The sequence below is a fragment of the Rhinichthys klamathensis genome, unplaced genomic scaffold (assembly GCF_029890125.1).
Source record: "Rhinichthys klamathensis goyatoka isolate OS25496 unplaced genomic scaffold, OSU_Roscu_1.1 h1tg000973l_1, whole genome shotgun sequence".
Taxonomy (NCBI): Eukaryota; Metazoa; Chordata; class Actinopteri; order Cypriniformes; family Leuciscidae; genus Rhinichthys; species Rhinichthys klamathensis.
The window spans coordinates 353,769-406,379 of NW_026607285.1; the positions used below are offsets into that span (position 1 = coordinate 353,769).

At 38.6% G+C, this 52,611-nt stretch overlaps 3 protein-coding genes across 6 annotated transcripts; 1 reads left to right on the forward strand and 2 right to left on the reverse strand.

Annotated features, from left to right (window-relative positions):
* Nucleotides 1–528: 528 nt before the first annotated feature.
* Nucleotides 529–25,600, reverse strand: dok1b (docking protein 1b). The gene is made up of 5 exons (XM_056244393.1): nucleotides 25,289–25,600; nucleotides 14,792–15,085; nucleotides 14,358–14,448; nucleotides 5,248–5,420; nucleotides 529–3,025 (listed from the first exon to the last, which is right to left on the reverse strand). Exons 1-5 carry the CDS (start codon nucleotides 25,343–25,345, stop codon nucleotides 1,913–1,915), a joined length of 1,728 nt encoding a protein of 575 aa, XP_056100368.1. The 5' UTR covers nucleotides 25,346–25,600; the 3' UTR covers nucleotides 529–1,912.
* Nucleotides 25,601–27,228: 1,628 nt separating this feature from the next.
* On the forward strand, nucleotides 27,229–32,569 carry nagk (N-acetylglucosamine kinase). 2 transcript variants are annotated; one of them, XM_056244402.1, is made up of 10 exons: nucleotides 27,229–27,322; nucleotides 27,518–27,602; nucleotides 27,690–27,788; nucleotides 27,873–28,014; nucleotides 28,113–28,223; nucleotides 29,862–29,974; nucleotides 30,066–30,153; nucleotides 30,239–30,336; nucleotides 31,714–31,792; nucleotides 32,273–32,569. In XM_056244402.1, exons 1-10 carry the CDS (start codon nucleotides 27,294–27,296, stop codon nucleotides 32,461–32,463), a joined length of 1,035 nt encoding a protein of 344 aa, XP_056100377.1. In that variant the 5' UTR covers nucleotides 27,229–27,293; the 3' UTR covers nucleotides 32,464–32,569. The 2 variants fall into 2 exon arrangements, with proteins under 2 accessions (XP_056100377.1, XP_056100378.1); XM_056244403.1 differs by lacking the exons at nucleotides 29,862–29,974; nucleotides 30,066–30,153.
* A 2,632-nt stretch (nucleotides 32,570–35,201) lies between these two features.
* Nucleotides 35,202–45,563, reverse strand: LOC130078753 (polyadenylate-binding protein-interacting protein 2B-like). Of its 3 annotated transcripts, XM_056244413.1 has the most exons (5): nucleotides 45,450–45,553; nucleotides 44,123–44,179; nucleotides 36,943–37,103; nucleotides 36,535–36,705; nucleotides 35,202–35,880 (listed from the first exon to the last, which is right to left on the reverse strand). In XM_056244413.1, exons 2-5 carry the CDS (start codon nucleotides 44,127–44,129, stop codon nucleotides 35,824–35,826), a joined length of 396 nt encoding a protein of 131 aa, XP_056100388.1. In that variant the 5' UTR covers nucleotides 44,130–44,179; nucleotides 45,450–45,553; the 3' UTR covers nucleotides 35,202–35,823. The 3 variants fall into 3 exon arrangements, with proteins under 3 accessions (XP_056100388.1, XP_056100389.1, XP_056100387.1); XM_056244414.1 differs by lacking the exon at nucleotides 44,123–44,179 and having other exon boundaries at nucleotides 45,450–45,563; XM_056244412.1 differs by lacking the exon at nucleotides 45,450–45,553 and having other exon boundaries at nucleotides 44,123–44,280.
* Nucleotides 45,564–52,611: the final 7,048 nt, after the last annotated feature.

Consider the following 52,611-nt stretch of genomic DNA (forward strand, 5'->3'; position numbering starts at 1 on the left):
GATACTGGTATTGGTGCATCCCTACTTGAAAACTGATATTTTACATGAATAATCAAATAAATCAAGACTAATAAAATTTTGGTGTCAGAATAAGGTATCCATTAGAAAGAACTGTTCAAATTTGACTATCTTCTGTTTTATAAAAGAATCGTAGCATTCTCAGTTTTTTTTTGTTGAATTTTGATTGAAAGACATAGCATTTTCAAGAAATGGATGCACTTCCCCATCATTTGCTTCACACTTGAGAGAACAACAGCTCAGTTCTGTTTTCTGTTCGATTATCCAAGCATCAAGTGGCCAGCGGAACGAAAACATAAACGAAACATTCAAGAAAACAGGAACTAGTACAACATGACAAGGGCATCCAAACTAAACCAGAGTGCTCCTTTTTTTATCCATATGATGCCAAAACTGAAACCGATAACTTGACCTCTTTAACACACATGCACTATTTAAAGTTTGGTGGTAACGTGGGTCTTTAAATAGAAAGCATCTGTGTGTAGAATGATGAACCAAGTTTACACCAAATTTAGCTTGTCTCAAATATTTACTCAGTTATTTGTCTATTGGATTACTTATTGTTGGATATAATACAAACATACTGTCAAAGTCAAACTAAAATAACAAATGATACTGATTACAAATGACAATGATAAGAAGAGAGAGAAAAAGTGTAGTTGTCAGTCCACTTCCTTTTTTAATACCTATGAGTAATTTGCTGTTAAAATGTACCACTGCAACCCAGTATGATGGTAAACTATGCTTAGACAGACCTTGGACCAAATGAATGCCTTCTTTTTAGATGAAAGACTCTGCTCTCTCAACACATTCACTGTTTTCTGTATAAGAGCACTAAACATTGAAAAAATACAGCAGATTGTGATGAATAGGTCAGATTTTGGCTGTCCACTTAAAAGAAAAAAAACTTTAGCAGTGGAAGAAAAGACTAGGGGAGACTGGAGAGAGGACAAAAGGAAATGAGTGAGAGGGTGAACGAGAAAGAAAACAGGACAGAGAACAGTCTGTACCTTCACACACTGCCAGGCAGACACATATTTACTCGGCCAACTCCCATCTGAAGTAAGGCCACTTTTTTACACAGATGATTAATATTCACTTTGCATCAGGATTATCCCTCAGATGTCAGTTGCTTTTCAGGACGACAGAGGACTAGATGAATAAGGGACTGAGATTGAAGGATAGGGCATTCAGGGTAATTTTCATGCCCCCTTAAACCAAGTCCAGATTTTTCCTAGGATGTGCAGTTGTGCACATACTTGTACATTTTCGGAAATGGAAAAGTATTCTTGTACTATAATTTTTATTATTATCATCATATGTTGAACAACAGCACAGCTGCTGACTCATCCACATACACTCATACATATAAAACACACGCACACACACACACACACACACACACACACACACACACACACACACACACACACAGCAGTGGATTAGTATCCTTTTGCTACAATCTCCATGCAAAACAATGCAAGGTATGTATGTGCAATAACTGACCTGCCAGTGCAGTCTCTGCACCACTTCAACCATTAAATTGAATCTGTCAGATAAAGTTCAGACAACAACACTCTAATTCCCTATGCAAGAGAACCAAGTGTTATGCCAAGTGCTTCATAATCTCTTCCGATACGCAAGTCACAGACTCAGATTTACAAAATAGGACTACTTTGCCCAAGAAGTGCAAAACTCTGGCATGTGCCAATACAAGCCCTTTCAGAGGGCATTATCCACACAAAAGTTTTGTATAGTCTTAGCTCTCAGCCACTTTGACAGTCAGTGACTACATGACTAAGGTTTCAATCTGTGCCCTGACATGGAGCACTCCCTTCTTAACGTGGACACATTTCCTTTATCCGTGACTGCCTAAATGTCGACAAAGGTTAAGTCAAATGTTTCCTAAGTTGTCGTAGATGATGTCTGGAGACTGCATGGTTGGATACCACGCATTTGGAGGTGGCTGATGTCTAGATACTTTGTTATACAGGTCCATGTTTTTTCCAGCACCAGCACCTCTTCTACCAACTTCCGTGCTGTCATGGCTGTTGCTACTGTTATTGTTGTTCAGGTTAGCACTGCCTTTATTTTGAGGCAGCGGATGAGGGTCTTTCTTGGGCAGTGCTACTTTGCTTGGTTTTGGTGCTGTGATAGGTTTGGGGCCTTTTGGTCTGGGAAGTGGCAGCGGTTGTTGAGCCACCTCCTGACCTTGAGGCTCTTCCATTCCCCTGGTTTTCCAGGGATGCATTTCCAACCGTGCTTCATCATAAAGCGTGATGATAGGAATTGTAGATCTGGCTCGTCCCTCTGGCTCATCATAGATGTGCTCTGTTGGACCTCCATCTGCAGGGTGTCTGCTTCGCCCATCGAGTCCCAATGCCATGGTCCTTTGCACCAAGTCCAGACTGATATGATCATAGATGTCTGAGTAGAACGGCTCAGGCTTGATTCCTGAGTGGCGGCTACCCCCCTCTTCGCCAGTCGGCCTGAGGCGTGGGTTAGGAGTGGGTATGACTTTGATACTGTCCACCGGGTCTGAGTACAAACAGTCTCCTAGACTGGGCGGCGCACGGACCGAGTCAGCAGGCTCCGAGTACAGACTCCCTTGGTCCTCTAACAGATTTTTGGACCCACGAGGCATGGGAGATCGTGGAGGGGTCCCACTAACTGGAGGTGGCGGCTCTGGAAGGCTTCGGCCCTTTATGTTTTTCCCATCATTGTCCTTTCGACCAAAGACACCATCCGCAGACCCAGGCTTGCTACCACCAGAATCTCCATCTGGTTCACGACTGTTTGCTTCTGAGATGGCAGCACGGATCTGCTGGAGAGCTGGGCAGTCAGAGTCTAATGATGGAAAGCTTTGGTGTCGTTCTTCAGCTTGGGCTTTCTGCTCCCGAATGGATTCCTCAACCATGTGAAATATCTCATTCCCCTGCTTTGTCTCAAAGGTGAAGTTCCCCGGCCCAGATTCACAGCGTCGCCCAGCTTCAAAAGAGAACATGACCTGCAGAGCATGTCAGAAATGTGACAACATGTTTGTGACATTTCTTCACTTTTATTCTAATTCTCTTATACAGAACATACTTGTTATTTGAACGAACCTTCTTTAAATGAACATTTCAGCATCTTACTTGAAAAAACCCAATATAAAAGTGATCTGATGCAAATCACATTCCAGTGTATAGAGTGGCGTGATGCCAATGCATGATACAGTGTATAGAGTGGCGTGATGCCAATGCATGATACAGTGTATAGAGTGGTGTGATGCCAATGCATGATACAGTGTATAGAGTGGCGTGATGCCAATGCATGATACAGTGTATAGAGTGGCGTGATGCCAATGCATGATACAGTGTATAGAGTGGTGTGATGCCAATTACTTTCCAGTGTATAGAGTGACAAGATGCCAATTACTTTCCAGTGTATACAGTGGCAAGATGCCAATTACTTTCCAGTGTATACAGTTTTTTTTTATGCATTATGTTTGTTTTAAATGTTTGGTGCTGCAGTGGCTGTATTCGTGAGCCAAAACAAATTTCCCACCGGGACAAAGTATACCTAACCTAACAATATGGACCCAACACACTGGGCTTATTAATCTTCTTGGACCCACTTTTTATTAGGTGTATTTAACTACTATGTAATAACATTTAAATTAATAATTTGATATGATGCACTTTTTGCATGTTTTTACATTTGCTTAAATGTAAAAATACTTACCCTTAAACCTTCACATCTCAGAGTAAACCAGTCCCTAATCTTACCCATATCCCACCTTGATAGCAGCAAAAGTGTTTTACAATACAACAGGATCACAATGGATCTCATTCATGAAACATTCGTAAATATACGAGTAAATATGCGAGTGATTTGCGCGTAAAGAGACCTTCCCGAAAACTCTTCTCCTGATTCACAAATACTTCGTAAACGTCAGATGTGATAGTGAAATGTGTGTGTGTTAATGAATTCCAATCAGTCGTAAATGGGATGCGCGTGCACGTTCATTCTCAATTACCATAAATCCCGCCCATTAAATCCGACTGACAACTATATATGGGCATCATATTATGACATGAATGCGAATGAAAAAAAAAATTCTCAGATGCAGAAATTGAAGTTTTATTATCAGAAGTTCATTCAAAACGCCACATTTTATTTTCAAGCGTACATAGTGGCGTATCGGGTCCTAAAAAAAAGGAAGCGTGGCAGCATATTACAGATGCAGTTAATGGAGTTTCATCTGTTAATCGAACATTCCCAGAAGTGAGAAGAAAATGGTTCGACATTAAGCTTGAGAGCAAAAAACGAATTAGTTCACTTCGGAAAAATAGTATTCAAACTGGAGAAGGACCACCATCGCAGATGCTATTACTGGCTCTCATAATAAGAAAAAACGTATGTAATTACTATATATAATATTTTTTCAAAATGCTGTGCAAATATGTACCCGATTAAGGTGAATTGAACGTTTTGCTCATTAATAAGGCTGCATTTTAGTGTTAAGCGCACTATTTACGTGTGGCTGGGAGCAGGTGTAGATTTCTTGTGTACCAACTAACATTTGGAAAATACGAACATTTTAATGAATCCGAAAATTTACGCCAGAACCACTTTACACACGATTTACACAAAAATTCGTTCTGCTCGTGTTTCATGAATGAGACCCAATAAGTGTATTGTACCTAACACATTTTTTTGGCATGAGTATATAGTAGTTAAAAACATCTTATATAAATTGAGACCATCTTTTCAAACTATCATGACCTGCATTCAGTAGTCATTCACCGCATTAGCTCTGCCTTCCGCCCACTCATAAGGGATAGAGGAAGGCCAGCTTCCTGTACCCAGGCAGTTTCTATAGTAAAGACAGGAAGCAGAGTTGGAAACAACAGTGGCTTAAGTTCCTGCTTTATATGTCATCTGTAGTATGAGGCCAGCTGTCTGCAACAATGTTGGGTTAACGCAAACAGCCGTTAGATTATTTTAGGCATGATGCGTGCCGTCTACATGCTAATGTGTGGGTGTCTATTGACTATGTATATACAAAGTCAAGGCTAAGTCCATTTTGAAGGTCTTTTATCATCTGTTACCCTCCTACAGAAGATATTCAGTGCCATTGAATGTCATGCAATTTACCATTTTTAGCACTTTACACTGATTTTGAATTGGTTTGAAACTTTGTATACTTTACTTGAGGACAGTTCAAAATCAGAAAATAATACTCACCCGGTCTCTTCCATAGCGACGGAGAAGTTTGTAAGGCCATATTAATAAATCCTTTTTAGTCTTGGGGTCCTTCAGAATAAGGTTGTCCACATTAGCCCTGAGCCAGTAATTACCAGTGAGACCACAGCGCTCTGATGCTTCTGTCCTCTGGACACTCACCCAAAATTCATTAACTGAAAAATGGAAAATGGAATGTTATGAGTTCACTTCAGATATAATATTGCAAGACATGTATAATTTGTATGTGGGTCAATGGAAAAAAGATAAATCCATGATAAAGAAAAAGAAACCTCTTTAAAATCACATTTAAAAACACATGCCAAGTTTTTAGAAATGTACTCTTTTAATTCATGTTGGTTCTGAAAAACTTATGCCATTTTCAAAAACAGGTTAAATTGAATAATTCTAAAAATGTGATATGATTATGATGTAAATGTATATTTTCCTTCAATCTTCAATACATCCGAGTATACATATCTTAATTAGTGTTGTCAAAAATATCGATATTTCGATAAATATCGATACTGAAATATCTGAACGGTACCAATACTAATTTCCCGAAGTATCGATATTAGCCGAGCGGTCACTTTCACTTCTCTCCAAAGGTGCGTTGACAAACACCACACGTGACGCACTCGTCTCATTCGCTCTGGTTAAATAGCAAAAGTGAAGTGAATGGAAAGATGGCGAGGGTGGCGCCCCCGCGACCGGCTTTGGTTGATTGATAAAGAACACCGCGAGCAGGCATGTCAGAGAATAGCGCGGACACGCGCTTCACACTGCGAGCGGGCTGCGGGCACCCAAAAGATTGTTTGACTATCAATAATCCCTCACATCACTAATTTTTTTAAATTATTGTATAGGTGAAAACAGACTTAAGGAACAAGCTCCAGGGGTACAATTTAGCAGCATATATGCTCAGCATCAGGGGTGTTTGTTGTTTGGACAGACCTGCCCCCACTGCTAAAAAAATCCTAAAGGAAACACTGTAACTTTTCTCGTTTTAACTTCTCTGAAACATTAACCAAGATGGTAGCCTGTATTGTTGTTGATATGAGTCTGTGTTGTCTCGTTTTTTCACCGTAATTCTTAAAGTTAACATAATCTGACTGAGGAATCTTAGACAAGTAAATATCGTAACTGTGGTCAAATGTAAATTAACTTGTGCCTATTTAACTTTATAAAAAAATTATTTAATTCTGCAATTTGCCTACATTAGCGATTATCATCAATTTGATTACACAGATATTAATTAAACTAAACAGCTAGACAGCGGCATCTCTGAATTCAATAATGAAATGTCTTTAACTTAAAATTGAATGTTTAATCTTATTATTATACATTATCAAATTGGAGGATAGAGTGTCAGTACTGTTAAGTGCTTTTTTGTTACAGTATATTTTAATCTTTGATAACAGTAGGTAATAAAAATACATAATGTTAGCTCTGGTCCAATTAAAAAATATTAACAAATAGAACATTTTTGTTTATGTAAAATATACCTCATTGTCATGTTCTAGACTTGTTATATAGCTTTAAATAAAAAAAAATACCCCCTTAATATTGTGGCAGTTTTTCTCTCTGTGGTATCGAAAATGGTATCGAATATCGATATTTTTCAAGGTATCGTATCGAAGTTAGAAATTCTAGTATCGTGACAACACTAATCTTAATCATTAAAATGTTTTCACAATTATTTTTAAAGGCACACTGTGGAACTTTTCAACCTTTATAATATATTACCAAAACCCATTGAGATGGTACATCGACTTACAATAGGTTGAATGACACGTCTGCCGTAGCCTGAAGGTGTCCGTATCGCTTTTCCTAGCACTATGTAACTTCGGGTTTCGGGTAGGAACCCGAGCACAAAAAGAACTACAAAATTCGACCGCTTTACGGCATACGTCACTTCCCCCACCACCCACAACTTCCTCAGATTCTGACGTGAGTGCTCAACTCGCGTTTGATTGCCGTTGCCGTCTGTATATTTTATGTTTTCGTCATGGCCGAACCAACAGCTACAAGGAAGAAGGCAATGGTTTTGTCAGAGGACACTAAAAGAAAAAGGCATAGTGACAAATGAAAAGCCAGGACGAGGATCACCATTGGTCCAGCGTTCGCTCGCTGGCGTGAGCTACAGGAGGAGGAGGGGTGCCCGACCGATGCTGACGCTTGCCTGCACGCAAATGCCGTTTCCAAGGTGACCCAGATAAATCATATAAGTAGTGTAGTATTTTCTGGTATTCCGGCCACAGCCGATGGTGTTATGAGTGTAATAAAATGCCCACAGCCCATTGTTCATTTCTACACACAAACACAGCCCGCCACAGTGCAGGGCTCGCACAAATAAAGTCGACTCATGTCAAATGTGCATTAAATGTAACGTTAGTGAACGTGCCCACGACTCAGTGCCCACAAACACTACACACAACATGTCCCACGGTTTCTGTAAAACGAACCCAACACACATAAGTTACAGTCAGCTCAGGCCGACGGTGTTTTTAGTGCAGTAAATGTGCCCGCCGTCCCGCGCCCACATTCACTCACAGACATGTCAGCACTAAGCCCCACGGGGCTCACCCCGCTCGCTCTCTCTCAGCAGACTGCTATAAGGGAATCGAGCGCGGCAAGGCTGCCCACCTCAAACACTGCAAGCACACACAATCTAAAGACACGGGAGGCTGACCCACTGTCTATGGGCTGACCGGTTGACTTTTGCGACAGTGCTGCGGAGCTTGTGGCCTCTAGGGACGCTAGACGTGAAAGTTACAGGTCGAGCGCCACTAGTGGCCAAAAGTTCCGCGGTGTGCCTTTAAGGTATAAAGTTTTGGTAACACTTTACTTGAAGGGGTGTGCATAAGACACATATCATGAATATGAAGGAGTTTTTATGCATGTTTATAACAACTGTCATAAGTGTCATTCGCTCAATTATGACATTTTCAATGCAAATATGACATTGTTTGAGATGTCTTTGTCATGACAACTTGACATAAACCAATACATCATAACCTGTCATTGTCTTTGCACAGCCCTTCAAGTAAAGTGTTACCAAAGGTTTTTTTTTTTAATATAACAAATTATGTTTTTTTGGTAATTGCATAACATTTTTACTAACTTTGTGTTGTATAAAAAGGCCAAATCTGATATTTTATTGACCTTGAGGGTCTGCAGGGGTCCTCTCTATGAAATCGTTTCCTGTTTTGTTTGTTCTCCATGTTTCTGCACTTTGGTTACACCATGTGTGTCTGATTTGGCATACAATTTGTTTTTAAATATTTTGTTAAAATATTTTTTGTTATGAATAATTACAAAGATGAAAGAAAGAATGGTGAACTACATGATAAGCTTTTTCTTTTCGTTATTTTAATTAGGCTTCTTCTCATTATGACACCAGAACAGCTGTAATACATGCTAATCATAGTGTTTTATTCAGGTTATTTTGTAGCTGTAACTTATTGACTGAAATAGCACAGTCAAGATGCTTATAAGCATAGGTTCTCAAAGTGCGGCCCGCGGGCCAATGGCGGCCCGCCGAAACATTTCTGGCGGCCCACGATAACATCTGTAAAACTGTTAAAACTATTGCTTTGAAAAAATGAATATCTCCGTTTAGCGGCATCCATAGGCATAAGCGGTAATTACATGGTCCGACCGACCGATCGCACTTGACCTCACTCCCAAGGCCACCAGGAACAGTGGTTGTCTACACAGGAATAGGAATCGTGGCCAACCGAAACCAGCACCACAAATCCCATTGCAATTTAAAAGGGTATGTTGACCAAGTAATCAATATTCAATGTGACTTAATAATAATCTTAACAATGTCAAGCTTATTAATAGCCGCGTTTCCATTACCTTTCAAAATGTTCGCGGGCGCGAACACTTGCATTTTCCTATCAACAGTGGAAACAACTTAAACTAGTCTATCATTTCTGGTCATACAGAAAATAATAATGCATTTTTCGCAACTACTTTTATTTGTGTAAACTCATAACAAGAAAACGTGCTTTTGTAAAATAAAATAAAACAATCAGTAGCCTAGGCTACTACGCGCTTTCATGATCTCCGTGAACTGGAGCGCGAGAACTGAAACAAAATATAGCCTATGTAGGCTAAAGCTTAAAATGTGCACTTTTAAACAAACAAACTCGAATCGAAAGCAAATACCTGATTATGTAATCCGTATGAAAGGTGGATTTCTCTCTAAAAGCGCATCTGCTTAACAGCGGAGATGGAGATATGTTTTTAGCCGACACTTAGAAAACATTAGTTTATTAATAAACAATTAAAATGCCTCGCTGTTTTTTCAGACGCATTTATTATCATTGAGGACATGAATCTAAGTATTCTGCTTTACGCAGATGACATTGTTTTGATAGCTGAAAATGAAGTAAGTTTACAAAATATGTTGAATATTATGAGTTCCTGGTGTAGGAAATGGCGTCTTACTATTAATAATGAAAAAACACAAGTTGTTCAATTTAGGAATAAAAGTGAATTACAGAGTACTTATATATTTCAGTTTGGGCCTGTGTCCTTAAAATATACCAGTCATTATAAATACCTTGGTTTTGTTTTTGATGAAAATATGAAGTTTACAGAGGGAAGAAAAATACTAGCAGAGTCTGCTGGAAGGGCATTGGGTTCTGTGTTGAGTAAAATGAAACTATGTACAGATCTTGGTTTTTTGACATTTACACAACTATATAAATCTTTGGTTGACTCAGTTTTGTTTTATGCTGCAGGAGTTTGGGGATTTGAAGAGGTTTATGATTGTAATTCTGTTCAAAATCGTGCTTTGAGATGTTTTCTTGGGGTACATAAATATGCAGCGAAGGTAGCTGTGAATGGAGATGCAGGATGGGATCCATGTATTGTAAAACAAAGGTGTGAAATGGTGTGATTGTGGAACCGTCTGCCAGAGGAAAGGCTAACGAAGAAAATTTTTAACTGGGACAGAGCAAATCATCACCCCTGGTGTGGAGAAGTTTTGTCAATATTTTCTGTGTCTGACTTGCATATAAGGTACTACAATAAGCTTCAATGTAATATAAAGGATGTCAGACAAAGACTGTTAAGTAAATATGAAAATCACTGGAAACAAGATATATGGAAGAAGCCAAAACTCAGAAATTATGTTCAGTTTAAGAATGATTTTGTAACAGAACCTTATATTTTCCTTAATTTAAAGAGAAGGCAGAGGTCTCTCTGTGCGCAATTGAGAACTAGTACCTTACCTCTGGCAGTGGAAGTGGGTCGATTTAAGGGTATACCTGAACATTTACGTTTATGTGAATTCTGTGATCTCAAGGTTGTGGAAGATGAATTTCACTTTGTTTTTTATTGCCCTTTATACTATGATTTAAGGAACTCTCTTTTTGAATTAGTTCAGTTAAAAAATCCTGATATATTTTGGAAATATGAAGGGGAGATTTTGTGCTGGCTGTTTGATAATCATGTTTTTGCTTTGGCAAAATTTATAGAAAAAGCCTGGTGTTTACGGCAAAGTATTCTGTATCCTGTATGATATCCCGTATGTCATCTCTATTTGTATGTGTATTTATCTTTGTGGTTTAGTTATACTATGTTGGAGATTTTGTCTTATATCACGTGGCTATTTTGGTGATATGTGTGAAGCTGTTGTGTCTAATAAGCCCATGAGGGCTGGGCACCATAAAAGGTGTTTGACACTCAAATAAACAATAACTAACTAACTAACTATTATCATTAGCCTATAACTCACCTATAAATCAGGCTAGATCAGACACGTACAGGCTATATGGCTCTTCTCATTCATCACTGCGGGAAAAATATAAATTCCAGGTTCTAAGAGAAAGGCCTTAGAATTTGGCCTTAGAAAACCAGTAAAATCGACATGTTTTCCATATTAATTTGTGAATATTTAAAATGTTTAATAAAGGGGCAAAAAGTCATTTAAACAAAAATCTGAAAAAGTCTGTCGATATTTACTTTTTTGCGCAGCAGTTGGTGAAGCCAGTTCAAATTAAAATTTTGTTCAACTTTGCGTTTTAAAAAGACAACAACCGTTTATTTTTCGTTTTTCAGTTACGGGTTAAAAAAGATAGATAATAATATGCAAATCTGCAATAATGGAAACGCGACTGACAAGCAATGATAGAAATGAATGATGATGATGACTTGTTTGGTAAGCTTCTATTTTAAAAGTTTCTTTCTCTCCCCCCCAAAATTTTCACAAGTTTTGCCAGGTTTAGCCTCAGTTATGAATTAAAATGTGTTTATTGCAACTAATGTAAACTGTAGAGATGCAACCTGGTCATTAAAATAATTTCAAATGGGATTTTCTTTTCAGTGTTTTTTTTCTTCGTTTTCTCCCCCGCCACTTTGGCGGCCCTCAGTTCAATGTTGGGTTCCTAAATTGGCCCTCACCTATCAAAACTTTGAGAACCCCTGCTTATAAGATTGATGAAGTCTGGTACATTTCTTCACAATACATATTGTTTCAAAACAGCTTTACGGAGTTTTATATTGTGACTGAGTGTACTGCATGTATGCAGATAAAATTAGATAGTTGGGATTACTAATTTGTTATGTGGTGATATGGAGGATTATGTATCTATAAGGTTTTGTACAATTTATAATAATGTTGTGTAGGCAATAATGCAATGGGGGAATATTTGTGGGTCCTGATAATGCCAAATGTCTGATTTGACCAGTAAAAAATCAGGTGTTCATAAATTGAGTATGTAGTCGGTGACAGAGTGCAAGTGTGTCTAACATAATTCTGTAATTTCAGGTTCAGAATCATGTATTTTTTTATTCTGCTGTCACCATTGCCCTGTGAATTAATGACTAGGACCAAGACTAGGACCATTTTAATCAACAGTACATTTTAACTTTTTAACATGCGTCTTAAAAGTAGTAATAATAACAATAATAAAAACCTCTCCTTTATATTGGCTTAAAGGTTCTCTAAGCGATCCTGGGTGACGTCACTTCTTGTTGACGTTCGAACTATTGTCAAACAAAACGGAGGCTAGCTAGACCCTCCCCCCTCCTCATCCGCACACTAACCCCCCAAACCCTTCTTGTCGGTCATTGGCTGGAACAGTTTGTTGTTTCGTGGAGCGGGTCGCCGTAGTTTGTTTTTGTTGCTGTTTGTGGAGCCTGGGCTGTCTACAGAGATCGCGTTTCTTTACAGTGTGTTCAGGGGACAGGCAGCCAGCGGATAGTGAGGAGATGTTTGCTGTATGTGACAAAAAATGTTTTGGCCTAAAAAACGCGTGACATCGCTTAGAGCACCTTTAAAGTATCGCGATAGAATTGTATCATGAGTTCAGTATCATAGACTATAAAAAAAGATTACGCCTCTTCACTCTCTTCCATTGGTGAAAAGTGAAGCCGCCAAAATCCTAATATGGCGCTGACATTTTGCACAGATTTGGGACCTGATTCTGCGTATTAGTGAATGCGGGACCCGAGTCTGCGCAGTAGTGAGCATGAAATGGAGCCGCAATATCAAAGTCCCGCCCTCACTCCCGCAGAAACAGTTAGTACAAAGTTTACTGTGTGAAATAAACAGTTATTGACATGTAGAAATTAAAGTTGAAGCTCCAATCTCCTCCCGAAAATCCCCCCAAAAATCTGTTGGTGCCTCTTTGACTTTTTCGTTTAGAGAAGCGGTCAATCATGACGTCACAATCCCGTTTTTATAGCATCAAATAACAAACTAAGATCAAACTTATTTGAAAAAGCGGACACTTAAACTTAAATCAGTGTGATTTAAAAACTACCTAAAATGACAGAAAACATCTTTGGAAAATTAGACTTCATGGGTAAGGCGGGGTTTATGACCTATACTGGGACCAACCACCTGAGGGTGATCGAGATGCTTTGGCTTCACTTTTCAGCACTTGTGCAGCACGCTTGTTAAGTATCGTGAATAGTATTGAGTTGTGACAGTGTAACGTTACAATTTGTGTTCTGACAAGACTAACAGAAGTAAGTTCTGTGGCTTTATAAGTAACACTGAAAATTCTTTGAATCTCAGGAAATTAGCCAACACTGGTCTTTTTCAAATCACGTAGGAACAATCCGCAAAATAAAAAGTACAACCAGGATGTTTTTCATTTGATGGGTCCCGTACTCTATTTCCCAGCTAAATTCAGCACAGATACGCTTCTGTTTATCAGACACTAAAGGCCGTGACCGATTACCCGACTTTCCTCTGCTTCTCTAAATGCTCCACTGTAATCTCCGTTTATTGTCTTGTCTATCTCTGGATTTGCTTTTAACCAAAATACCCCTGGACAGGGCACCAACAATCATTATTCAATACACATTACACTCTGATGCCCACTGTCATACACTGCCATGGCAGAAAAGGTCTGTAGGTCCAAGACTGTATTGTAGCAAAGCCTTTTAAATGTCAGCTCTCACACTCTTTGAGGAAGTCAGTGCTGCCCTTACTAAAAACAGAAGTGATCACAAACTATTTCCCTAGAAACACTCGAGAATGCACAGCAGGAGAAGAGGTAGTTTGTGCATTAAGTAGACTTAATAGTGGCTCCTTAACTGTTTACCTTGCATAGCACTGGATGAAGTGAGTGCCAGCAATGAAGGAGGGGGTCGGGGAAATGCCTGAGATTCTGCTCTACTTTCTGTCCTCCATTTCGCTTGTTAGCCCTTTGCACCTTTCACTGTGACTATTAAAATACAATGAGTGACACAACCAACTACATCTTGCTGGAAACAGCTCTTGAATTTGTAACTACTGTACGTTCAAGAGCTCTAATATTTTGGGCTTTGTGACTAACATGAGCAGGAAATTTGCATGAAGACTAATCTGTTTAGATTTGCATCTGACAGAACATTTCTATTCACTGATCTCAGATCAGTTTTGCTGGTCTAGATAATATACAAATAACTTCAATCTAGGAACCAAAAAGTAACTGAATTGAGAGTGGAGATGATGTCTAAGTCCTATGTTTTGAGAAACTCATCGCACATGGAAATAGTACTTGGAGTTGTATAGATCAAAGGAAAAACCCAAAAAACTGCTGGCGGACACCCAGTTTGTTAAAACACATGAGTAAATTCATAGTGTGTCACATGTCTCTTCTTACCTTCCTCTCTGGAGTAATAAATTAGATTTTCTGCCATTTGAAGCTCTTGCTGTCCATTTGAGTCAAAACTACCAAGAGAACCACTTCCTCCCTTAGAGTGATAGAGACAGAGAGAGAGAAAGTGAGACAGAAAGAGAGATGCTGAGTTAGTATAGGGACAGAGTAATATTCCCTTTGGAAATTCCCAACATGTCTGGAATGGATTTTAATATTTTCCTAATACATCCATAACCTCGTTATAATATGGTTTAAAGGTTATCACACGTGTCAAACAGCTGAACAGAATTCATTCGTTTTCAAACGGCATTTTATAAATTCAATCAGTTATTGAAAAAGCTGTTTAAAAAAAACTTCTTAGAACTCAGGGGCAAAGTCACAAGCGTTAACCACATAGAACCTATAACCATTAAAAAGTCTCCATGATGTCATCTCACCTGAAAAGCAATCTCACACATCTTCTCCACCCACTCATTGGTAATATATTTCTCAGCTGCAAAGATGTACGTCTTGTCATTGGTCTCCACATAGAAGGCAGCCATGTTTTCTTTGGGGCAGGTTTCAGTGACAGCAGGGAGTATGCTGATGCATTCTGACAGACGGATTATCTTCTTGTCCATTTTCTTAGTGCTGGGTTTATCACTGGCGCTGCCTGAGCAATCATAAAACTCAAGCCTTGCGATGCCGTTTTGACTGGCTGGGAACAGTACGAACCAGTTCTTCTTCCATTTCTAAAAAGGAGAGAGGGAGAAGAGGAAGTTTGTACTCTTCTATGAAGATCTGGCAGTGTCTTGGGCAAATTCAACTGTTATTCACTTATGGGTCTAAAAAGTTCTGAAAATACATGCATACAAAACTATTTCTGTTAGTTTGAATCTAGACATAATATAGATAATATCAACTCATGTTCCCTCAAGTCGCTATCCATTCACTTTATCTATTTTATAAATGCATCTTATTGTGTACAATTTATCCATGCATATTTCTTTTTTTTTTCTTTTTTTTTTATCAAAATGTCTTGATTGAACAATGGCACTTTTCTCTGGTGATGTACACTGGAATCCTCCAATCATTTAGTCGGGTTAAACACCACCCTGTTGTTAAAATAAATCAACCTCAAGATCATGTTCTGATCTGCCTCCATCCAATTAACAACCAATGGATTGAACTAAGTCCCTGCCCTACATTTTTCTTTTTCAATAATTAGTTTTACTCAGATATACGTCAAAATACGGAAGAAAAGATCTGTCGCTACTTCGCAACTGTAAAAAATGAACTTCCATGTATCTGCAAATCATTGTTAAATTACAACTGGCCTTAAATCAAGGCCATGAAATCTGGAATTTTGTACAGGAGGAGTGTCAAACTTCTTCCTTTATTTAGCATGTAGGGTCATAATGCTGAGGTCAACAAGAAGAACTTGACAATAATGACTTTAAAGCCCCTTCCTCCAGATGGACATTGAAAAGCAGACTGCAGCAAACAAAAGACATCTATGGGTGTGTGCGTGTGTGAGAGGAGGAGTGTGGGTCAGTTCCTCATATTGTTTGTAACGTAACAAGAAAAGACAATGACCTTCAAACAAAGGCACAAGTGTTTCAAGCTGATTCAATATTGTGATGCAGATGTGTTGTTGCTAATGCAGTGTACACACTCCCAAAGCCAGTCTATTGGAAGAAAAGGAACAAACCATCATGATATGTGGAGTAATGAATTGCATTTTTATTATTTTATACTGTTCCCTGAGGTCCACTAATAATAATGGTAGGATTTTTACATCAAAGATAGGCATAATTCAGAAATAATTTTCTACCCTGTTTTTTTATGCTTTTGTTTAAAGGGGCATGTCTTCTTTAAGACTTCAATGTAAACACCCACTGCTATGATTGGGTAACATCTTTGCATATGAAATAGGTATAATACATGTAGAAACTAGAGATGTTAATTTAGGTTTTTTCCTAACCGACAATCGATGCTCGTTAACCGATCATTTACTGTTAACCGACAAGATTATGTCGGATTATAATTCAATTCAATTAGAAACGATAAGTGTCTGTGACCCAGTAAAAATATAAAAATTTGTTTTCAAGGGTTAAGTTTCACATGCATAAATAGCAGCATAAACAACAGAACATGAGGATTCACACATCATCACATCACACACTTAGCTAAGAAACTGCTATATACAATAAAATGCAGTCATCCAAAATCCAAAAGTTACACTGCTCAATTGAAATATTCCGGAGTGCAATCTATGCTTTTCAGCGCGCCCACCGCCCCACTGTAGTGTTATACCAAGCACAAACATGTGCAGGATGATGTTTTACGTGGATATTTGAATACGAGTGAAGTACAAAGCCTACATGTGTCAAGCAGCCCGAGGGCCATGAGAACGCCGCGAGTATGAATTTTTAAATGCAAATGAGCTGCTGCTCCCTGCCCACTATCCAGAATAGCACTTGTGCCTTTACAGCTTGTGCCTCGGATACTCTGCCAAAAACTGGCAAAACATCTGTTTGTTTTCGATTATCATCTCTAAAGCGGCCCTGCTCACGTGACATTGGAGTTCTTGGTCATCATGAAAGTTTATTATTTCCATGCTTTAAAGCCATATCAGTTTTAAACTTCAGATATATGGTTTTATGAGCGCACAGAAAGCTGGCTGTCAGACAGTCCGTGAGTATTAAACTAAATTCTCTTTTGCATCTTAAACCGTCAAATACACACAACGTTCATTATGTCTGTGAATGTAAACAGCAGGGAAAGAAATCGCATGTGTATATTAGATCTGTGTATTAAAGTGACAGCAGCGTAATATACCTACTGCTGTATATGCTGTTAATATGAATCAAACAACAAAAGAAAAACAGAAAATCACACAGTGTCTGATTGAATAACTTTAGTAGCTTTAATATGAATACATATCTTACTTGAATGCTGCTGTTAAATGCTCTGGCGGGGAGATAAACATGGCGGTCTGCCTACAGCTCACTCAGGGGAGGAGCTAAGCTAATAGTCACCAGTCGTGGATGGGGCCTGTTCCAATGTGACATGGATTATTTTACCTGAATTTATGGGGAAAATAACAAACGGAGTGGATGGATTTTGCCACAGGGCGGTTGTGTACACATAATTATGTTCAAAAACAATATAAAAGTGAATTTTGCATAATAGGCCCCCTTAAACTGGTAGTATTAATATCTCAAAATATTGCGGGTAAACGGTTAACCACGTAATTATGAGCATCCCTATGTGGAACTATTAAAAATACAATTATGATTACAGTTGCTGGGTAACGGTAACGGGTTTTGGCGAGAGAGCAGAACTTGTGCTGATTACAACACAAATGATTAACAGCTCCAGGATTATAAAAGAGAGCGATCCTTGATCACTTTCTGTATAATTTAATCACAATTTGAATAACAGTTGTTTTGGTGGTACTAAAAAGAACAATGTGAAGTTGACATTTCAGTCAGTGGCTGACTATAGCTGTGGGCAATATGACCAAATTCTTATTTCACGATATGAGAAATTTTATTTCACGATAACAATATACTGTATATATCATGATACAGTTAATTTTGTGTTATTTTATCTCGTTTCTGTTATTAAAAATAAGAAAAAAGATGTAAATTACAAACAATAAGACAAATACAATATAATAAAAATATGAATTAAATTAAATTTTTTCAGATACAATAGGTTTATTTAACATGAAGTTAGAATTACTCCCGAAATTGAATAATCAAATGTAAAAATAAGATATTGCATATTCTTCACTGTATGAATTAAATATAAATGTATTCTTATTAAAGCTAAAAATTTATTCAGTCAAGCAGTAAGTTGGATCTTTACAATGGAACTGAATCATCACTGAACTGACTTAAGCTGAACAATGACACTATTTTCTTTTACAGTTGTTGTACGGACAAAATAAACTCTGTTTGCACCATTGAATCATTTTCCTGTTATCACTGGAGAGCTGCTTTAAAACAGTCTGAATTGTATAAAGCGCTATATAAATAAAGGTGACTTAACTTGACAACTTAAGACTGCACAGCATTTGGAAAACGTATCGGGAATCTAAATCTATTTTTATTCCAAGTGATCCTGTTGTAGTATCTCTAACTTCAATAAGATTAGAGAAGAACCAGCCATCAAATGATTATTTTTTGACTGATTTGTACACAAACTGCTCTGTAATAATTTCCCAAAATGTAATTTGTGTGGAAATATTACAAAGTCTGTAAACAGGACGTTAACACAGGTCAGAGACGAGCGCAAAAAGCAGAGAGCACAGATCCACTGGCAGAGAAAATACTGTACCAGGCGAAGCAAGCTCACTGTTTGCAATTCTTGAAATTTTGGAAGAAAATTGATGGCATTTTCTTTTCCTCTAATGCCTATTAAAGCAGCACTAAGTAGGAATTCCGTTTTTGTCAAACCGCGACCCCTAGAGTCGCTGTGGAGTACTTGTACTGTCGTGAATAGCACTCACGCAGAGATGGCTCACACTCACGGCCGGATCCCCTCCCCCTGTACACCGGTACCTGTTCAGTAGGATGGACGCTGTAACGAGTGGAAATAAGGTATGGCCCCTTTAAGAGCTGCGCGCACCCAACACCACATGTATACGGCGCCGGGTTATTTCTGTTTGATGCTCATTTTATCAGAATTTTATCAGATCTGTTTTTTGCCGTAAAGCAATTCGTTACCTCGTGAGACCTCACAGGCACCAGGGGGGTGCGAGACGACCACCATTCAACACGAAATCAGTAATATAAACATTACAATGACTCCAAAGCTGTTCGGTTAAGGTAAAAAAGTTACTTAGTTCACCTTTAAAGTAGTGTTTATAAGCGCAGCGCTGCTTTGTGTACAGTTTTCATTCAGTACGTCTGCTGTTTTTGTTTTGTGCAGGCATGTTTAATGCAGCATAAGAACAAAATGAGTTTACTGTAAGTCATTTGCAATGAAACTATGTGAAATGTTATGCTTTCAAACTAATGGCAACTTCCCTCACCACAAGTTCTATTCACAAGTCCACATTCCTCAATAGTAACTCTCAGCGCACTGAACGGGAGTCTTGTTGGGTCATTCAAGCATCTATCTGCCTTAATCGACCTCTTTTACACATCAGGACAGTCATAAGAGTTCACAGCACCCATCAAAGCAAGTGTCAAGTGTACCATCTCTCATACAAAAAAATAAATAAAAATGCAAGAAGCTGAAAAGGATGACTCCATAAAATAAATCACAAATATTTTAAAACCTTTTAGACAGACGCCAACCCCTGACCATTGCAGAAGATACTGTACAGACAACAGATGTCAATGTGGTAAGGATGGGGTGTGGGATTACCCAGCATGCTCTTTTTCCTCCACCACTCAGCAGGTGTTTGTGTAGCAATGTTCCTTTTAAAAACTACCCCTTTCTTTTTGACTGACTGATGCATGCCATTCAATGAAGACTATACCAATGGATACAAATACAAACCTTGGTTTAACTGAACACTTAAATATCATATTAATTATCATTATTATATTATTAATTATCATTCATTAATGCCAAAATTAAATTAATCGATAATAGAATGGGGTGGTGTGGCATTGTTTTATTTATATAGACCTTGTATAGCCATATAAGGCAACACTTGAGGAATATACTGTGCAGGATGGAAATTATGCAAATAGTCAGAAAGAAAGAGTGACTGGTAACTTCCTTAAATCCTCAACCAAAGCTAATCTGATGAAATGTCTGCTTCTGCATGTACATGTGCTGCACTTTCTATAGGCTAAATAATTATGTAAAAGAACATATACTTGCTTATATGAAAATACTCTCACAGTAAAAATATACATACAGGCTTTAACCTGAAAATATTAACAATTAGGCCTAATAAAAATATTAATTTCCTGTTGGTAACAGCCTGTTGCTTGCAAAGCATAAACATATAAAACAGTAAAAGTTAACAGATCTGCTGATAGATATACATACAGACACTGCACAGAGTGATTCCATCTTGTTAATATGTTGCCAATGTCACAGTAAGATGGGAATGATACAGTAACTTTAAAGTTCAAACTTGTATATATATTTTCATAAATAAAACATTAACTTGATCCCCAACACTGCGCATCAAAATGAATGACTCCTTCAGAAAATATTCACCTGTTACCAAAAAGATATTCTCACATAGGGTTGGGCGATATACCGATAGACACGATTAACGGGTAGAAATGTATCAACCGGTAGAGGTTTTGGACTATGGGTGCATTCACACCATGTCGAAATCACCATAATTGCGAGATTTCAACTGGTAAAAAGCGTTCACGTCCTCGTAGAGCTTGTAATTACAGCTTTTGAGATGGTAATTTTCTGAGAGCTCCTACTTGTACTACGTGATAGAAACGCATAATTCCCAGTCCGAGGACGTGAACAGCTCCGAATAGACTAAGCTCGAGATTACGGTAATTACGACATGGTGTGAATGGAGTACTGTGTCTATCGCGGTTAAATTCACGTGGCGTTGCTGTGCTGGTCACGAAAGCTTATCGTTTGCATGCGTTTTTAAGCATTGCGATTTAAAAACAAGTGATTTTATACCGTTGAAGCGAAAATAAGCAACGAAATAGAACTCATTTCGCTATATGTGCACGCTGTCTGAGAGATGGTTTCCCTATTCTGCCACATGCATTTCCATTCATGAAATTGGAAATAAACATGAACATTTCAGAACATTTGGATTTGATTAATAGTTTGCTCCCATCGTGGTCCACTTACTAATATAAAGGTAAAGTACAGTTGAAAAATGATCTCTTTTAAAGCTCTTTTAAAACAGTATGACTGATGCTCAGTCAGTGACTTGCTTAGAGATGACGAGAGAAAAAATAACTCTATTCACTGCACAAAGTGTGAGTGAGCAATTGCCTTCCCACATACCAATAAAAGTAGCAGACCAGAGTTAAAAAGAGAGAACAAGACAGTGGTAAAACAAATTTTCCACTTTGTGTCTTTGAGTATTAAAAAAAAAGAGCTAAAGGACTGACATATTGCTATCATACCAGGGGTTTCCAAACTTTTGGAAAAGTTTGTAAATCTATACAGCGTTCTATTGCAATATTTTGCATGGGGATATCGTATCGATACCTGGGCGCCAAGTATTGGATCTTTTCAGGGCCTGAATTTCAGCTCATAATTGCAAGTATTGTGCATAATTTGACATAAGCTTAATGCAGAACATAATTTGAAATCTTTCTTTCAGACTGTAATTTCACAAATCAGTAATGTCATGTCTGTAATGTCAGTAAATCAGCGCTTCTGCATCTCTTTCTCTCTCTGACATGCACAGTGAGCTGTGTATAAAGAAAGCAAGTTTTCTTCAAATTTTGAAAGGTTTTCAATCAAATGAGTCCATGCACTTGATAAAATGTTTTATTTTTATCTTCAGAGTTATAAGCCATTGTAAGTATGCCACTTGAAATCACATGAAATCATTAAAAATGCTGTCAGTGTGTAAGGGGTTAATAGTGACAGTCAACAGAGAGCTTACATGCAATATAAATATTTATGTCTCAAATTCCAACCCTCAGGCTTTTAACATGACAAATACTCAAGCTTTTATTTTGGCAGAATTTTGGTGAAATTCTGTAAACTTAGAGTTTGTGCATTTACTGTGAACTTAGTTCTCCTGAAAACACTGTATTAGAAGTATTTGAATCTGCATGCGTGGAAATGAACACAGTGCCGCTCTTCATTCTGAAGCTGACTATATACTTATTTAATAAAAACCTGCCTTATACAATACTGCTGCATGCAAGGCAATTTGCAAAGAACAAAGCCCAGAAGAGCATACAGATCGTACTGTTTGGGAAGGATCAGAAATGTGTAAACTACCATCGATGTATTCATTAGTGTTTTCCATTTATTGTACAGTATGTATTTGGTTTGGCTCTAAAAGATCCTTGAGCTGTAGTAAAAGTAAGAGCAAAGGCCAATGTGGGCCAGGCAAAAGATATCTTTGACAGGTATTGATACTTTGACTCCATACACAAACAAATCTAAGGATTGTAAACTGTTTGGCCTGTCACAATATATGTCTCATTCCAGATCAAATGTGATATGAAATTGCAATTGAAAGGGTTTAGTTCTACTTTGTGTAATAAAAGTGGTCAGTTTTTGGGGTGATTTTACACCTCGACTGAGGTGTAGGGTGAGAAACAATGCAGTGTTAAAATGTTGTAGCAAGTTGTTTAGCGACATCAAGCATAAGCCGCCTCGGTGCTCAATTAATATGCATGTGCTTTGTTCAGGAGCACAAATATTTAAATGATGCTTAGTCTCTGTCTGAAACAAACAGTTTGAAAATGTCAAACAGAAATGTGTTAGTTAGAGTGACAAAGAGACACTATTAAGTTGTAAAAGAGATCTACATCCATATAAGGACTAGCATTAAAACAGGTTCTGTGGTTGTTGCATGCCGTATTTGGCAATGTTATTGACCTCAAATATGAAATTAAAACCCTTTATGCCGTTCCTACAAATGTAGTGTGTGAAATATTGAAACCTGACTACTATGGATAAACCTCAAGTTCAGAAAATAGAGAAAATGTTAATTCATGCCTGTGCTCGTGCTCATGCTAATGTTGGGCACACAATACAAACAGCTCTCTAATAACAGGGTAAGGGAAAAAAAATAACATAATTGATAGTACTAAAAAAGAAAAAAGCAATAGATTTGTTTGGTCTTAACAATATTATTGATTTGACTGCAGTGACACTATGGTATGAGAACTGAGCTGGACGACAACACTGTTTTTCTGCAGAACTGCTTTATAGATGATAATTATTTAATAATTGATTCTTTATATTTTACAACAGAACTGAATCAACTCTGAACTAACTTTGGCTGAACGATGACACTTTTCTTTAAGATAATCGAAATGAACTCTGTTTGCATCATTGAATCATTTGCCTGTTATCACTGTAAAGCTGCTTTGAAACAATCTGTATTGTATAAAACGGTAAAGTAGGTGACTTGACTTGATTTGTCTCATGTTTTACCTTGCACACCTTCCACAGAGTTGTCAAACACGGTACATGCACTTTCATATATTTTTTTCTTGTCCTTGTGTTTCCAAATCTTGTTGACAGTGTGATTCGCAAGCCTACAGTCACGTGTTACATTGATTCCAGCCTCTAGCAAAACTATCCAAACCTTCATTACCAAACAAAAACCTCCTTACATCAATGAAGGGAATCAGGTTTTAGGTCCCCCAAAAGTGCAACCATGTGTTCATGATGCCGGGGAAAGACAGTGCTTGTGCAGAATATACATTTTCAGCACAATGCAAATCTCACAGCAGCACGATCCTGTGATTCAGCCATGAGTTTATCATCAGCCGCTAAAGAAGCCTCACAAAGCACAAACACCAAGATTATTTTTAGTCATGGAAATCTAGTGTTATGGTTGACAAGATACTTTGCATTTTGCTATTGGGTTGTAGAAACTAAGCTATAACCTTACAACGTTCATGTGCTCCTGATGTGAGAAAAACCTGCATGAATGAATGGCAGCATTAAAGTTTTATCCCAATTTGAATTTCTGTTGTTGCCTGAGGCGAAAGACATATAGCTGTGCTGTGTGCTCATAATTTGCCTACTTCCATATCACAAAGAAGCTTCAGACAGAGGAAGTGAATAATGAATTAATGACAAGCCATTGCTCCAGCAAGATGTTTTTGATCCAACACCGGTCTGACTGAAGACATATGACTCATATCAATGTCTAAAGAATGACAAAAATACATGCCTAACACATTCAATAAGAGAGAAAACAAACAGAACCTTTTGTGGTCATGTGTCTGTGATGTAGCATTTTCCACTGCACGTGGACAGACAAGAGAGTGGAAATTATTTTGAGACAGCTGGCCGCGTGTATGTAGGCTATAACCTACTCTTGTTTGGTGGTTAGATATCATTAATGAAAAGGAAAAGGAATCTATGTTTATGTAGTTACTGACCTAAAAACAGAATATGCATGAAGACAGTTTAAAGTTAAAGAGATGTTGTAGCGCAGGATCTGATGTACTCATTCATGTGACTATCTCATGACGCAAGAGAGGAATAGAGATAAAAGCCATTCCTTCTTACTCTAAAATAAACTATTTAAATTGTCTTTAATGTTAATTTAGAATTTTTTTTTTTTTTTTAAGTTGACATTTAAAACATTTTGGTTGATTTTGTAGGTCCTCTTCCGACTGTCACTCTCTATATGATTGGATCAATTTGAATTTGTAAATGTTAAAATATTGGTTTAAGGGTGACTTGATGCTCTTTTTTTTTGTCCGGACCCATAAAGTTACTTACAAATACATGCATTTCATTTATATAGTCATATTTCTATATATTTCAGACTTAAAGTCTCTGCGGTCACGAAATTGTATGGTTATGCATCCTTTTTCATTATTATTTCTTTAAACAAAAAGCAGTTATGCAATTTTGTTTAAAAATATTAGAAATATATAAAAAATAAATCAAAGTCAGTGTTGCACAAAATCAGGCAGGAATTATTTTCCTCCCTCAATGTCATATTTTGACATTTCATAGAAAAGACTAATCATTAAATATATATATATCCTGATATATTAATGACTTAAAACACAAAACAAAAAAAAACTGCCTTGCAAAATAAGTTGTGCACACTAAAGTGTATTGAAGGTGCAAATTTCTATTTATTTATTTTCATGGTTATAATGTATAGAATGCATATAATGTATAGAACGTTTTTCAAACAAGAATACAAAGATGGGATATCTGAGAAGTTGGCACATGTGTTTAAACTGGTGTTTTGTAAGATACTCCTGATTATCATGTCAGACATCGTCATATGTCATTGCCTAAAAAATCAAACACTATATGAGACAAGGTCTTACCTTTCCAAACTTCTGATGCTGGACGTACAGTTGTCCCTCCTTAATGTGAGTGTCCATTTTTAAAATACTCTACCGCTGCACAGCAAGATAAAGGATAAATATTTCTCAATCTTTAGACTTTTTCCGATTTCCTACCGCGCGAACTTCCGCTTGTCAAACTTTTGCTTCAGGGGCGTTTCGACGGGAAATCATTAAGATTAATCTAACTGTTAAATGAATGTTTGGAGGGGGAAAGCGAAACGTTATAACAGAGTGTTTTCATGCTACTGGTCCTGAGTTTTGAGACGCTGCTCTGCCGCTCGCTCGCTCTCTCTCTCTCTCTCTCTCTCTCTCTCTCTCTCTCTCTCTCTCTCTCTCGCGCGCGCGCGCGCGCGCGATAGGAGAAGGCGCGCGTTCACAGCATTTCCTCCCACCTACTCCTCAACCCAAACATAGGCATGACGCCTCAAAACAACTCTTTTCACGAGCAATTATAATGTATATGTTATAATACCTGTTATAATGTTTTCTGTGAAAAATCATAAGATAGGTGCAGCAACCGTCTTGGGATTTTTCTCTGACAACAATAAGGTGCTGTTGCTTAATTTATGGCTGCCAGTTATTATGCTGAGGTGCTGTTACTAATTTATTCTCCATTGATTTGATTTCTCAGCCGTTAACAGCATTAATTTAGCACTGAAATTTAGCATTGTTAAATCCTGGGTGTCATATTGACTTACATGATTAGACTTTTTATTTTTAGAGAGGAATGCACTGTTTGGTCTAAGCATTTCCATGTCCTTAAAACTCGATTCAACCGATTATAACCATGAAAATAAATCCTTCATTGGGCTGGCTCTTATGGTTTGCTCACACATGCGTTTTCATATTGTAGATCAACTGATTTGTTTTTCTTTTATCCCTTCTTGTACTGTACATGTCTTGCAAACATTTAACGTTTGGTTTTCTGTTATAAATTAAATATTGGTGCAAATTATCTTGGTTCATGTCACCGTGATTCATTTATGGCAGCAGGTGTAATGGGATGAAAAAGCAATAACGAGTTCAACATTTACAAACAAATCAGTATTTTGCACCTTATGCCATAATTTTACAGCAATGATATTTTTATGAATTTAAAGTTACGGTATAGATGCATATCTTACAGCTTTTATAGCAAACATCAAAAGTCTAAAAATCATTACCTGTGAGAACTGGATCAGCATTCAGCATCTATATACTACTGTACTAAATCTGCTATTGTGATTCAAAGATTTCTGTAATAGCCTACACAACTGCATGTCATCAACTTGTGGTAGTAAGTGCACATTCATGATGAAATTGTATTTTGTCTCCATTCGTCAGTGAGACATGTCGGTCAGCAAAGAGTGAATCACAAATGCAGTGGGGAATAACACAATCACTGCTCAACACTCCGAAAATTTCATTTGCAATATTTTAATTAGCCTACCAAAAATGTTTCATTATATTTTTGTTTACTATTCTGTATGTTGCTGTTTTCTTGTATACATCAACATTTTGAAGAACGCATTTGTAAGTCAATAATGTAAATAATAACAATAATACAAATGTGGATAAAAGACAAATAATTAATTCATAGTACATCTGTTTGTCATGTGAGGCTTGGGACATTCATTCAACACTGCCATCTATTGGTCAGAGTGTGTGATGCATGGATGTTTATATATATTTATATTCATATTTTTAATATATATTTTTAATTTATGTTCATTGTTTAAATGTGTTTATGATTGTTTTACTACAAATAAACATTTACTGAAATAGTTCTGGAGAAAATCTAAAACGAAAATATGCGGAAAAACGAATCATCTTATCTTCACTTAAATATAGACAGATGATAAAAATGGGTGTGAATCGAGTTTTATGTTGATTTAGGTAATAAAAAATAGCTATCTGTCAAAGTCCGTGTGTTATTCACTGAAAGTCGTTTGAAGCAGCTGATCTGAGTGTGAGCGGTCATGTGACTAAAGAGGAAGCGGGCGAGATGAGCGCAGTGTACGGAGGAGTGGAGGGGTAAGTTTATAATAATAATAAAAACATGAATATAAAAAGGAATATAATCCATTTTAATGACATTTTACCATACAAACGCTTGTATTAAAAAGCAACACGGTACTCTTAGCGTGTTTTTCCTGCCAGTCGTTTGGGAATGAATAAACGAAAGTGACAGTAGCTTCAGAGTAATGAATGAGAGACTTTTCTTGATAGTGGTGGGACACACTCTAAAGCAGTGCTGGTCTCTGCTGAGGGACATATCCTAGCTGAGACAGATGGACCATGTACCAACCACTGGGTGAGATGGGAGAACATCCTTCAATATGGACTGAAATCACCTATTGTGTACTTGAGTCTGTCTACATCATTTTCTGTTTTATTGTAGTTGGTTGGTGTTGATAAATGTATCAGTGGTATCCACGACATGGTCCAGAGGGCTAAAATCAAGGCAGGGCTGGACCCGGACACACCAGTTTGTTCATTGGTGAGGTAATGCATCGGTCAATCATCCTCAATGCATTCCACTTCATTGGGTCGCTTTGACGTTGTCTACATTGTGTGTTGACAGGGCATGTCTTTGAGTGGTGGAGAGCAGAAGGCTGCTATTCAGAAGCTGATTGACGACATGAGGGACAGATACCCTAAACTGAGTCAAAGTTATTTCATTACCACTGATGCTATTGGTGCTATGGCAACTGCCAGTGACTATGGTATTATATGCAGTGTATTTGCAACCAGAAGGAGCGAAGAATCTCAGGACACAACTGTCACCCATTCCTAACCCTTTCTCTCTGTCCTTTTGTCATAGGAGGAATAGTAGTGATATCAGGCACTGGTTCGAACTGCAAGCTGGTGAATCCAGATGGCACACAGGTTGGCTGTGGGGGCTGGGGTCACATGATGGGAGACGAGGGCTCAGGTAACCATGTGGAAAGAGGAACTGATTGACATTACAGCACTGATATTACACAAACACCCAGTCTTATCTTGGAAAGGTGTTATCTTATCTTACAAATGAATCTGATTTACATCTACCTCAATGAACTTATCGTAGGTGGACAGCTTGGATTCAGTGTGTCCCTGAAACGTGTTGTCATCTGATCACTTAAACCAAATTCAGGAGAAATACACCAGGTTGCTTCATGCTTTTTTACTGATCAGATGTCTGTGGAAGTTTAGGAGCCCTGCAAGTCCACATAATGTAAATGTGCACACTTTTTAGGATAGTAGTGTAAATAAGCTCAGAGACACACATTCGTCCTGTGCAATAGCTAACCATTACCTACTCACGTAATGGGTAATCATACTAAAACAAGGGCTTTCCAGATTGGTAAGACTTGATCATTTGTCAAACTAGGAAAAAGTAATCTGTATACACTACTGTTCAAAAGTTCAACACAGTGTCCTTCACTCTGAAACCTATTTAATCAGATCAGGCTCTGTGTGATAAACTCACTAAGCTTTATTGTGATTTTGTTTTCTGTTCGATTGACAGATGCTTTGCCAAAGCAATGGCGCAAAATAGAATGTTAGTGATCTTTTAGGTTCATTAAAAAACTGTGGCGGGCCATTATTGTAATAAAGTCAGAAATAGACATTTTATATAGAGTGCAATAAAGCGGCATAATAAAGCGAAGACGACACTGTGCTCCTTCAGTACATTGCAGGTTCGTCAAAACGTAATGTAGCTTTTGGTCACGCTACACTGAAACTTGATTGGAAAAGTAGTTAGCTACTGGAAAGGCTACACTGGTTTAAAAGCAACTGAGCTGCTGAAAATGTAGTTAAAGGATTAGTTCACTTCAGAACTAAAATTTCCTGATAATTTTCCTCACCACCACGTCATCCATTTCTTTCTTTCGGAAAGACATTAACGTTTTTGAGGAAAACATTCCAGGATTTTTTTCCATATAGTGGACTTCAATGGGAACCAACGGTTTGAAGGTCAAAATGCAGTTTGTACCCTCAAAAACCTTAAAGAAAGACATGAACATCTTGGATGACGTGGAGGTGTGTCAATTATCAGGAAATTTTCATTCTGAAGTGAACTAATCCTTTAAGTTAGTAGCATCGCTACTTGTAGTTAGCTTCTCCCCAATGCTGAAAAACTGTAGTAATTAAAATGTTATTTATTCCTGTGATGGCAAAGCTGAATTTTATAGCAGCAATTTTCACATGATCCTTCAGAAATCATTCTAATATGCTGATTTGGTTCTCAAGAATGTTTGAAAACAATTGTGATGCTTAATATTTTTGTGGAAACCATGATAAATTTTTTCCCAGGATTCTTTGATGAATAGAAAGTTCAAAAGAACAGCGTTTTTTTTTTCCAAATATCTTTTCTGTTACTTTTAATTTAATAAATGTGTCCTTGCTGAATAAAAAGTATTAATTTCTTTGAAAAAACAAAAACTGACATTCACATGACTTCATAAATACTTAATTCTGTCTGATGTCCAACTACCAGGTCCAAACGACAATATCTGCCCTTTCTGATCTGATAAGATATTAACAGGGCCTAAACATTTTCTTTTTCTCTGTCCTTATCCTCCTCTAGCATACTGGATTTCTCACTTGGCTGTTAAAACGGTTTTTGATGCCAGAGATAACCTTGTCACATCCCCTCATGATATCACCTATGTTAAGAAGGCCATGGAAGAATATTTCCAGGTTAGGACTTGTTGTTCATTTAATTTAATCTTCTGCTTAAATCGATACTTGAATAGAAATGATGGTGTTTCCTTGTCATGTTCACCTCCAGGTGTCGGATTTGATGGGAATGCTTCCTCATTTGTACAGAAACTTTCAGAAGTCACACTTCGCAGGGTTCTGTAGGAAACTAGCTGAAGGTATGCTACTGATGTATGCAGTGAGGCCGTGTGTGCATTACGCCACAGGCCACACACTGACTCTTTGTGTTTGTGTGTGCATCAGGTGGCAGTGCTGGGGATGCTTTGTGCCAACACGTGTTCACGGAATCTGGAAAAGCCCTCGCGCAACACATTGTAGCTGTCCTGCCAAAAGTACACCAGGTAAAAAAAACACCCACAGTCAGGGCCGGATTAAGAGTTCAGAGGCCCCTGGGCACAATGTCTTGTAGGCCCCCCCCCCCCCCCCCCCCACTCCCCCCCCCCCCTTAGGGCCAAATGTATATTTTGTCCAAGGACATTTTAATATGGCATTTACAGTTTTACTGACTTAAAAGGAACTTTGTTGCTATGCTGGATTAAAGTTCATAAATGGTCATTCTTTCCCATAGGATTTTGTAAAACTATGTTGGGTGGACCTCTGTGCCTCTAGGAGGGTTCGGGGGCATGCTCCCCCGCAAGAAAATTTTGTACATTTTAAGGTTAAATGCATCAATCTGGTGGTCTTTGAGAGGTCAAAATTAAGAGCTTCAACCCATGAACTGCTCGTTGAACAAAGAAAAAGCATTGACTTGTACCAGGGCTCAAACATCTTTTTAGTTATGAGAGTCTCAGTCTACATTACATTATCAATGGTGTTTTAGGATGCCAAACAATTATTATAATAATGTAATAATGATTTATATAATTATTCCTATGACGTAAAATCCATAATATAGCCTATAAATGTACTATAAATGAAAATGAATATTTCAAAAGTATATTTTAGTCTACATTACACTATAATACAGGAAAATTTAAATACTTTTGTCCTAATTTCTTCACTTGCAAGAAATAAACCCTTGAGCTTTTATTTAGGAGAAAACACCAGATAACCATGCTGATCGCGTGAGCAAAGAGCGCACTTTTCTTTAAATCACCCAGCACACACAGGATGCCTATTCTTAAAGTCTTGTGCTGTTTTATAAAGGCACAAAGCCATATCATGGTTTCGATTTTAGTTCGTTGGCCAAATATAACGCTAGAGACCTTTATGTTAGGTAAGGTTATACATTTTACATCTCATATGTGTTGGGAAAAGGGAGAAGAGAGAGTTCGGCAAAAGGCGGATTCGAACTCGGGTCGAGCGCATCAAAAGCTGCTTTTAAGCACTTCACGCGCTACGACCTACGCCACTGTAGCTATTCCGTGACGGGCGTCTTTTTGCTAAAAAGACAGGCACTTAGTGCAAATACACGCTCCGTTATCTAAAAAAAAAATTTCTTCCCCTCGCTTGGGCCACAAGTGCGCATGGCGAACTTGCAATGAATACATTTTATCAGACCGGCCCTCGCGGCCTCGAAACACTACCAGCCCACCGGGGAAACTCCCGACTCTCCCGATTGCCACTCCGCCCCTGGTGCCCAGGGCCCCTTAGATGTCGTGGGCCCCTGGGCAAGTGCCCAGTTGCCCTAATGGTTAATCCGGCCCTGCCCACAGTAATACAGCCATTCTCACTCAGTTTATTTGACTTAACATTTGTCACTGTGGTCTCTCATTCAGGATCTGTTTTCTGGTGAGCCTGGCCTGCCTGTTCTGTGTGTCGGGTCTGTGTGGTGCAGCTGGGAACTAATGAAATCAGGTGCGTAATGTATTTATAGAGCTTTTCAGCTTCCCTGCAGACACATAATTAATCTCACATCTTTAACCAGTATGATTTTTAATATTATATTGTAAGTTTTTTTGCAAGACAGACTTGTTAAGACCACAGTCACATTAGGGCTGTATGATTACGGCAAAAATCATAATCACATTTATTTTTGTCAATATTGAGATCAGGATTATGTAACAGTTACTAATTGACTTCATGGAAACATCATGCATACTTTGAATATAATTTAAATGAAAAAAAAAAAGTAATAATTGTAATCATATATATCATATAAATATAAATAATATAAAACCAATTAATACAAATAAATCAAATGCAACTATGTTTCAGTGCACTTTCATAAACGTTGGAAGCCAAAATCGTAAATTTAAATAAAATTAGTTTAAACGCCCAGCCCTATTTCACAAGAACTAAACATTGTGTTGTGGATGCGGTGTTTTTGTGCTGCAGGTTTCACTCAGGTCCTCTCACAGGCTCAGGCTCAAGGTTTCAGTCACTTCCGTAAGTACACCCTGCTCACTTTACGTCAGTCGTCCGCTCTGGGTGGCGCTAAAATGGGGGCACAGAATGCAGGAGTCACCCTCCCGCTGGACTACTCTGCCAACGCCAATGTGTTTTTCAGCCACACCTTCAATCAGTGATCGGGAACAAACAGACCTGAGATTACAGATCCCACTACAGTCTTATGTTGATGATCTGAAATGACAACTTCCTATTTTTGAAATGTAAAACTGATATAGAAATGTTTCCAGACTTTCCTCTTGGTGGTGCTGTTTCTCAATCACCCATATCTTATCAATCAACAAACATTTTGAATGCATCCTGTTAAATGCACATATACATTTCTGAACATTTCTAACAATATAATCTTTGGTAAATTTTGGTAAATAAGGTTACAAAAAATATAGATATATATTACCATGGAATAATTTTGTTAATAAAAATTTGCAAAAGCACTTTTTTTGTTGTCATTAAAAACTTTTGCTATAGATCATTTGAAAATAAAACTTTATAATTTTTATTTAAATATAAACTCTAAATATTTAGTGTAGCAATGACGTGTTTCTTGTCTTGGCTGAAGTTTAAAAAAAGATTATTTACAGGGAATAGTAGAGTTGGGGTTCTTGGACTCGGACATGGACTCAAGTGCAATTATGAATGAACTCGGACGCACTCGGGTGGACTTGGACTCAAACTTGACACAGACTCTGATATTTTGGAAAAAATAAGCAAGAACATAAAATGAAAATAACAAGACATTAATAATTGTCTCCCACTCAAACTCAAGAGGTTAAGGACTTGGACTTGACAGGGTGGACTCGGACCCAACACTAGGGAATAGTCTAAGACCTTCCTCCACTGATGATTGCATAAATGCCAGCTCAACCAAAATAGTTTAGTCTCGGTTCAGGAGGTTCACCCACAGCTGCTGGTGTACCCGATTAAGATATTCAAAGTCAAGTTATGTTTAGGCCAAAAAGATGTGATGTAAATGTAATGTTCAGAGACAAATGACTGTCAGCATCAGTTCCTAACTCCAAACATCCCCTCCTCTTCCTTATCACCACATCCTGTGTGTGACCATACAGACAGATGTAAAAGACCCGCCTCTATTTGTCCTTGTTACAGGATGTACTGACACTAAGATCGTGCTGATCGTCATGAGACTTATTTGGAGACGTACGGTATTTTAGGCGAGCTGGTCTTCTAAGAATTTAAGCAATGAATGTTGAAACCCGGATCAAAACATCCATGATTTACGCATCAGTAAACCATTCAGCATTCATGAGTGGCTATGAAATGGAACAAGTGCTGGAAGATCATGGGAACATAATGAGTCAGCAACAGTGTTATTTTGGTATCATCGTTTTTGTCAATATTTTGTATTAGATTAGAATCTGGTCTCACAGTGACAGTGTATGGATTTGCATGATGGTACACAGTACTGTGCATTGATAACACAAAAGATTCATCTTTTTTAAGGACAATCGAAACAGAATGTTCTTTTTATTTTTTGCAAACTCTAATCTGGCCTTTCTATTTTTGGTGCTGATCTTTGCATTTTGCTGTGTAGCCTTTGTAAATCATGCCGTCAGTCTCCTGCGAACTTTCACAAATATAACAAAAAAACTTTCGAGGTTGATAACAACTACAACACTAAACTGGATTTAGACATAATATATACAGAGTAATAAAGGATAATGTCTTTAGTAATGCAGTGAATACCAGAATAAGAGCACACAGACAGTGCATTGACACACAACCTGAGCTTGACAGCTTTTCATAAGGATTTACATACATGATCTTCACACTGTCTTCTGTGTCCTTTTGCCCTCGTTCAGCTGTTGTTCGAGTTTGTAGACCTCTATGCTGATGAAGGTGCCTGGCGTCAAACGCACATGGCCAATACAATGTAACCCGTTATCTGAACAGTGTACATAATCAATAGGGCGATCTCACGGTTTGAGACCTTGTTTGTCTGTTTAAAATGGTGAACAATAGGTTTCAATCCTTGAATAATTTGATCATAAATTATTACATATATTTAGAGTTTTGAAGCCAAATGCACTATTTTATCAGTACAAGGCCACACAAGTGGTCATGGTCACTCACAAGTATGTAGTGATGTGCTGTTACTAGGCCTGAATTGATATTTTTGAGAACTTCTCTTTTGATCAAGTTATTCATCTATAACTTGCAATTAAAATCATGTCAGCCCTTCATGGTCAACTACGTCAGCATTTCCATACATTGTTTTATCAGATGTCTTTTTGCTTTTAAAACATCAGTAAAATAAAATTGATGGTAGATACATCTTGACACTTGTTCAAAGTGTAGATGTTGTAATTGCTGTAATATATATATAATTAATGCTAACAATAATTTCTCAATACCATTCATTATAGCTGTAAATTACCGTCTTATAATTCCCTGGATTTTAAAGTTTGAATATCACCCAAACAAGAATAAAATCAAAGAAATAAAGTAGGGTTAAAGAGATTTCAGTAGTATGAAACTTGAATTTGTGATGAATGCCATGCTGTTTCTAGGCCTACTAGTTAGTGTCACTACATACAAATAAATCACTTTTATGAACCTTAGAATGTAATTACGTATTCTCCATTCCATAAAGCAGTTAAAATAAAAAATAAAAACATGTTTCCAAACCATCTCCTGGAAATTAATAAATGGATAATGTTACATGACTTGCTGATTACTGAAGAGTCTTGATTAGATTAGTTCACATATGTAAATCGATTCATGGATATGCATATGTTAAATGGATAGTATTAAATGTTAATGCTACATTAAATGTGAGAATTAATACCAAGTACACATTTTACTGGTACATCCAGACACAAGAAATGATCCAACTGAGTACGAACCTTTCTTCTTTATTTGCCTTTTTTCCTTCCATTTTTTAAATGAAATTCAGTCCTGCGTGTAACGTTTTAAATTCAAAATCAAAAGTTGAATTCATGTGAATTCCCCAACATCCTTTCCTCAGCATCCAACCAAGGGCTCCGTCCACCACCGGCCACACCCCCAGTCATTTACGGCCACACCCCTTAAAACTCAGGAATGTGAACAGATGCATCAAAACTTCCCGCGGCAAAATATCAATTAAAAAACAAAACAACAAAAAAAACAGGGGAGGGAAAGCAAAGACCTGATCAGGCACAAACTGTGAAACAATGACAAGACCAGCCCTTTCAGCAAAGGGTAGAACAACATAAAACAGCCTGGTAATGAGTATGATATTAGCTAGTTACAGCACCTCCTAGAGGTCGTGTTTCAACTTAATACCCTTGGTTTATACATAACAGAAATATAAAGCTTATAGACAATCATCTCCCACCCCCCCAAAAAAATAAATTTGTATTCCTGCCCCTTCGAAAATGTGTAGAAGAGTGCATTCATGTGACCATCCAAAAACATGGGCACAACAGTCTTTGAGTATATGATCCGATGTTTGCATGAGAGAGGAGGAACGATGATCCTTAGTATTTCACCCCAGGCACAAACTCCTTGGCTTCAGGGTTTAAGATGCTCTTTCGCTGGGGACAAAGAGAATAATCAATTACAATATATCTCACAAATTAGTGCTTTTTTTTTCTTTTCTTTTTACTGTGGAATGTAAAAGATATTTTTTGCCCATTCAATGAAAGTCAATGGTTTCCAGTGTTGTTTTGGACCCCAATAGAGTGCAACAGTGCCAGACCACTTTTTTCAGCGGCTTGGTATCGGAAATATTTTCCCCATTCATTTCTCCCATAGGGATCATTTAAAAAAGTCTTTGTTATAAACAATGAACAAAACCAGCCAGCTACTTGGTGAATCACAAAATTACAAACTTTGATTTGAAGCAAAAAGTATTTGAAAAACAAACAAAAATACTGTACATGTACGGCTTTAATGAAGGAAGAACTACAACCCCATGACGCACACACAAAACATTGTTCAACATTGATAATAATATGAAAAGATCTTATGAGTGATTTCTGAAGGATCATGTGACACTGAAGACTGGAGTAATGGCTTGAAAAATTCTTGAAAGACTGACTACATTGTCATTTGAAGTGCTTCATGGGAGTGGGCGGGGCCTACAGAACTCTTGTGGCATGAATTGCTGCTTGTGATTAATTTTTTGGGTGTACTAGCCTATACTCCTAAGATTATTTGACTATTTTATACAATGTCCGTGAGCTCACCAAGATTTCCTCTGCGTTGCCGTCGCTGACAGAAAGTCCGTTGAGCTGTTGCTGAATCTGTCCGACTGATGGGAGGTCTCTCTCAGGAATGAACCAATCCTGATCCTCCTCGTCCAACATCTCTTGGAAACAGCGCTCCAAAAACTCTTGCTCAAGCAATTCCTCCTCTACCTGAGATATAAACAAATTGACAATAAGCTAAAAGTTCACTTCCAAGCTGATTTAAAAAAATATAATAATGTGTAAAGCCTTTACATTTGGCATTTCAAGAGCCACAGAACACCAAATGCTCCTAAAAATGTAAAACTATGAACTGAACACTAACACACACCTCAATCATACTGAAAAACCCAACCTGATCAACTGCTGAGTTAGTGTGTTTTTAACGTGCTGTAAGTGTGTACAGACCTGCCGATCGTATTCCTCCTCGTTCTCCATCCACATGTACTCTGCAAAAGGGTTGGACTCATTCTCTGCATGCCCATTGGCTACTGGATCCTTTCCCTCACTTCCTGAAACCCCACTGCCCGACATCTTTGCTACGTCAGACCCATTCATTTCTGCAGGCTCTGAAAAAGATAAACATACATATTATAGATGCACCAACACACATTTTGATAGCAATATCATTATAAATAATATATATATTAATATTATGTTTTGTCAAACAATATTAGCAGCTATTTTAAATGTATGCGTCTTTCTTTGTTTCAAGAAAGCAAACTGAAACTGCCACCTGGAAATGTAACATTCTGCAAATAAGTTCAAACATCAAAATAATATACAAAAATACAGCAAAAGTCTGGCGTGTACTAAGAGAGCAAAGTGTTTGAACTGACCACAAAAAGCACACACAGACAAAGTGGACGACACATAAATATCATGCATTCCAAATACATATTCAGTATTATTAAATACACAAAGTACCATTCAAAGGTTTGGGTTCAGTAAGATATTTTTGAAAGTTTCTTACGCTCAACAAGGCTTGAATTTATTTGATCAAAAAAGTAATATTGTGAAATATTACAATTTGAAATAACTTTTCGATCTTAAAATATTTTAAAATAAATGTATTATTTAAAATTATTTCTGTGATGTTCAAATTCAAAGCTGACTTTTCAGCAGCCATGACTCCCAGCTTCAGTGTCACGTCATTCTACTATGAAATAATTCTAAAATGCTGATTTGGTGCTCAAAAAAACATTTCTATTCTATGTATTTTATCAATACTGAAAATAGGCTAGTTTTGCTGCTTAATATTTTTCGTGGAAAGCGTGAAATGATTTCAGTTTTTTTGTCAATAAAAAGTTCAAAAGAACAGCGTTTATTTGAATTTTTTTGTAGTCTGTACTGTCACCTTTGCTCCTTTTAATCAGTCCTTCCAGGATAAAAAGTATTTTTTAATCCATCTAAACATTTGAATGGCAAATATAACAATTAAGAGAAATATTTTACAATAATTTGTTAAATTAAAAGTAAGAGTAGGGCAAGTGCAGGGCTGCTGAAAGGAGGCATGAGGCGAGTAGCTGTTTATATAGTATAATGCTAAACACGATTGCATAAGGCTTGTCATAATACTTCAACACAACCACACCTACTCATTGTGCACATGATCACATTCCATAATGATGCAAGTATACAACGTGGCTGAACACTCACCATGTTGGCCTGTTAAGATCATAAACAAAATTATACACCAAAATAACTAAATTAATAAACAACAGCACACATATGTAGTGTACATTCCCAAATAAATCCTGATAGTTTTTCGATTTGGTTGTGTTTCTTTTTCTGATTTTTTTGGCCAATAGACTGCATTCTTGCACGTCTTAAACCCTGTACAATGCATTAAAAAATCTGCACAAACAGAAACACCTAAGTAACTCAAAACATATGCATGTTTCTTCTCAGCTGCAGGCGTCAACAGTAATGCCTGCTGTAAACACTAGAGGGAACAATAAACCAGATACATAATAAAATGACTGAAGAATCTTAACACCTTTATTTCATACAGCCTTTAAAGGTTGTGGCCCGGGCATGAAGCTAGCTGAACAAACTGCGTTTCAGAGTAGTTGACATAACCATATATCAAACCTGGTTTAGATAAGCGGGCTCACATATAAACGTTCACCGTTTTATCCAGTAACTCTGAGCGCTTGCACCTGAAAGTGTGACACGTGCGGCAAACAGCCAATCACACGGAACACGATGAGCGTCAGTTTGACTCACTTCTCGCGAGAGAGCCGCGCATTGGCTCGTAATTCACCACTGCTGAAGATCAACAGATCATAATGAGTAAATATCATGAATTTAAACGCATTTACAAGGCATGAATAAACACTGCTGGTGCAGAGAAAGTTTGAGATGACAACTGAATTAAATATCTGACTGCAAGTGAATCAACTGAATTTAAATAATGTATAGGTTCACAAAGAGCTCAAAAGAAAACATGTAAGCTTAGTCATTTTAAAAGATTTATATATTAAAGCTGGTATTTCTATTATATGCATATATTTATATTGATTTCAATGCAAAGTTTAATATTAATTGTCAATTTATAATTATTTAACTAACATATGAATTATAAATAATTATAATTCCTATAATAAATAAAGTGTTTATATCTACGTTAAGTTTTGAATTGTACTTGGTGACTTGTACACATGACAAATTACTTTTTATTCAATTACTTTAAATGTTTTTTTTTTTTTATATGAACTGCTTTAATTGGGAGCAAGATAGAGGGGGAATGGTTTTATTGCATCAGATATATGTCACTTTGCATATATCACTTTGCTCATAGCTGATTGGTCCAGTTTTGGTGTGCGATCTCAAACTGCCTCCGGAGCAGGCTAGCCGTATAACATAAGTTACCATGGAATATTTCACAATATTACTGTTTTTTCTGTATTTTGATCAAATGTGCATGTTATGGAGGAATGCACAGTGCATGCAGGGGGTGTGGCCCGTGATTGAGGAATTATCAGGTGAGTTTTTATCAGGGCTGAAGCTAAACTCTGGACGGTGGCCTTCCAGGACCGGAGTTGCCTATCCCTGCTGTAGGCTAACCTGCAATTCTGCAAATTCCCAGGTTATTCCCCGTGGAAAGTTTCCAGCCTTGAAAATTCCTGGAATTTTGCAACTCTAGCTCCTCCAACTTCAATTAAACACGCCTGAACCAGCTAGAGCACCATCAAGTTCTTCCTAGGCATAGAAACTTCCAGGCAGGTGTTTTGAGGCGAGTTGGAGATACACTCTGCAGGACAATGGGGCAGGAGCAGCATTGGACACCCCTGGTCTAACCTGTTGCAGCACAGCAAGAAAAAGCAGGTTGGGGGAAAAACAAGATTTCACCTGCTTACAAGCATTGACTGAAACCTAAAGCTGAATGCTGCCTCCATATGCAGTGTATTAATAAAAAAAGGCCATGATTTTGTTTTAACATTTCTTTCTTGACTCATCATTTGATCAAAAAGTGGTTGTGTCTTGCTGAATTCAGCATACATTAAGTCATGTGACTAATAGTGAGGTGTACAATGTAGAATACTGTTTGTTTGATTTATTGTGACAATGCCTATATTTAAGAATAGACAGTAGGCAACATGTCGTACTGTGCAGTATTCAGTTCGTAGGAAGGTAGCAGAACCACAGAACATTTGTGGCTGTCTGTCTAATGTGTGTTACGTTGGTGTATGAGAGATCAGAGACTTAAGGCTTAATAATAGCAGTGACATCACTGGAGGAAATAAGCTCATCTGTGAGTGATGACATGAGAGGATGAGCTACTAAGATGAAGGACTGGGGGCTTTAAACACACACCTGACAGGTGATAGATAGCAAACAGAGACGCAAACGGAGTACGACTTCACTGATACAAGGGTTCTGACAAAACATTCATCTGCAATGCTGAGCCCATGTTATGTCATAATACACTTTTTGGGTTAATCCATCAAAATTTTGCAGCCTCAATCAGTCGCCTCTTCAAGACAGCCATGTCTACTCCATAGATGTATATGTAAATGCCACATTCGACTGCTTGAGACGAGTCAGCGCAAGCCATCTTGCAACGGTCAGTGTGTCAGAATCAATGATGCCACAACATTGCAAAGCTTCTGCTAGTTGTGAAACCACCAAGATTTCAATTCCCAAAGAAATGGGATAACCTTTCACAGCTAAGAATGTGTTGGTTTGTGTTTTTAACTGTATTAATTTAATATTAGCCTACATGTTTTTACACACAAGTAAACATGTTTGTAAGAACAAACTGTTTCAATGCATTACATACTTAGTTAGGTGTGGGAATAACCAGAGTATTACAATATTAGATAACAATATTATTGCAATACTAAATATTTTATTATATGCCGAGTACTGCAATAACTTCAGGCTGATTTATACTTCTGCGTCGGACCTACGCCGGACCCTCTACACTATAGACTACGCGTTGGTTTTCATTCTGCGTCATGCAGAGGGAGCATGTGGAACCCGGGGAGCGGTTCTAGCAGACCAATCACAGCGCTTGCGGTACGCGTAGAATTGACGCGTTGTTACATTTTTGGAGAGGTGCACGTCAGGGTACGCCGAAGGCTACGCGCACTACACACAGCCTACGACGTAGGCCCCGGCCCCCCAAAAAAAGTTGGTGTTTGATGCAACTCTTGATGGAAATAAATGTTGTGATGGTATTTCCATCAAGAGGTGCATACATTTTTGGTCAAGATCTTGTTTTGAAAATGCAAGAGTCAAGCACTCTGGCCGGGCAGTGTTTATTGCAATATGTTGGCGCCTGTGAATCGATACACGCAAAATATCACAATATTTTACAATATATTAGGCTATACAGTTAATAAAATAAAAATGAATGAGGAAATCTCACATACCAGATGAAAACAGGGCCCTTGCTCACATTTCCAATATATGAGTACAAGTGAAGTGATAAGCCTATATGAAATAGTTATGAAGAGGAAAATGGACACTGACTCAACACTGAACTGACTTCAGCTGAACAACAGCAAAACACTATTTTCTTTTTTAGAGCTGCTTTACAGCAGAATTGAACTCTGTTTGCAGCAGCATCATCATTGAATCCTTTTACTGTTACCACTAAAGCTGCTTTGAAACTATCTGTATTGTATAAAGCGCTTTTAATTGACTTGACAATGACTAAAAATTGTTTATTTAGCTAACACTTGTTTTTTAAAGCAAATATCAGTTTAATTTCCCAAAGCTTGGATTAACCCCACAAGTGAATAAAAATGTCATAATAAAAAATTATAGTTCAATCTAAATTACTTATTTGACCTAGTATGTGTGTGTATTATGTATTTTACGTTTTGTGCCACTGCCTTGCCTTCATCAAACTCTATTGAAATCAATTGTAAGTGAAGTTTCTCTTGTGGAGTGCTATTTAGGAGGATAATAATATAGATAGATATATGTACAGCATTCAAAATCAATCCATTATGATGTCCATGTTAGGATGCTACATTGTGGAAACAAACCATTACTCCAAAAGCACCTTTACAAACCCCTTGTGAGTGTGACTAAGCCAGCAGAGACAGTTCACAAAGCAGCAGAATATGGTTGTAAGCCCAGTATTTGAATCCCTAATATGGTTGCATTCACACAGCTTGGTTATTTACTGAACTGAAAAAGGCATTCTACAACTGAACTCGGTCTGTACATTTTCAGGACTCACAACTGCATTTTATGCAAACCCTGTGCCATGTGAACTAGCTGTCTTTCATGTCATATAGTGCAAGAGAGACACTGCACATGAGCGTGTACAGAGTGTAGCGGGTTTTTATGTGTGATTTTGGAGCCATATCATTTCAAGGTTTTAGATCCAGTCACTCTTTTCGGGATCTTGCTCCTGTTAGTTTTGTGGTATAAAAGCTGTTGTCTGTTAATGAAGATTTGACAGATGAACTCATACCTCAACTGAACACTTATGTCAAACGTAAGACTTTTCAGTTTTATGGACATCGCCATCTTTGATCACTGTCACTATAGTTACGGGTGATACAGTAGTTACAAATATAATACGCTTGACTTCTGTTACTTAAATGCAGACAGTACCCGAGCAGCTATTGTAAGCAGCTGTGTAAACAGTATGTTTTGAGACTCACACTTGCAGTTGTCAATCCCAAACACTGGCAATGTGAACGAGCGTAGCTAGTGACAAGAAAAAAACTCCCAAATGTATAGGTAAGCATCTTCCTCACAGTGCCACATATTCATTCATACACATTACACACACACCAAGACCCCTTTCTCTTAACACTCAGTCAGCATCACTGCCAAAACTGTGCTACAAAGCTTATGTTAAAAAAATCTGTTAGTACTCTTTTGAATCTGACTGCCCTCATTTTAAAATATAGGACAAGACCAAATCACAAGCATCTATGTATCATAGTCCATTGTCATAAACATAAGTTCATAAAACTAGTCTACAACATCCTACTAGACTGTGTTATGGCTTTTTATGGTCCCAATACAATATACAGCGATATTAGGTCAACAAAATAACACCTTGGTTTAGTTGTTTGAGACTATGTTTATCAAAGCATCCATTATGTTTGTCAAAGACTATGTTTGTCAAAGCATCCATTAATCACAGTCACAGATTGAGGATTCCTCTTTCACCCCTACAAGACAAGCAGCTATGTCAGGACAACTGGGTCGATTTAAGAAGCTAATAATAGCAGTAGTTATACAAGTTACATTTTCTTCAAACACAAAGTGATGTGTAGCATGTGTGACAGACTGCAGAAAACCTGGAGCTTATGCAACAACACGCCTCTGCATGTATGTTTATAGTGTCAGAAATCTCAAAACAACAGCCTGAACACACAGATAACCTTTCCTTCTTCAACACAAACTAGACAAGCACTCTGATATTGGGCCACGGGTGAATAAATAGAAAATAGTAAACAAACTCATTAAATATTTGGCAAAAAAAAGTCCAAAATAATCAATTAGTTTTTATTACGCGCCGAAACACAACCACACAAATTGATTAACGTTATCCGTTACTTACACCGTTCCATGCACGAGCGTTATAAACACTCTCAAAGCCAATTATGTAATCCACTTTTACAGTATTACACCGAGAAAGGCAGAATAACTTATTTAGAGGACAAACAAGATCTCAACAACGCGAATATAGCCTACCTCCATGACATTTCTGAATAGGATATGGCTCATAGCAGAGAGTAAACTAGCACAAACTGACGGTCGTGACTCGTGTTGAGAAATGCAGTGACAGTCCAAGTGGGCCTCAACAACCCTTGAAATGACGTGCGAGTTATCCGTTTGTAGAAGAACTTCGTAACAAATACGAGTTGCAAATAGCGCAGTGTTAAACGTGTACAAGTAAGCACTCCAAAATGACGTACAATCAAACAAGACTCAGTTTGCACGGCCATATTTGATGTCGGAACTGCTTTTTAGACATTAAGACAGTGTCCAGTCAATGACAGACACACAGACGCTGTGAAGTCAGGTCGAGACGCGCAAATACACACACACACCGAGAGGAACACAGTGCAAGCTACAGAAAGCTACGAAAAACGTGCAAATATCGTACCTGGCATCGCTGACGCTTGTAATGTCCGTCAGATCTCTTGGAAATCTTGAGTTAACACTGTACGGAATGATTAATTCTTAATTTGCAAGGTAGTTGCGCTGAGATGAGATGGCTGACTGCCATTAGAGAAACACAACACATTACGAGCAAGACGGTCATGTGGTTCCTGCTTAAACAAACATGCATCAACCCGCCTCCCTCTGTGTTTGTGTCCCTCTCTCAAACACAACAACTTGAATAAAAAAAATGCAGTTGTTATTGTGTGATCGTCTAATAATTTGCCATCTTTATACACGGTTGTTTAACACCGAAAAATAATAAATATTATTATTAAATAAACAAACAAACACCGTTGACTGGTTTACAAACTTTTTCTGTAAAGCTGCTTTTCAGAAGAATGTGTGAATGTGAAGTTGCGGAAAAACAGTAAGGCATAAGCATGCCAAAGTAATGACAGTATCCTAAGCCAGAATCATTTAGGCGAATCGGTTCTTTAGAGTGGATTATTTCAAAGAACTAGTTTTAAAAAGACAGTTCAGCTTTTATTGTAGGCTACGTCCTAACATAATTACGTCATAACGTGACTTCTGACATGCCATGTAGAGCGTACATGTTCCACACAATGTTCCATTAGGCCGTTTTTCCTGTTATTATACTACGTTGTCAATTGTGTTTTTTTTTAAATAAAAGTTTTTGTAATTTCATTCCCTAGTTGTTTTTTTGCATCTAAAAATATATAGAGGCCTACACTAGCTCTCAACATTCATTAGGCTAAATGTTTTGCACGATAATAAAATAATAGGTTGTTTATTAGACCAACTCGTTTGTTGATCAAACTGTCATATCAAATCTTAAACAATAACACTCCAGTTGTCGGCTTAATGGGAATCATAATTGATCCAAATAAGATCAATTTAACTTAACATCCTCCCTTTCTCTCAGAAACACAAAATAATACACGAATCGTTATTCAACTGAGCGTTTGATAATTTTCCAGTCCATTTAAAAAAAGAGCACGACTATGAATAGTTACACCAATTCGATTGTTTAAAAAGAAACGAGTTGGTGCAGGAAAACAAAAAGTTTGTGCATGCAAAAAAAAAAAGTCTACAGGTTAATTTGTTTTTCAAAATGTGATATGATCTTAACAAGGAAGATATGGCAGTCCCCTGTCAGTAGCCAGGCTAGTCATATTATGCATTCAAATTCCCATAAATCAGAGTAGCCTAATATAACACAACAATGCTTTATAATATGGTTCATGCTGCCCCATATTTCTATCTGATGTAGGCTAATGTTTAATGACTGTCTGTTATTCGCTACTTACTTTAAATTCCTCCGATGGCAACTAGGCTACATCAAACACACCAGAGGAAATATTTCTGTAGACAGAAAGATAGTCAGGACGCGGGCCAGTCTCTGATCGGATGTTGACTTGTGAAAATAAGAGGACACACTGAAAAAGAGCTGACAGAGGAACCGTGTCGCTTTGTCTTCTTGGTGTTCTCTATGTGCTGCTGCGTAAATCACCAAATGTGCTAGTCACGTGACCACAGCTGATCACACTCACATTTCAATTGATTGGAGATGTTTTGAATGTTGTTGCATTTTATAACGCTGCATTTTATAAGTAACGTTGTTTGCAAATTGTAGACACGCAGTGGACTTTTTGTAACCATCAACAACGATCAGGCACAGTTTATCATCTTTAAGATCACGTACCTTACTTGGCTAACCCAGTGCAGTTGAATGTTTATTAACTTTCTGTAACGTCACTTCTTTCGTGAAGTGTTGATTTTTCCTGTAACATTTGTTATAATTGAAATCGTTGTCTGGTGTGTTTTTTTTTATGTAAAAATTTAAAAACGCAGAATATTTTCTGTATGCCTAAAGGGTTAAGTTTAGAGAGATACGGGATAGTAGGCCCTATGGCGTCTGTACAGTATAAAAATATTTATGTCTATGAAGAGTCCTCATAAAATACAAATATCCGACGCGTGTGTGTGTAGCCTATGTAAACTGTAGGCAAGGCATACAATAACCAAGATTTCGTAGTTTTCAAGTGTACAAGTTTTTTTTAGATGTCCAGCAGGTGGCGTAAAAGCTATCCTTCCGACACAACAGTATAAAGATCCCTGCTGTGGGGGGGAAAACATCTTAAAATTGCCTACGCTGTTTTGCTCTAAGGTGGTTTAAACATTTCTCACAGTCCTGGTCAATACTTGACTGATTTTGGGTGGCTGGTCAGCAGGTCTCCCAGCCTGACTTGCTGAAAAGTGCCCTAAATTCTTCTATGACCAGCAAACCATCTTAGCATTGTTTAAGATGTTGTAAGCTTTTTTTCCTTTTAACATAAAGCATTAGTTCTAGCACACAAGATCTTTTGTTCAGATATTTAAAAACGCATAATTCTGGTGGGGTTGGCATGTGTATGCCTAGCTAGGCTAAGGGTACGTTTACACGACAACGATGTGCTAAAAACGGAAACGTTTTTAAATTAACTTTACTTGTATACATATGCGCATGATGTTTTCACAAATTCTCATTTTTCAGTTTACACGAAGATGATAACGGTATCGTATTCAAAAACCTAAACTTTGAAACCCGTTTTCAAAAGTTAGCGTTTTCAGGCCCCCCAAACGCCATTGTTATGTATGCTTAAATGAATGCCCAAAACGCATAAAAGGTTTTCAGTTTTTAGTTCCATTTTTTGTCGTGTAAACGCCCCCTAAAAGTGCAAGTTTTTGTATACTGTTATTGTCTCTGTGTAAACTACAAAACCGTGAATTTGTGAAAACGGTGGCGTCATGCGTAAGCGTATTACGTGTTCAGTCTATAGGTGCGTGGTGTTTCTTTACAAAGTGACATTGCCAAGCACTGGCCTGGCATGGATAACACAGCATTTTTAATCGGTTTCACGGATCTGTGTGAACGGGGATCGTTTTGACAGTGTTGTCGCCTGTATGCTAAAACCGTTTATAGTACATCGTTGTCGTGTAAACGTGTCCTGAAACACGTTTCCAAAAGTTTGCTTTTTTAAGCCCCCAAAACGGTGTTTACATGTAAATGAACGCCCAAAACGCATAAAAAGTTTTTGTTTTTAGTTCAAAACGGGGTCATGTAAACAGCCCCTATGACTCCTCTTGAGCAGTCCTTACTGGACTCTGTTACATGATTAGTACAAGTGCATTTTATGTTTGGTTTGGTTTGTATTAGAAGTGGGACTTGGTGACAACTTAAACATAATTTGATTATGACACAATTATCTTCAACATCTCCAGTGAGTTTTCACTATTACATCAGTACTGACATTGTTTGACCTGCTTGAACCATTAAAGTCCATGTGTCATTTGTTTCTACCTATAGTTAAGGGAGAAGCTTGAACTGCTCCTCTTGTTGAATCATAAAGTGCTACTCCTCAATGCTGATTTGTTGCAAAAAGATATTGTAGGCAATTAGTGAGGTTTTTAGTTTGAACAAAGAGTCCTTTCAGTTTCTCATCGCACAAATAAACTTATTTTGTTGTTGTTGTCTAAACTCTCACAAGTCCATAAAAGAGTATAAGCCTACACCAAATGCTGCTTCTCTCAGGGAATATATCCAATTACTTCTTTCCTGACAGTATCACAGGATCATTATTTATGAAAACCACCCTAACACTGGGTTCCCAAGGTCCTCCAGCTTGTTCTCATATGGGTCAGGGCTGTGTAGATTTTGATGGTGTGGCTGTAGTCCACTAGTAACCACTAGTAATTCTAGCATTACAATAGAGTTAAAGTGGGAGTCTCATTGAAAATAGCAATGTGTGTGTCTATGTGTGTGACTGAGGTCAGGGGAGTGGACCCACCTTTTCCTCAAGTACAGACAACAGTCACAGGAAAAGGCAAGGCTGGAAGGCATACATTCATGTGCACTTAGCACTTGCACATGCATGGAATATACACGTTTATAATATGACATGTTTGGTGATAAATAAAATCATTTAGATGAGAGGCAAAACTGATAGGGAGCATATCTATACATTAATTTAAGAGGAGCACAGGTGCAATAAGTTACAAAATGACTATTTGCCATTCTGATTGCTAAAGAAAGGCTGTCGCTTATGGGGAGCCCTTCTGAAAGCGGAAGGGTGGTGTGTAAAAGAGGAAGCTTTAGGGTGTGTTCGTGATCATAGCCAAAGCACTTCCTGGTTCAGTGTGCAGCACGAGTAACTTAGTCGGGGGTTGTTCACTTCCTCTTAACTCACTTGGTTGCTTCCTGTCTGACCAAGAAAGCAATGTGTGGTCTAGAGTGTATTTACACAGACTGGCCAGAACATGCTGGAGTGAGTTGGCTGATAGTTGTGAATGGATACGGGATGAATAAACAGTCAAATATGGAACAGAGAAGATGTGAGTGTCTCTGTCAGTAAACAAAGGCTAAAAAAAAGTAGAGGGACTTTTTTTTTTTTTGGTAGCCTTTCTAATGACCTTTGTGAGATTGGCCTGGTGGCTCAGGGAGGTAAATGCCATTAGTAATGTGTTCAAAACTCAAATTAAATATGAGAAAACTGGAAATATACGGACCCATGAAAAGTTTTCTTGTTGAAGAGAAATGGATAGAATGAAGAGTATTTGTGAGGGGATTTGAACAACCCAGAGATATTTCAACTACCACTTGAGCGCCACTAAAATTGACTAATTTTACTGTTGGCAGCAGACATTGTATATTTTGCTTAAAGTGTAGTATGTTTGAGAAATTACAGTATAAGGAAGAACTACATGCAGGAACATATTTCTATTTAATTTACTTCAATTTCAACTTTAGTAATTGAAAATGCTTAAATCAACAACAGAAATGAGGACTCATATACACTCACCTAAAGGATTATTAGGAACACCTACTAATACTGTGTTTGACCCCCTTTCGCCTTCAGAACTGCCTTAATTCTACGTGGCATTGATTCAACAAGGTGCTGAAAGCATTCTTTAGAAATGTTGGCCCATATTAATCGGATAGCATTTTGCATTTGATGGAGATTTGTGGGATGCACATCCAGGGCACGAAGCTCCCGTTCCACCACATCCCAAAGATGCTCTGTTGGGTTGAGATCTGGTGACTGTGGGGGGACCATTTTAGTACAGTGAACTCATTGTCATGTTCAAGAAACCAATTTTAAATGATTCGAGCTTTGTGACATGGTGCATTATCCTGCTGGAAGTAGCCATCAGAGGATGGGTACATGGTGGCCATAAAGGGATGGACACGGTCAGAAACAATGCTCAGGTAGGCCGTGCATTCAAACGATGCCCAACTGGCACTAAGGGGCCTAAAGTGTGCCAAGAAAACATCCCCCACACCATTACACCACCACCACCACCAGCCTGCACAGTGGTAACAAGACATGATGGATCCATGTTCTCATTCTGTTTACGCCAAATTCTGACTCTACCATCTGAATGTCTCAACAGAAATCGAGACTCATCAGACCAGGCAACATTTTTCCAGTCTTCAACTGTCCAATTTTGGTGAGCTCTTGCAAATTGTAGCCTGTTTTTCCTATTTGTAGTGGAGATGAGTGGTACCCGGTGGGGTCTTCTGCTGTTGTAGCCCATCCGCCTCAACGTTGTGCGTGTTGTGGCTTCACAAATGTTTTGCTGCATACCTCGGTTGTAACGAGTGGTTATTTCAGTCAAAGTTGCTCTTCTATCAGCTTGAATCAGTCGGCCCATTCTCCTCTGACCTCTAGCATCAACAAGGCATTTTCGCCCACAGGACTGCCGCATACTGGATGTTTTTCCCTTTTCACATCATTCTTTGTAAACCCTAGAAATGGTTGTGCGTGAAAATCCCAGTAACTGAGCAGATTGTGAAATACTCAGACCAGCCCGTCTGGCACCAACAACCATGCCACGCTCAAAATTGCTTAAATCACCTTTCTTTCCCATTCTGACATTCAGTTTGGAGTTCAGGAGATTGTCTTGACCAGGATCACACCCCTAAATGCATTGAAGCAACTGCCATGTGATTGGTTGATTAGATAATTGCATTAATGAGAAATTGAACAGGTGTTCCTAATAATCCTTTAGGTGAGTGTATATATATACACATGTATTCACATACACATATATTCACACACACACACACACACACACACACAGGACTTAATAAGGCAACTAACAAGACACATGTGTAACATAGTAACTGATGCACTTAGGGTCCGTTTACACGACAACGACACGCTTAAAACGGAGATGTTTTTTCTTTGAGTTTTCCGTGTACAGACGACACCATTGTCAAAACGATCCCCATTCACACGGATCCGAGAAAACAACTAAAAACGCTGTATTCTGCTGCCAGGCCATTAGATGGCGATGAAACACTATAGACTAAACATCTAATATGCATCGTATTCAGAGATTTGCGTTTTTGTTGTTTACACGGACACCGTTTTATAGAGGTGGAGCCAGGGTGCCAGAGAATAGAGGTGGAGCCAGGGTGCCAGGGTGCCAGAGAATAGAGCTGGAGCCAGGGTACCAGAGAATAGAGGTGGAGCCAGGGTGCCAGGGTGCCAGAGAATAGAGGTGGAGCCAGGGTGCCAGAGAATAGAGCTGGAGCCAGGGTGCCAGAGAATAGAGGTGGAGCCATGGTGCCAGAGAATAGAGCTGGAGCCAGGGTGCCAGAGAATAGAGGTGGAGCCAGGGTGCCAGAGAATAGAGGTGGTGCCAGGGTGCCAAAGAATAGAGGTAGAAACAGGGTGCCAGAGAATAGAGCTGGAGCCATGGTGCCAGAGAATAGAGGTGGAGCCAGAGAACAGAGCTGGAGCCAGGGTGCCAGAGAATAGAGCTGGAGCCAGAGAACAGAGCTGGAGCCAGGGTGCCAGAGAATAGAGGTGGAGCCAGAGAACAGAGCTGGAGCCATGGTGCCAGAGAATAGAGGTGGAGCCAGGGTGCCAGAGAATAGAGCTGGAGCCAGAGAACAGAGCTGGAGCCAGGGTGCCAGAGAATAGAGGTGGAGCCAGAGAACAGAGCTGGAGCCAGGGTGCCAGAGAATAGAGGTGGAGCCAGGGTGCCAGAGAATAGAGCTGGAGCCTGGGTGCCAGAGAATAGAGGTGGAGCCAGGGTGCCAGAGAATAGAGGTAGAAACAGGGTGCCAGAGAATAGAGCTGGAGCCATGGTACCAGAGAATAGAGGTGGAGCCAGAGAACAGAGCTGGAGCCAGGGTGCCAGAGAATAGAGCTGGAGCCATGGTGCCAGAGAATAGAGGTGGAGCCAGAGAACAGAGCTGGATCCAGGGTGCCAGAGAACAGAGGTGGAGCCAGAGAACAGAGCTGGAGCCAGGGTGCCAGAGAATAGAGGTGGAGCCAGGGTGCCAGAGAATAGAGGTGGAGCCATGGTGCCAGAGAATAGAGCTGGAGCCAGGGTGCCAGAGAATAGAGGTGGAGCCAGGGTGCCAGAGAATATAGCTGGAGCCATGGTACCAGAGAATAGAGGTGGAGCCAGGGTGCCAGAGAATAGAGGTAGAAACAGGGTGCCAGAGAATGTAGCTGGAGCCATGGTACCAGAGAATAGAGGTGGAGCCAGAGAACAGAGCTGGAGCCAGGGTGCCAGAGAATAGAGCTGGAGCCATGGTGCCAGAGAATAGAGGTGGAGCCAGGGTGCCAGGGTGCCAGAGAATAGAGGTGGAGCCAGGGTGCCAGAGAATAGAGCTGGAGCCAGGGTGCCAGAGAGTAGAGCTGGAGCCAGGGTGCCAGAGAATAGAGCTGGAGCCTGGGTGCCAGAGAATAGAGGTGGAGCCAGGGTGCCAGAGAATAGAGGTAGAAACAGGGTGCCAGAGAATGTAGCTGGAGCCATGGTACCAGAGAATAGAGGTGGAGCCAGAGAACAGAGCTGGAGCCAGGGTGCCAGAGAATAGAGCTGGAGCCATGGTGCCAGAGAATAGAGGTGGAGCCAGAGAACAGAGCTGGATCCAGGGTGCCAGAGAACAGAGGTGGAGCCAGAGAACAGAGCTGGAGCCAGGGTGCCAGAGAATAGAGCTGGAGCCAGAGAACAGAGCTGGAGCCAGGGTGCCAGAGAATAGAGCTGGAGCTGCTGCAGCTGAGGACTAGGTGGGGCCAGAGGGAAGGAGCCCAATAGAACTGAAGGCGTGGAGGGCCGAGATGCAGACGAAAGCCACGAAGTCCGTGGCAAAGGCAGAGTGACGACTGTCCAAGGCAGAGCATGAGGGACAAGGAAGCCAGATGGAGCCATAAGGACAAGGTCCCAGGTAGAGTTTACCGGTCGACACGTCGAGGTGGAGTGGTGGGCTTGGAGGCTCGCGGTGCAGCTAGAGGGTCGACACATCAGAACAGATCTGGCGAATTGGAAGCCCAAGGCGGATCCAAGCTGCTAGGTGGAGCCAGCAAATGATGAGTCGAAGGGCTGAACGGAGTCTATGGAGACAGGGCCGAAGAAGTGGATAGCACAGGCCGATACGGGACATGAAGGGGACCAAATCAAGAAACCTCTGTG

What these genes read in the sequence shown, in the direction of transcription:
- dok1b (XM_056244393.1), bottom strand. Translation starts at nt 25,345, where the DNA reads ATGGACACTCACATTAAGGAGGGACAACTGTACGTCCAGCATCAGAAG. An exon ending in TGTGTGAGATTGCTTTTCAG is followed by an intron (nt 14,449 to 14,791) that starts GTGAGATGACAT and finishes TATCACTCTAAG; the next exon opens with GGAGGAAGTGGTTCTCTTGG. An exon ending in GTCGCTATGGAAGAGACCGG is followed by an intron (nt 3,026 to 5,247) that starts GTGAGTATTATT and finishes CATGCTCTGCAG; the next exon opens with GTCATGTTCTCTTTTGAAGC.
- nagk (XM_056244402.1), top strand. Translation starts at nt 27,294, where the DNA reads ATGAGCGCAGTGTACGGAGGAGTGGAGGG. An exon ending in GTGTACGGAGGAGTGGAGGG is followed by an intron (nt 27,323 to 27,517) that starts GTAAGTTTATAA and finishes TTTTCTTGATAG; the next exon opens with TGGTGGGACACACTCTAAAG. An exon ending in CTGGGAACTAATGAAATCAG is followed by an intron (nt 31,793 to 32,272) that starts GTGCGTAATGTA and finishes TTTGTGCTGCAG; the next exon opens with GTTTCACTCAGGTCCTCTCA.
- LOC130078753 (XM_056244413.1), bottom strand. An exon ending in AGGAGGAATACGATCGGCAG is followed by an intron (nt 36,706 to 36,942) that starts GTCTGTACACAC and finishes TTTATATCTCAG; the next exon opens with GTAGAGGAGGAATTGCTTGA. An exon ending in GCAACGCAGAGGAAATCTTG is followed by an intron (nt 35,881 to 36,534) that starts GTGAGCTCACGG and finishes CTTTGTCCCCAG; the next exon opens with CGAAAGAGCATCTTAAACCC.